This window comes from Grampus griseus (assembly GCF_964374135.1).
Source record: "Grampus griseus genome assembly, chromosome: 1".
Taxonomy (NCBI): Eukaryota; Metazoa; Chordata; class Mammalia; order Artiodactyla; family Delphinidae; genus Grampus; species Grampus griseus.
In genome coordinates, this window is record NC_139017.1 from 3,371,580 (window position 1) to 3,443,668 (window position 72,089).

A 72,089-nucleotide genomic window follows, 5' to 3' on the forward strand; every position below is an offset into this window, starting at 1 on the left:
AATCAACGTTATACCATGCGGGAGGATAGCCGACATACTCAAAATATCCCAATCAATAATTGAAAATCATTTGCACCAGCTTGGTTATGTTAATCCCTTTGATGTTTGGCTTCCACATAAATTAAGTGAAAAAACCTTCTTGACCGTATTTCCACATGCGATTCTCTACTTAAACGTAATGCAAAAGTTCCGTTTTTCAAACAAATTGTGACGGGCGATGAAAAGTGGATAGTGTACAGTAATGTAGAACGGAAGAGATCATAGGGCAAGTGAAATGAACCACCGCCAACCACACCAAAGGCCGGTCTTCATCTAAAGAAGGTGATGTTGTGTATATGGTGGGATTGGAAGGGAGTCCTCTATTATGAGCTCCTTCTGGAAAACGAAACGATTAATTCCAACAAGTACTGCTCCCAGTTAGACCAATTGAAAGTGGCACTCAACGAAAAGTGTCTGGAATTAGTCAACAGAAAATGCATAATCTTCCATGAAGATAATGCAAGACCACATGTTTCTTTGATGACAAGGCAAAAGCTGTTACAGCTTGGCTGGGAAGTTCTGATTCATCTGCTGTATTCACCAGACATTGCGCCTTCGGATTTCCATTTATTTCAGTCTTTACAAAATTCTCTTAATGGAAAAAAATTTCAATTCCCTGGAAGACTGTAAAACGCACCTGGAACAGTTCTTTGCTCAAAAAGATAAAAAGTTTTGGAAGATGGAATTATGAACTTGCCCGAAAAATGGCAGAAGGTAGTAGAACAAAAGGGTGAATAGGTTATTCAATAAAGTTCTCTGTGAAAATGAAAAATGTGTCCTTTATTTTTACTTAAAAACAAAGGGCACTTTTTAGCCAACCCGAAATACACACACATGCACACACACACATACACACACACATATATCTCAAGTGAAAAGATGAGGAATTTAAGTACAACCATGGAAGCTATAACAATGGACCAAATGCAAATTCTCAAACTGAAAACATAGTAACAGAAATGAAAGCCTCACCAGGTGGGCTTAGCTGCAGTTGACTCTGTAAAAGAAAAGACCCCAACAGTCACTGTGCAGTACAATAGTGATTATTCAAATTGAAACTCAGTGAGAAAAAAAAAAGGCTAAGAAAATAATGAGCAGAGCCTCAATAATCTATAGGTCAATAACAAGCAGTTTTACCTACATGGAATTGAATTCACAAAAGGAGAGGGAAGAGAAAATATTTGAAATATATGAAACATTGCACATTTGGGGTAGAGGTTGTAATGAACTAACTTACCTCCTTCTACCTTGTTGTGTCCATTCTTCCTGGACTAATATCACCCCACCCCTCCAGTAGAAAGCATCCTCTTCTACTTATTGTGGATAAACTTGGCCAGACAGTGTAGGAGGTTCTTGCCCTCTTTCCCTGTCTCTTCTGTTCTTTTCTCCTAAATCTTCCTCTCTGACTCACTGGATAATCCTTACTCGACTCCTGTTTTACTACATTTAAGGCCAACATCTGGAATAGCAATGGCAATTGTTGTCACCACCTGACTAAGTTGAAAATAGTCCATAATCCATCGCCAGTTTCCAAGCTCATCTGTCTTTGGTGCTTGTTAAACTGGAGAATTAGACGGTGATGTGATGGGAATCCTTACCCACACGTTTTTCAAGTCTTTGATGGTGTCCCTCATCGCTGTGACTGTTCTAGCTTCATAGAATGGCTTTGGGTTAATATTTAGGTGAAGAGTAGGAGTTCCTTAGTCTTTCTAACAAGATATCTACTGGTCAGAGAACAACTTGAGGATTCTGCCAGTTGCTGAAAATCTCTATTTCTACTACACACATGAGAACTGAGGATTGGGCTAAGAAATGGGTTTGAGGACCCAATGAGCTTAGTTTAACATGAGCTCAAATCAAAAGTCCACCATTAAATGACCCCAAGGAAGAAAGTTCCCTGCCTGAGTGAGAGCTTATGAAGGCATCTGAATCCCTAGGAATTGAAACAACCTCAGATTCCAGGGCCAATAATATCTGAAACAACATCTAGGTATTTTCCTTCCCCCAGTGCATAACTGCCTAGTAACAAAAGCCAGTCTCTTTGGGGGAAATTTCAGAATATGTACTTTGAATATTTTCACAGAGCCTTTCCTGAAGGCACTTGACTCACAGAGCTGCATCTTGTGAATTGGCTACGTGAGGAAAGGGAGTGAGGGGTCAACAATTCTCTATTTTGATATCTCATCCCAGGCACATTTACTGCATAAATTTTCCCCCAATATATACCACAAAGAAGGTTTTTGTGGATGGCCTATCTCGTTCAACCCTAGGGATGCTCTAATCAGTGAGTCTTTGCCAATCAGACCCTCTAGTGGGCAAGCTCTTCCTGCTGCCTATCCTGGTTACCTCTCCTTCTTGGAGTTAAGGTTTCACCACCACTGCCCAGCAGGAACAACACCTCTCACTCTTGTTGAAATCAGCCACAGCACCTACCATCAGCACCCTTGGTCTCTAGGAAATTTCCACAAAATTATTTTTCAAAGATGACAATATACCCATCACCATTAAAAAATAAATAAAATCTGGATGAAGGGAAGTGTATGTAGGTCTTTGAAGAGGACAGGATCTCCAGAGTCTTTGGATTCTATTCTACATTCTACCAGGAAGTGTCTGGCATCTCAACCATTCTGAGTCAAAGCAAACTAGCAAGCAATTTGAATGGCTCACAACTGCTTGTACTAACCATTGTGACTAGATTCTCTGGTCAGGGCACCAAAGCTGATACGTTCAGCCTTACGTAAAATGATTTCTGCCTTCCTCCTTCTACCACCTCAGAATTCATTCTCACGTGCCTTGAGCCAGAGAGCTGACGCTGCATATCAGGTCGATTATCCACACGATTTCTCTTCTATGTCTTTGCATCGTGATGTGTCAGAACTCCCAGATTCACACAAATATGGAGCTTCAAGTGGCAACCATGCTTGTCCATACCGTTTTACGTATTTTGTCTGGATACCTAAAGACTGATGCTGTAGCCACTGCCAAATACGTGGTCTGGTGCAACATTTATAGCTCCCTCCTTATAGTTCTTAATTAAATATTTGACCCTGTCATTGTAAAACATTTTAGTAGCCATTATTTATTATTATAGAAACAACATAATCACCATTTCTAGGGGTTTTTTTTTTCATGTTTTCCCCCCAGAGTGAAAAACAGTTTAATCCTGAATTAAATGGCTCCAACATTTGAACAGAAGCCAGAATCTATCTGGCCAGCAGAGCACGATTTCAAAGTGATTAGTTCTCCCCTAGTTCTCACTCTTTCATGTTTCTCCATTTTTCTGAAAATATAAAATCCAATGTTACTTTCAAGACACAAAAGGCAGCATCCTTTGCAGAAGGGTGTTCTTCTTCAAGTGTGTATCACGTCACGTTCTTATTGTGCCCAGTATATGGAACTGCTTGCTGATTTAAGAAAGCACCATGCTGCTTCCTGCTTCCTGACCTCTGAACAGACTGCCTCATCTCTCTGGAGATGGCAGGTGCCTGTTCACCTGTAATAATCACACGGAAGGACATCCCCTGACCACCTCTTAATGGGCAGGCAACATGGAACCCACTCCTTTCTGTAACGCCGTGCTACATTTCAATCATTTTGTATGTATATTTGACCACTCCACGTTGGTGCCTACAAGCTTCTCAAAATAAAGGTATGTAAAACATAGCTTAAATGAAGTGGGAAATGCAGATTAAACAAAATTAAATAGAAAAATGGGGACCACACCTCCTTGAGATTTTAACATTATTGTAATAAAACAATAAAAATATGTAATAAAACATATTTTTCCCCAGAATTCAAGTAGAGTTTACTAAACTTCTGCTTACTTTCAAATCCTGAGATCCTGCTTCTGAAACAGAATTTAGTGGGACAGAAGTGTATTGATAAGGTTTTATTATGATGCTGGCTATTCTGATGGTTATTCTGTTTGACATAGCCCTGGAACTAAACTTTTTTCTCTTCTCTGCTTAGGGCCACGGGAAGTTAATTTTATCATGGGTTCTCTTGATTGGCTGCTGCCAGTAGGTTTTGGCCAATGGGATCCACTGGTGGGAGATTGCAGGCAGGGGGAGTAGGAGATTCAGGGTGTTTCTTGCTCTTTTCTCTTCCTTCTTTAGGCCACATTTTGGGCAGTGGCTGGATAGTGTGGGACCATGGCTCTAGCCCAGGAACCTGTATCCCTTCACTGGGCTGTTAAAGTCCTCTTTTATTTAAGCCTTTAGGTCAAGGGTAAGAAAGGCTTCTCACTTTGCTAATCTCTGGCTGCTTCAACAAACCTTGTTGGTTCTTCTAATTCTATTCAAACCCTTCATTAACATCTCTTAAACCATATTAGTTCTGTTCTGTTTCCAGCCTTGGCTCTGACTGGTACAGAATGTTTCTCCTCTGCTTACCAGATTGTGGTTCAGTTTAGGCTAATATAAAGGCTAATATAAGCCACCACTTGTACTTCTTTAACACTGAAATGTGTTATTAATTTAGCCCTTTGCTCCTATAATTGGAGCAAATCCTAGCACAATTAATTTATTTATGACCGGAGGAGCTATGATAATAATTTATAACATTTCTCTCCAAAATCATGACATCTTTCTAGGGACAGGCAAACATGTAGATGAGCTTTTTTTTTTTTTTTTCAAAATAATAAGTTAGAGCTTTTGCATATGTCTTTCAAACCTTAAATTATGCTTCCTAAATTACTTTTTCTGCAGTGTTGAAATATGATATATTTTCCAATTATATGTGACCAAACTTTATAGGTTTTATCAGTCCTGAAATGTTGATCAGTTACTGCCCATGTTAAAAAATTTTTATTAGTAATTGTCTTTAATTTTAGATCATTCATAACTTCCAAAACATATCAAAACTATAGACTGTTTTTATGTAAGTGTGATTAGTGATAATTTGGAAATCACCCAGTACCTGTTACCTGATAAAATATACTGAACTTGATTCTTGATCACTCAGATGAAGTAAAGAAATTAGTACTGGCAGTCCCTGCTTTCCACAATAGTCTTGGACTGTGAATAAGACAAACAGAAATGTATAAAGTGATCTTAATAATCAGTGGGAAAAGTAAAATTTTTTCTATGATTATAAAGTTTTTCTCCAAAACATTAAAACCTCTTTCTAATAGTTATAAATGTATGGGGAAATGAAAACAAAAAGTGAAATTAATATTTATTTATAACACTGTAATTTAAAGCACTAAAATCATTGAGAATTAAAGTGTTGTATAGCACTATAAAAAATCTTCAACTGTCGTTTAAACAGTGCTGGCCTTCATCCCATAACATAATGTAGCTTATACGTAAGATGCAGAGTGGGCATCTTAGAAGTCTTAGTGAATTGTCGTGTTCTTTTCTAAGTTTGGATCAGCTTCCAACATTTTATCCTTTGCATTTTCAAAGTCATGACTATCTCCAAGAATCCCTTCAACATGAATTTTTTGCCGGTGTCACTTCCTCTAGGACATCTTTATCTTTCCTATCATCCCTCGCATCCTTTTCTCTTATGCTGCTAAGTTCACCCTTATTAAGCCCCTCTGGATGCACAGCCGTACACGCCCTACCCTTCTGTAATATTCATCCACACTTCCATCTGTGCACATTTCACTGCCAGGGTGATCGTATTTCATTCTTTTACTGAAATTTCATCTTTGTTGTCTAAGGCTCTCTTTGGATTATTTGTTTTGTCAAATGTCACATGTCCTGGGAGGCCAGGAGGTAACACTGCTACACATTTTCCTGTCTGTGTGTGGACAGAAGAGTAGATGCATGTGACCAAACACTGACCTATGATTGGCCACTCGTGAACATGATTTGCATCTGTTATTTACATAGTGATTTGTGAAGTGAAGAGCTAGCAGCAGTGTGTTACTCTGTGCAATTATTCACAGTTAATATGCCCTGGTAACTGAAATTTGAGCCACATCATTTGGGGACGGGTGTCACATAACTAAACCATGGGAAACTGAGATCCATGTGTATTGGGACCATGAAGAGTAAGGACTGGCTACATCAGTGTTTGAATTTTGATTTAAGACTCTTTTCCATTATTTAACGTCGATTAAGTCCCTATTATATACTGGACATGACTTAGCATGTGCAAAAGTCAAGATAACTTGTGACTTTAAAGAAAATTTATATTGGAATGAAAAATAGTTGATATATTGTTTTCCTCCTCAGACTACAGATTTTAGCATGCTTTACAACAACTATCCCAACAAATATTATTGATACCAGAGCAAAACACTGGCCTCATTTCCACACTCATTTCTTTTGGACTTTCATATAAATTTAATGTGAAAACAAACTAGTTTTAAAAACAAGAACCAGTGTGGAATCTACTGTCCAAACATATCTTTTCTTGCTTCTTACTAATAAACTCAGACTAAAGTTGAAATTCTCAAGTAATTTCCTAGGATAAAGAGGACAATTACGTTTTCTTAATTCTGAAAGGAGTAGTGAAATTTAGTAAGTTGTGAAATTTGAATCACATTCAGTCTGGAGTAAACAAATGAATTATTCTTTATCGGTTGGACACAACGTGTTGAAAATAGAAGTAAGTTTCTACATCAATTAAGATATACATGCATTAACTATACTCACAACCGTAATTTAAAATTTAGAACAATATGAAAAAAAACCTAAATCAAGTCTCAAAAACATCAAAATCCAGGGACAGATGTTGTCATGACATTTTACTTACTGAAGTAGGACTGTTAACAACATTTTGTAGTTTCACACACTGTAGAAAGAAGTTGATTGCCTGAACCTTACTATTGTTGCTGATGGCTGGTGTTCATGCACTAAAAAGCCAGATGTTAATGAGAAAATTTCTTCCTTTGTTTATTAATTCATTCACTTCTTCATTTATTCACTTCTACATGTACTTATGCATTCCTCTGGTAAATATTGCTAATGTTAATATCCCACATGCCAAATACTGGGAAAATAATGGTGAATCAAAATGCCATAGTTTTTACCCTTAATGGAGTTCATAATCTAATGAACAGGGAGACATTCAGCAAGTCAACATATAGTAGTAAATATTCTACTACAAAGAACAAAGTGAGCTGAGGGGATAAAAGAGGGGAAGTGTTTTAAATAAGACCTTCAGTAAGATCCCTCTGACAAGGAGACATTTATGCTAAAATCTGAGGGAAGAACATGACTTGCCTTAAGAGTAGGGTCTAGTGCATTCTGTGCAAAGGGAACTAAGTCAAAGAACCAAGGTGAGATGTTAGTGCATCTAACTGTGTGACGGCTTGGTTGTCCATAAGGTAGTGAGAGGTCTCATGGATAATATGAGGGGGGAAGGTAGATCAGGGATCTGAATGTGAACATCCTTTGAAGTCATGGATTTTACTATAAATGCAAAAGGAAGCCTTTCGAGGAGTTTCTTGGGGAGAAGGATGTGAAATGATTGACATTTAAGTTATGAACTTGAGTGCTTTCCGGGGTGAATGAGAAGAGTAACAAGCACATCCACAGAGGGGGAGAGGGTTCACTGGGATGCAGGGATGAGATGTCCACTTTGGCAGATGGTGAGATCCACATGCCAGTGTGGCTTCTGTAGAGAGCTCAGTATTGTTATATCTAGTCATCGAATTCAGAACTGGTGACTGTGACCCTGTGCTGATCTTCTGGGCACCACGGATTTTCCAAATGGAAGGGAGAGTCACTCGAGGCTTGACTGCTTCTTGTCATCTGTGGGTGTCCTGGCGTCACCAAAGGCAACGGTTTCTTACCAAGCTCCACTCGTCACAATCCATTCCTGACTTCTGCTATACAGCTCGACCCTGATGTGCTGGCCTGTTTGTGTGTGTGTGTGTATGTGTGCCTCTCAAACACAATCCCCACCTCCTGCAGCTGACTCAGTGCCTTGGTTGCCAAGCTCATGCTATGGCTGGTATTTCATTCCAACCTAGTCTTCTCAACTCTGTAATCTGTCCAGTCTCGTCAAGCTTGGAATTGGAATTCACTTGTTCTCCTGGGTCCATTCAGGAGTGTCTGGGGAAAAGTTTAAGCACTTTTTTTCCCTAAAGTTTGGAAAAATGAAGCCTTAAGAAGCACTGAGTATAATTAAACTGGAGTCCAGAGTTAGATGCAATTTAATCATAGTTCAATTCCAAAATAAAAGTTGTGTAGGTGAGACCATGAAATTTCCTAACATGTGATTTTAATACATTGTGCTAAATTTTCTAAAACAACTCAGGCACCAAAATTTACAGTAGGTGGAGTATTTATGAAAAATCTAGCATCAGCTGTATTATATATATGTATATGCATATACACATAGATTGTCATCACATATAATCTTGTAAACCCAAGATTACATGACTTCTTGTCATTGATTTCTTGGGCAAATTTTGTGTCCCTTTCTCTGATTAAATCCCTTTAGGAGAAAAATAGGCGAACCTCGTCTATCTACCTTTTTACAGGTCAGCCTTCATTTCTCTCTCTCTAAACTCTCCCAGATGAACTAATACTTTTCTAAGGTTGTAAATACCACATAAAGATAGAGATTTCTCAATTTGTCTTCTACAGCCAAGATAATTCTTCTATGTGCCAGACTCATGCATCTCATTTGACAGGCCCTCATAAATGCCTCATCACCATCCAAAAATTCACATGTTTATATTTGATCTTCTTCCCCCAGCCCCCCACTAAAACAGCACCCACTTCTTCCTCCCTGAATTTTTGGTTTCAGAAGAAGACACCAACACAAGCCTAGCTGTTCAGCAGTCAATTCCAATTCTTCCTTTACCTGGAGACCCACCCAAGAAAAATCAGAAAATTCTTTTGATAGTATCATCAGAATTGGCCTAGAGTTTTTTTTCCTTCTCACACTGTCTTCCATGGCCTCCTCTTTTGGAGGACAGGAACTTACTAATTCATTTACCTGATTACACTACCTGCCAAAGAAGACAGGGTACCGTGGTGTCTGCTCTCCAGAGGCAAAACAAATCATACACAGCAGGATTTCTACTTGCAGGTAGCACTTTTCTTTAGACGATTCAAAATGTATTCAATGCTACAGTTAATTCAGAGGGGAAAGAGCCACAGCAACCAACTTTGAAATTTCAACCATGTGGCCAGCATCCCATGATCCTGTGAACATATAAAGATTTTTACTTTTTTTTTTTCTGGAGACTATCCAACACTGCCTAAAACAGCTTCAAGCCCAAGCATAAAAATATTCTTAAAATAATTACATTTCAATTCTCACATTCTTTACATTTTTGTGCGTTTTCAGAGAAGAAAATAATAAAGTCGAGTATCAGCAATTCCTATGTTCCTAGTTTGTGTGAAACAATATGAATCTCTATATGACTAGCCAATGACAAACAAAACAAAACAAAATACAAAAACAGAAAAAAATCCTTTTTTCTGGGGGCATCATTTGTGAAGATATAAAAATCCAATGATTTATCCCTTACCTGCTAAGTCATGATCTAGACTTAATAAATTTAAAATCTCACCATCAAAGCTAAATTACTATAAAGAAAAATTTAAAGAACACATTATATATGGTTTAAAAATGGGATAACAGGAAGTAAATATTTTACTGAGATAAAAGAAACTGACATGCATTCAAATAACAATAACATTAGAAGTCATCTCCCTCATCTGACACAACGCAGGAAGTTTTGCAGGAGGGAGGGGAGAAGTTGTTGTTGTTATTATTTTAAAACATAGCTGTATTTATCCAACTTCTGCTTAAACTCCAAGTGACTGGGTAATCCTTACTTTTATAGCACATTACATATACAAATAGCCCAAATGTCTGGAAAACCTATCACTCTCTTTTTTTTTTTCCCCCAAGAGTTTGGTTCATGCTCTGTCCTCTGGAACCAAGTTGAAATCTAATTCTTCTTCCATGTGACCTCTTCTGAGGAAAGCTCTTTCTTACTATTGTGTCCTATTGGCCAACTTTTCTACGTCAATCTGTTTTCAAGCTTCTTTTCGATCATTCATTTTTCATGTGATTCTTAATCAGTCCAGTTTTTTTTCTGAGCATTTATTCTTGGTCATTATCGGGAATTCACATCAAATTTGCAATTCTGTAGTTTCCAGAATCTTTTCATTATTTACCCTTCATGAAAATCTGTACAATTATGTTTCTTAATTTGTATGGAAACATTTCCACTTTCTCTAAATTTTCCCAAAGGTCCTGGAGTCATGTTTGAAAGTTATCTTAGTGCCTTCGTGTATTTCTTTTGATCATGAAAATCTGAACTCATTTTAAAACAAAAAGAAATTCCTTATTTTTGTCATAATGCAATGTGAGTTCCAATTCTCCTTTAATGATATTTGTCAGCCTTTTCCAGATTGAAGATAAGCCTAGATGGATGAGAATCTGAAAGCACGCCAAAACAAACAAAAGAACACAAACCAAACCTCTCATCAGAATCACTGTCAAAGTGCCTTTTGCCCAGCTGAAATTTAAAATATCCAGACAATCTCTTTCTCTATTATTTTATGTTTTGCTAATTTGAATTTGTCCTGCATGAAAATTACATGAGCATGCTGGAGTCCTGCCCATAAAGCTGATCCCATTAATATACATTGTTTTCTCTCCAGAAACAAATGTCTGATTTCATAAAATACATAACCAGATTTTCAAGTAGTTTAATTAATCCATATTGCATGGCCTCAACTATATACCATTAACAGAGAAAAGGGGGAAAGACTATGAAATACATATTAATCTGTAATTTATGACCCTTTCCCTTCCTCCATATAATGAAAACCTGAGATTTATTTTCTTACATGGATGAAAAAGGTAAGGAATATTTCCACCCATCCCCCCGACCTGGGAGTGCAGACTTATGGTGAATGTTTCACATCACTGGTTAGTAATGCTACATATTACCTTTAACCACCTCATCTTCTTGCTACAGTTACTACGTGATAGAGTTTCAACAGTTTTTTTTCCTTCCTCCTTCTCATTATGGAACAGATATTACAAGGGCTAAAAGGGGTCATACATTAACTGGATGAGAGCCAATTATGGGAAAAAACCAGAGCAGGACTCTTGGGCAAACTGAAAGCTGTACTAAAGTGATCACATGACTACACTTTAAGAAGCATGAAAATGTTCACTTTTTCTTCAAGATAATTTAACAGATGCATGTCAGTAAAATTATGACTAAAGAATCCACTCCGCGATACCAAGTGATAAGAATTCCTAGAAAAAGAAATTCTTGACATTAAAAAACCCTTTTCATATCCAATACTTGCTATAGAAATGCACATTTGAGAAATATATAATTATTTAAAAATAATTGAAGGATGCTTTTTGGCATCCCACCCACCTGTATTTAAATATACATAACAATCGAAGTTACTATTACTAGTATTACAGGAGAGCAATGGTCTCATGCAAATTGTTAGACAACCTGCATTCATAGACTTTGAATATGAAAACCAAATATTGTCCCAGAAATTACTAATATCTGAGTAGCAAATTATATGCCCACAAGTATTTGATGTAAACATGTATCTACTTTTGGTAGCAAAAACCAAGCATTATCAATATTTCAGTTTGGAAGATAATATATGTGGAATATAGTATTTCAAGTATAACTTTTCTAAAGTAACATATTTTTTGAAAAAATATCTCAACAAGAGGTAAGTTGAGCATTAAAAAACACTATTAGAATCCTTTTATTATCTTTGATGTTTTAGAATATTTTCCTGAGTTTTATATTCAAATGAATAAAACAATTACAAGTAGATATTTACTGTTAAAGAATAACAACTTTATTTTCAGTACTGATTTTGTTATATATCAGAGCACTATAAATAATACCAAGAAGTATCATAAAACTTAACTCCAAATTATTTCATTTTAAACCTTTTTATAAGGAAATAAAGTATTAGGTTGCAACTCAAACTGTTAGAAATATCTGATGTGATGAGTGAATACCCACAGCCAGATGCACAAAAACGCTTGAATAAAGCATCTTCTTAGAATAGATTCAGCTGAAAAATAACCAATAACAAGTAGAATTCTCAGGCAACTGAGAATTCTAGGGAAATAGGAAACTAAACATGGGTCTAGCAGACTTGGTAACAACTAGATGACACATTCATCTAATTCCAGTCCAAGAAGGAAAAAGATAATCAATTACAGGTGGAAATCAAGTTGGATCAATCATTAGTCTGTACCCTACCTCCTGCTAGGTACTCTGGGAAATTCATGTGGACTTGGTGATAGGATCTCTGTCCTCACAGACTAGGAAACCTGGTTCAGATTCTGCTGGTTAACGGGAATCACTTTGCTTGAAGAGGGATTTCCGGGTATGACAAGTTTGGCGTATTCTTCGGTGGAACTTGCGTGGGGTGGGGGAGGACACCTGCTCAGCTATTAGGTTTCAGTGAAATCACCCCTGACAGTCTACAGCCAGATTGCCCCCCGCATCTGTTGATCTGGCTAAAATTAAACATGATAACTGCAGAACATGACAATATGTTTCTAATTAGAGCAATATTATGATTTTTAGACAAAAGTGGTCCCAGTTGGGCAGAATTCTAACCTGGACCATTGGCCTCCTCCAGAGGGGCAGTTATGTCATCACCTTTTAAAATTTGTATTTAAGATCTGAAGATGGAGTGGAGAGGGCAGTAGATCCTGATTTTTCCTCCCTTCATTTCCTCTTAGGATTTCCTAGCTGGGATGTCTAGGGGTGAAGGTTAATTTCAACTTTTTGAACTCATGTTTTAAAAGCTGGGTACTTCCGAACACTTCCTTTTCCTTTGTTAGGATAACCACCCCTTCCCCCCATCCATTTATGAATGAGCTTGATTGAGTCCCCGGGGTCTCCCCTGTGTTCCTCCTTCAGATGGTTCTTGTGATGGATTTGGTCTACAAATGCTTCCTAGATGTTACCCAGAAAACATCCTTCCAAGGGGCTACACCACACAGGAGCCCACCAGTGTCTCCTGTACACTAGTGCCTGTCACAACTAAAGTAGAGCAAAGAGGCTGGTGTCAAACCATCACACTGACCTCCTGCATGAGTCTGTGTCACCGTGCCCCTCCCCTGCTATGTGTGGACTCCTGATTTCTGGTTCTGCACATGAGGAGCTTGGATGTCAACACTCTGACCCAGGAACAACTAAAAAAAGTGAACAAACTGAAAAATCAACAACTCTTCTCAGATCCAGAAGAACAGGAAGGACACATGGCAACATGATGTCCCAACATTTGGAGAGATAGGTGAATACAGGGAATCATGGTTTATGGGAGCAGTGACTCGCCAGCAGAAACGGCCTTAGGAACACTGAGCCAGGATAGGAAACCCTAATCTGTAATTGAATTGCTGGTGCTCAGTGAAGACGATACTGAGAGTTAAAAACCCAGTCATGGGGCGTGGAGCACAATATGGTGAGGGTTACCTCCAGGAGCTCGGCCAGGTTTCCATATCACAGGGGGAATCAATCCACTGGGCTTCTAGCAGGGAGAAGGGAAAAGGAACCACTTTGGACAGTGTCAGAGAGCTCTGTCCTTCTCAACAAGGCGTGCCCTCAGGAGAAACTAACCAGAGCTAAGCCCTGCTGGGGGTTATCAGAGCCTAATAGACCTGGGGAAAGGCAGTCAACAACCACAGCCTCTCTAGCCTTCCTGTCCCACCTAAGAGGGGAGAAAAACCTGATAAACACTTGTGAAGCTCACAGCCCAGAGACACAGATTCACTGAAAGCCTGAGCCCTCATCATAGGACTGTGGAACACTTCCCTTCATGTCACACCTCACCTAAAGCCTAGTTACATCAGTTCCTTTTACTCTGTATGTCATGTCTGGCTATCAAGAAAAGAGTTAAAAGGTATGCCATAATGTTAAAAAAACAACAACAACACTATTTGAAGAAACAGAGCAAGCAACAGAATCAGATGAGGTGGGGATGTTGGAATTATCAGACTGGGAAATTAAAACAGCTATGATTAATACACCAAAGGCACTAATGGACAAAGTAGCCAGCACACAAGAACAGATGGTCAATGTCAACGGAGAGATGGAAATCCTAAGAAAGAAACACAAAGAAAGACTAGAGATCTAAAACACTACAAGAAATGAAGAATCCCATGATGGGCTCACTAGCAGACTGGACACAGCTGAGGAAAGACTCTCTGAGCTAGAATACACTCCCCCAAACTGAAAAGAGAACAAGAATGAAATAAAAATAAAAGACAATATTCAAGGACTGTGGACAACTACAAAAGGTGTAATGTGTGAAATGGGGACACCAAAAGGAGAAGAAAAGGAGGAAATAAAGAAATATTTGAAACAATAGTGACTGACCATTTTCCAAAATTAATGTCAGACACCAAGCCACAGATCCACGGAGCTCAGAGAACACCAAGCAAGATCAATGCAAAAGACAAACAAACTACACATCAGCATATTATTTTCAAATAACAGAAAATCAAAGATAGAAAAAAAATCCTGAAAGAAGCCAGAGGGGGAAAAACACCTTACCTATAGAGGAACAAAAATAAGAATTACATCCAACTTCTCCTCAGAAACCATGAAAGCAAGAAAAGAATGGATGAAATATATAAAGCTTCGAGAGAACAAAACCATCAACCTAGAATTCTGTACCCTATGAAATTCTCCTTCAAAAGTGAAGGAGAGGGCTTCCCTGGTGGCACAGTGGTTCAGAATCCACCTGCCAACTAGAGAAAGCCCTCGAACAGAAACGAAGACCCAACACAGCCAAAAATAAAAAATAAATAAATAAATAAATAAAGTGAAGGAGAAAAAGAGACTTTCTCAGACAAAAAAAAAAGAGAGAGAGAGAGAGAGAATTTGTTGCCAGTAGAAATGGCTTGCAAGAAATGTTAAAAGTTTTCTAGAGAGAAGGAAAACAATACAGGTCAGAAAGTTGGCTCTACAGAAATAAAGGGAGAACATATAAGAAGGAGTAAGTGAAGGTAAAATAAAACTTATTTTTCTTATTTTTCAGCAATCTAACAGATAACAGTTTGTTCAAGATCATAACAGCAGCAATGTACTTGATTATGTATGCTTATGTATATACCATATATCTATACATTGTCCTATGTATACCTTTATGCTTATGTAAGATTATGTATGTGAAATGAATGACAGAAATGATACAAAGAACAGGAGGAAGGATTTAGGATTATCTTGATGTTATAAGGTACTCAAACTGCCCGTGAAGTGCCATAGTGTTGTTTGAAAGTAGACTTGGATTAGTTGTAGTTGTGTATTGCAAACTCTAGGGCAGCTACAAAATCATGTTTAAAGAAGAAGTATAACTGCTATGCTAAGAAATGAGAGAAAATGGAATCATAAAAAATGCTCAATTAAAACCACAAAAGTCAGAAAAAGAGTGAGAGAAGCCACTTTACTGGGCACCATTTGGACATGTATTCCTTAGCCATCAGAAATGCAAAGATTATGTTGGACGTGATTTGTGGGAAGCATGAGTTAGAGAATGAGGGACACAGAACTCCAATGGGACAGCAATGCCGACATCCTCCAGAGTCCAGTGGTGGAGGTCTCTTCTGCTTGTTGGAAGTACTATTCCTAAAGCTGGCCCAACTCCTTCCCTCAGTAAGTCTGCAATTCCTCTCTCTGCTGCAGGATGACTGGGAAGTCTGTGTGGGTGGATTCTGCAGGATGGACCTCAACCCTGCATTACAAGGAAGGTCGGGCACCCTCGAAGAGGGAAGAGGGACACACACCTTCTTCCCCTTAGAAACACGCACACAGGACGTTACCTTGAGAAAGAAGGAGGCTCTTCCCAAGTCACCTCATCTCTCTTCTTGACCTTCTACTTTTCTAAGCCCCTCATTTTCTCCAGAAAGGCTCGCACAGCTCTGTGCAGGGACATGGGTGTTCCTCCTACCATCTTTAGGTCATCTGAGAGCTTCTCCAATGTCTGTCCGCTCTTTGGTTAAACACTTGCATGCACAGTTTTCCTCTAGCAAAGCATGTCCTCTGCTACCTCTTCTTTACTGGAGTAAAGCCAGGGGACACAGTGGGCTTCCTCCGCCCTCTCCTGTTCTCCATCTTTCTATTCCACCTTTGGTCCGCTTGATAAACCTGTTATATCTCATTTATTCCCACAACTCTTACACCTCTGTACCCCAAGGAGCAGTTGATTGGTATTGCTGTGATGGCATACAGTCGTCAGGGTTGTATTTACTTATCACACAAAAAAGAGGAATTCAACCCGTTGGGGCAACGTGTACATCACCCAAAAGCAAACTTCTGCTTGGGTTTATGCAGCCAGTAGGGGTGTCTACCCAGCTCAGAGGAGTAGCAAGTCTCCTTGATCTTAACTGTTTATTTGAAACCAATTCCGGGAGCCATTTAGTCAACATTTAAACTGTGAATTGTGGAATCATGCCTCCATACCTAGGAACTCTCCAACTCAGGGCTTCTAATGAAAAATGGATTTTCCAATTAGTAAAGGGACTAAGGTCTTTCAGAGAGCCATGCCAGCAAAGCCCTTAAAACTGCTTATCCTAATACAAAACTGCTCTCCACCTCAGTTTAATCTCCACGCTGCCGCCAGAGGTATTTCCCTAAAATAATCAATACATTTGATTTGAATGTCTCATTTTTTCTTCAAAGTTCCCTGCCCTTCATGCCCTGTATGAAGTGTTATAAAATTTTCTCTTTGACCATTGGAATTTTTTTGTTCCAAAGACCTAAGTCAAAGACACCACTTACATGAAGCCTTCTCTGAACTTGCCTGAAACTAGTCACTCCTCTTCCTATGATGTCTTTTCAGGAAAAAAAAAAAAAAAAAAAGAATATACGGTCTAGTTACTGGGTTGTTTTGATATTTCACTGTCTCGGCAAGTCTTTAGTCATGTGCGTTGCTAGACATGTTTTATAGCGTGTAGATAATTACTCATAGAAACAGGTAACAACATATGAAAATAAACTCTGAATAGAAGCAACCACAGTAAAGCACATTTCCAAGATACCTGTTTTGATATCTAGTGTAAAAGTGAAAAATATCTAGCGGTTGGAGTCAAAACCCAGCTGGACAGGTTTGCAGGAGCTAATTTGCATATCTCCTACCAACCTGTCCAGTGACATCATATCAGCCACATTAAGTGTTTTTGCATCATGGAAATCAACCAATTTTGTAAATCAGGACTCTTTCCTTCCTCCCCCTAACCCTGCTCCCAGAGTCAAACATTTACCAGCACTTCACTGAAAACCTTCCTTTTTAAAAAAACATCCTGCATATGTGGTTTGTAATCAAACCTTCCCTATTATCCTTATTAAAAAATTCTTAGTCTTATCATCAGATTTTATAAAAAACATGTATTTGCATAGCAATACACTTTATGGTGGTATTGATTTTTTTCTCTGAGGGTTATTTCTACAAACACTTGCTAGTTAAGCTCTACAATTGATTCAATATGATTGATAAAATAATTCTCAATTTTAAAATCAATAGTTTATATCTTTAATAGGTGAGAATATTACATAAAAAACACAAATGATATTGTACACCAAAATTAAAAATTATGTATAAGAATGTATGGATGAGTTAAATAAATTATGAAGCATAGTGTAGCTCTTCTATCACATTTAACTTGTTTTAATTTTTCCTAATATGACAGAGCTTAATCTTAAGAGTTGGTCATTTACACTAGCTTCCTGTGGCTGCTATAACAAGTTGCCACAACTTAGTCCCTTAAAACAAGGTATTCTGTCACAGTTCTAGAGGCCAGAAATCAAAAATCAGCGTCCTGGGCCAACATCAAGGTGTCAGCCAGGGTCCCACTCCCTCCAGAGGTTCAAGTGGACATTCTGTTTCTTGCCTTTTCAAGCCGCTGGTGGCTGCTGGCCTTCCTTGGCTTGTGGCCACATCACTTCAATCTTTTCTCCATCTTCACATTGCCTTCTCTTCTGTGTGTGTGTGTGTGTGTGTGTGTGTGTGTGTGCACGCGTGCATGTGTGTGTATATGTGTGTGTGTCTTCTCTGTTTCAAATTTCCCTGTACCTCTCTTTCATAAGAGCACATGTAATTACATTGGCTTCACTTGGATAATCTCCAGATACTCCCCATCTCAAGATACTTAATCATGTCTTTTACCATTTAACGTAGTATTAACAGGTTCCAGAGATTAGAACTCAAAATCAGCCCCCTATTTGGCCTATCACCTTAAAAAAAAAAAAAAAAAAACTAAATATTAAAGAAAATATTTTCCAAGGGAGCCTATGTGTTTCAACCATTTTTCAGGGGCAGGAACAAAGTTACCCAGTATCGTGAAACTTTCACTGAACATTCAGGCGTGGCCAAAATAAAGATACAAAATATCTATCTTATTAATATTTATGGATTATTGTGATTACTTTTGAACTTCAGCTTATGCATTTGTCACAAGTGCCTTGGCTTTTCTTTCTTAAGTATAGTACAATACCCTGTTCATTTTTAAAGTTGGGTTATTTATACATGAAGAAATATTTTTCAATACCCATCTTGTGTTGGAAAATTTTTTAGTTCTTACCTGAAGATTTTATGACAGATGTCACCAATTATGTATTTCTTCATAAGTTCCAATATACATAAATCAAGTTGATTTGCCAGATTCTTTAGAATCACAACTTGCATCAGCACATTCTTACTGAAAATATTTTTACTGAACGCCAAGCATGTCCTCAGTGTTTTATCATCTTCTCGAAAAGTAAAGAACCATTAACTATTGTCAGGAATGACAGAACTTTAAGGAAACAGAGAGAAGTGATCTAGTTCGGAGCTATATAGACCCTCAGCCAGCACAGTGAGTTTAAGACGAGGCATGAACTGATTGATTCTTATTATCTTACTCCTACCAGTGCTTCATGTTGACTCCCTCATTTAATCCATGGAATTTAACCACAGAGAAATCACGCACGTGATATAGCCAGGTCAGTAGGGTAAAGGGGAGTGAGTTTTGGGATTCTGATATGGGTTTGTTTCTTGATTCTGGCACTTATGTAGGAGTGGACAAACATTTACCATGCTGTATTCGTTTATCCCAAGTAACTAGACATCACAGACCTCCTGGTATATGATAACGGCTCTTGGAATAAAAATATTTAATAAGACCTATATTACATTACATGGTTAGAGACGACATGTGCCTGCGTGTGCAGGAATTTTTAAAGATGGCCATCAGTTATCTTTTAGGGAGTAAAACAAGGCTTTAAAGAGAAGGTTCTTCAGCCTTTAAAGACTAAAGAAAGGGAAGAGGAGAAAAGGCACACACACACACACACACACACACACACACACACACACACACACACACACACAGGAGGAGGAAGACATCAGGAGGAAGGGGATGAAGTGACGGCCCATGAGACTAGCATGATATGTGTTTATGATAGTCAGAAGCAACACTGGCTGGATTAGGGAAAACGTAGGATAACGTTAGAAAATAATGTTGCTTAGTTAGAGGAAGACGCAGGTACTGCGGATTTTGAAAATCAGGCAAAAATGGTCACATGTGATGTGACAAGAGATGGGGAACCACTGAAGGTCTTTGAGCAGAAGAGTGACATAATGGAAATAGTTGATCATTTGCATATATAGTGAATGAGTTTAAAGAATACTAATCAAATGAAATTGGGAACTGAGAAAAAATATTTCTTCTGAAATAGACAATTTAATGGAAAATTGTGACAGTATCCAAGTAAATAACATAACAAGAAAAAGACTTTGCAGAATATTGATTTAATGCATCACTTAAGCAAGAGAGTATCTCAGACCTGCATTATCTATGCTCTATTTCCTTGTACCTTGGACAGCTTATCTATTTACTTCCCTCCAAAGAACAGGCACATTTTTCTACATGAACTGTTTGCTTGTGATGTATAGTATATAACAGAGATAAACTGCGGCTCGGAGATAATTCAGCACTTTTGGAAGTTATGTATTCTTTAATATACCATGGGTTAGAATATCATGAATAAAAATGACTAAAATTAAATTCAGACCAGCAGAGGATAACTGCCATCATCATCATCTGTTGAAAACATCACTGCCAAAGAAATCACTTTCAAAATGCACAAAAGTTTGTAAATTGCAATTTGACCCCATTGTACAAATTTCAATAGTCATCTAAAACATCGAAAGAACCCATTTAAAATAATTATGTTGATTCTCAATTGTGCCTTCAAATGATATGTTCAGTTCACAGATTGGGGATATGACAAGAACATATGCCATAAAACCAGGATGAAAAGTTGAAGTTAGTTATCAGATCTATTGTTAATTTTAAGATGCAGGTAAGGAAAATTTACCTCTTTAAATTAAGAAGACTGATCTGAAAAAAAATGGTATGGTTATGTCTATATAGTTACCATATTAAAGATAAAATTAACCTTTATTCCAATGAAAGCTCTGTGGAATTCTTTTAGGGTAGGAAAATAAATGTCACTCCCCATTAAAATGAAGCAAATGCCTTATTTGGTCAAGGCAGCATGCATAATTTAATTAGATGCCCTAATATTCTGGAAAATGGCATGAAAGGGCAGCTCAAATATATTTAGCAGTTCTGAATTTTAGAGGTGTTATAGCCGGAAGAGGTGTGTCCTTACAGAATGCTTTATGATAGCCTCATTTCTGCTCATGACTACAGAGGAGTCTTAGGAAATTTCTTCTCCCCTAAAACTGCAGAGCACAGGAAGTCCAGTAGTGAATGGACGTCAAAGTTGAGAGGCAGAGATCTTGAATTTCATAGCAAGGATCTGAAGAGATCAAGGTTCACAGCTATCTGGAACGAGTCAGGGCTGCAGAGGATGTGGCTTTGGGGAAAGAGGGTAGAAGGAGAAAGAAAAGCTCTTGTAATTGAAATTCTTTGGGGGATGAAAAGTTTGATCTCACTTTTGTTTTCATGAATATAAGCGAATGAGAAAACTGATATCTTATTATTTGTAAAACCCCGAATATTTAGGCAAACCCCTAATTTAGGGTCAAAAGTCAGACTCAGATGAAATATATCAGTGTCATTTGAGTTTCCTTCCCTCCTGTAGGAGTTGATTTGACTCTACATCAAGGAGAGGATCAGTGAATGTGAAATGATGTATATGAACCAAGAGCAATGACAAGAAGCTCCCCCATAGAACTTAATGAAAATCATGCCATTTATAGGCACCAGAAAGCATGAAAAACCAAAGGGAAATAGTCATAAGAGAGATTTGCAGAGCAATGTTCTCCAGAGTTCGAGAACATTAATATTTGTGTTGGCCAGACTTCTACTTGTTTAGTGTCAAAGCTGTCTTCTCTTATCTGCTTCTTGTTTTTAGATTACATATAGTAGATTACATATTATTCAGTATATTAAAGGAAGCCTAAGAATTTATTATATTTAGATGCATTTCGATGATTTTATACCTTGTTATCTCTTCCTGTGGGGTAAGAAAAGGCATTATTCTCACTTTTATTTTCCCAACTGATGATAGTGCTGGAAAATAGTCCATTCTCAATAAATATTCGTTAGCTGACTGATTCAATCTTACTGTGCATATTATAAATGAAGAAAACAGTGAGGCCCCACGTGGTGTCTCAGGCAGACATTAGGACAACTTCTCAGTTGCTCCAGGAAGTAAGAAGTCCCTCCAATAAAAGAGATGTGTCTTTTTCTATTAAGATGCAACTTGTTATATAAGTCATAGGGAAAGTGAGGCCTGTATACATTGATCTGGTGGTTATGATCAGAAGTTGCACCAAATCTGTCTAGAATGGAAGTTTGTTTCTATGGCCAGGCCATGTCAGATCTCAATCCAGGGAACGGATGTGTGGGGGATTGAAGGAAAGATGTCAGGAAACCCAGTGGTCAGAATGTAGCTGAGTATTAAGACAGAAGCAAGCTATGGCTTTGTAGAAAATTCAAGAAGTCTACCATCCACACTGCAGACTGCATCACTCTCCGTTCTTGCTGAAGATTGACTCTCTTGATTTCCTAGTCTATATTCTTGCTGAAAATAGACTTTCCTTCTTAGTCAATAGACTGGAGTGGAAATCTCTTAGTCACAGCTTCAAATTCCTAAGAAAAGGACTGTGACACACTGTGTTTAGATCAAGTCCCACTCCTGGACCCTCACATTGTGCTGGGTAATAAGAACATGACTGCTCCAGATGCAAATAAATATGTGAATGGAACTTCCCAGAAGTCTGGGGAAACAATCCAACAGGCATCTACGATATTCCTGCAGCCAGCTGCTGGCAGGAGGTCTGCCCTAAACGAGAAGACATACATCCTGTATGATTTCCATGTCTCCATTACTTTCTGGATTCCCTTGGATAGATTGAGTGCGTGGATTTTTTTTTTTTTTTTCTGAGTATAGTTGTTTTACAATGTTGTGTTCATTTCTGCTGTACAACGAAGTGAATCAGCTCTATGTATACATACTGGATGTAGTAGTAGGACCAGGTCTACAATCACCTTAGTACTCAAGTTGGCACCCCATCCGTTTTCTCTCTTTTTTTCCTATCTAGACCGACAGCTCAGGTTCTCATACACTTCACTGATGGTTGTGCTCACTACATAGTCATTTCCGTCCCCACTGACTAAGAAGCAGAGTTTTGTCATTTGCTTTTCATTCCCTGAGCCCATCTCTAATGCAAAAGCTCAAACTGGAAATTTCCAACATAACATTCGCCCATAAAGCAGCCAACTAATGTTACTATTCCCCTCATACCCCACCCCCATACCCATGGAAAAAAATTATCTCTTCAGGGGAGGGGAAAGAATGGTTCCATTTTCTTTTAAACGTTTCTTTCAAAGAATGTATTGTTCCCATTATATTGTATATTACTCTAAGACAAGTCCCCAAGAAGGATTTTTTTTCTCCTTGTTTCTAAAGTCTTTTAAAACTATCTTTGAAAGAGCACATCCAACCACCCATTTTTCTAACTGATATTTTCACTGCTTAGTCTCAAGCTTAGAAATGTGGAGCTTCATTGGTGGAACTTTCTACGTAAATTATTAATCCAATTTAATTTAAATTTTCATAAGTTATTAAAGGAGATTGCATGTGAATAGCCAGTTCTCAGCTTTGGTAAGTTCTAACTCAAGACAGTGGTAATGTGCAGGCTTTGTGTATTAACTTTCCTTAAGTAAAGCATGAAATAATTTCTTTCATCCAAGACAAAATGTGGATGGCAGATGCTTTTCAAAGGGTTTAATTAATTATCTCAATTTTAGGCCACCCAAGAGTTGGGAGTTGAGTTGGAAGTGAATATATAGATACAGCTCAAACATAATGTGATGTCTGGAAGGCCTAACAATTTTCATAATTGAAGACCTTACTGGGTAATTTGGTGTGTCTGTAAAAGCCACGTACTTACCTAGGTCAAGAGGCTGGAGTTGTAGAGTGAACTCGGATTCCTTGTGCCTTTTCTATTTTATTTTCCAAGCTCAGTAGGTAATTTCTTAAAGTTAACTGCCCGTAAAACACTTGTTTTCATTCAATAAAGTGTCATGGTCTGAGTGATATTTTTGAAGATAAATAAGAAATAAGAGAAAATAAATCTTTGTAAAAGGAAGACCCAGGAAGACTAAAACAGCATTCAGCACAAGTTTCTATAAATACTTACAACCCCCCAAATAGGATTAAAATATTTCAATCTGACATTCTACCCTGTTACAATTACATGGATACTCAATTTATGCCAAGGAAGGTAGAACAGCTTAAATTAATCATATGTGTGATATTAGAAGAAACATGAATGCCCAAAGCAGAATGCAGTAGATAGTCACTTAATGGTGTTATTTGAAGATCATAAAACAATCTCACCTTTTATCAAAATGTTTCCTCTCCAAGTAGTCATTGCCAAAGATGTTCACCCCTGGATTCCCAATAGATAAATGTCTTACCTCATTATACTTATTCACACAGGTACCCTCTAGTAGAACAACACTACTGGGGAATGATCTTTAACAAAATCAAGCCAGCAGAACACTGAGCAAAGATTTCAGAAAAAAACAGTAGGTTATTTGCAAATTCATCTTGGCATCACAACAAACACAAACAGAGCAAAAATTATTTTTTTCAGCCCCACAGTCCAAGCGCTGAATGAAAGCATTCCAGAGTTAAAGTTGTGGATGAAAGATAAATGTGATACCTTGAATAGGTAAATGAGGGAGCAGGACTTTGATGAGGTACTGTGGAGGGGTTCAAGTCAATCTTTATAGATTCTGTTTTGTGGGTTTGCAGAGAAGGATTGCGGAGACCCTTCCTAACGGTATCACCTGGACTTTGGCAACTTCCTGAGGTATCAAATGCCAGCAAGATAGGACAAAACTTAGAGGGTGAGGGTGAGAATTGACAAGAGAGGAGAAAAAGGAAAACCGGGGATGGGAGAAACTCTCTCTCATTTGAGATGGTCAGTAAGCCCTGCTGAGTAGCTGGTGTCTATCTTATGTACTAATTTGATACATTTAAATGGTTTCTGAAGCTTTGATCCTCCAGTGTGCTCAGCAGGCCAGCATAACAGCATCACCTGGGAGATTGTAAGAGGGATGTGCAGACGCTAAGACCATGCCTCTAACCTACAGAATCAGTATCTCAAAGGATGTACGGATACATAAATTTAAAACTCTAATAAAGTAATGATTCTTTTAAATAAATAAAATTTTGTTCTTGTAATCTGAGACCAGATAATAATAATATATATATATTTTGGTTAATCTAATTCTAAAACTTAGAGTTTCTGTTCACAGGTTGTGTGCTGTCTATGTAGCTATTTACCTATGATTGGAAGAAAACAGAAAATATACTTTGCCTTTCATTAGATAAGGCATTGGAAATTGAGAAATTTGAGACAAAGGTAGATCAATCTACTTCTCTTCCTTTTTCTACCTGATGACAAAACAGCCACAGGAAAACTGGAACACCAAAATAGTGAGTTTTGACTTTGTTCTACATGAATCAGATGCATATTTGGGAAATCCTCTATGTCTGAATGTTTGACTTTTACATACTTGTAGGAAATGTGGTCATCACACCCAAGAGAGGATAAGAAACCAAGAAAAGTCAAAAGCATTTCAGTCACTTAAAGCCAAAAATCTAAGTTCGTGAAAAGGTTTGTCTATTACAGAGTTCAAAAAAGAAAAAAGAGGCACCCTTTTTACTATGCTTGGCGTAACTATCTAAGAGCTGACCACATAGCCCAATGTGGGCTCATTGTAAATTCAGAATGCTGGAGAAACTTCCTGCTCAGATAGCTTTCATTTTCATCTGATCCCAATTTTCCCACCCAAGATTCAGACCACCCATGACAAACAAACAAACAAAATTGCTACCAAGAGCTAATTTTATAATGAAAACAATTTGTATATAAATGTGTGAAATGCAGGACTGTCTGTGAACCCTCTCCTTTAGGATACAAGTTTAAGGCCAAGTTAGAAGTCTTAACAGAACTTCTTACATTTTCACAGTCGTTATGGTTGTAAGTGTTGACGAGCAGAGACATGGTGCTCTTTCTATGTTGCATTAGGAGTTTCCACAAATCACATAATTTCCTAGACCTCAGTTTCTCTATACATAGTAAAGGGAATATCAATACTTGTACCGCCTTTCTCATTGTGTTATTGTAAATATATCAAATATAACAGTGGCAATGAAATAGCTTTGAGGTGTGTTGAGTGCTGTATAAATAGAAGAAGTTGTCATTGGTGAGTGTGTTTTCTTAAAGACATTTTAGGATTTATAATATGGTATATATTCTGGGCTTATTTAATAATATGCAGTTTAACAGGCCCAATTCTGCCATCGATAACATTCATTCTTCAATAGATTTTCCTTTAGTAAGTTGAAAACAGAAATTGACCTTTTTAATGTACAAAGAAATATCTTTATGTGACAAAAACATAGATTTACTTTCTTTTTTTACTTTACGTGACTGGCCTTGAACAATTATAAAAGCACATACCTACAACTTTGAAAGAGTGAGTGAACATATAATCACAAAACTCATTTATTAGTCTTTATTTTATTTTCATCACTATCTCATTTGGGCATTTTATTCGATTTTGTTTTCTCAACTAATTCCTTTGTAAATGAATATATGTAATGGTTGTACACTATACTTAGAATATGGGGACTCAAACTTTGAACCATAGACACAACAAATTCCAGACACATATTCTAGTTAGATAGTTCACTGAACGTTCAATAGCAATATATTCTAGTTAATCTGTACAGTTGACTTTAGCTTTTAGCTATGCAAGAGTTTCTCTATTGTTTTCACTATGGAACTACGTTAATAATTTTTTATTGTTACACTTAGGTGATTCTTTCCCCTCAAATACATTAATTGAATTCCCTTATAATTATTTATGCATTCATTCATTCAGCAAATATACGAGTGCCTATTTTATGCAACACAATGTTCTAAGCACTGGGGGAAACGTATGAGTCATGTTCAGGTGAAAGGAGACATATAATAGAAAAGTGGGTTAAAATGAGATATTTTCTGATAGTATTAATTTCTATGAACAGAAAACAAAACCAGACCTTAAGTTATATACGTCAATAGATGAGCACCATTCTAGAAGGAAGTTTTCTCTGAGCAGTGACATTTGAAGAGAAACACAGGTGACGGACATAAAGGAGTCAGCCCAGGAAGACTGAGGGGAAGGGTGTTCTTGACAGATGGAACAGCTAATCCAACAGCTTGAGGAAATCCTGAAACACTAGGAAGGCTGGTGTGATTGCAAGTCGTGAAAGTGGGGTGGATACCAGGTGAGATCAGAGTGTCAGGTAGAAACAGTAATAGGGTGAAGCTGTGTCTTACAGGTCACAGCGAGGAACCAGGAGGTTAATAGAAATGTTATGGGAAGCAACTGGAGAACTCTAGGTAAGAAAGTGACCAGGTATATTTTGTATTTTAAAAGTTAGCTGCTGCGTGGAACACAGATCGTGGTGGGAGTGAGTACGTGTGCAGAATCAGAGAGACCAGATAAAGGTGGTTACAGTAATGGAAGTGAGAGGTAATAGTGGCTGGGACATGCATAGCAGTGAAAGATGTGGAGAGAGGCTATTGCGTTTAAGGACTATCTGGAAGGTAAGCCTCACAATATTCACTTATCCGTGGAAACTCAGGGGGAAGGAGACTCAAAAAAATGAGAAAGCCATGTGACTTGACCAACCTCATAATTTCAATTAGTTCTTTTAAATGTAGGAAGCCCTTACTTTTACAGATCCCTGGAAGAGGAGGAAGTATGTAAGAATACTCAGATTTCTCAGAAGTCCTCTAGTTTCAAGAGAAACAGATTTTAAGCCAGGGGAAAGGAAACCCAGTCCCTCCGAGTGTGCAAATGGGCTTTTTCAAGGCTCCCTCAGAAGAAAGGTACTGAATCCACTCTGTCTTTATATTCTAGAACTAGGATATTAGTTCCCTTGAGTGTTCTCTAAACCACTAGACAAATATAGTGCTTTGCTGATCCATCAATTTTACTCAAAGATTTTAAAGGCTTGGGAAGCCAAGTTTAATTTATACATTTTAATGTTTAAATGTATGTATTCAGTATGTACAATTTATATATTTCATTTTAAAATTTATTTTAAATTTTACGTGCTTTAATTTTAATGTATGTCATATATAGTAGCATTTGTAAACTATGAGGTAGAATTAAATATGTCCATGAATTTTTTCTAGATAAAATAGGAGATTAAAAAACAGGCTCCTCTGAGGACTTCAGGTTTTGCCTTAAGGAAAATAAGGGCCACTGAAGTGTTCCCTTTAAAAGATGGAAGATTTGAGAAAAGCTTATTACAGGAGGGGACATGGAGCGGGGATGACCCAGGCTGAAGCAGAGGGGAATCTGATCTGAAGTATTACTAATATTGAAGCATACTCACCAGGAAATAGAAGGAGTGAAGTGGACAGAGTCAAGAGGTCTCTGGGTATGCTGATGAGTTGGATATGAGCCTAGGAAAAGAAAAGGAAGATTTAAATATTCGGCCCCAGTTTTCTGTCTTTGGTCCCTGGTGGTTTTATTCATGGAGATGAAAGTAATGAAGGTTACACAGATCAGAAGAGATGATGAAAATATTGAGTGTGAGGTTCTATGAGAGCTTCAAGGGGAAAGGTGTGGGGGATCTACAGTTCCTCAGGAGAGAGGTCTGTGCTGCAGTTAGAGGGATGGAAATCATCTGTACAGTCATCATCAAAACCATGGAGGTGAATTAGTGAGAAGATAATAGAGCCTCTGAAAGGCTGAAAAATACAAACACACTACAAACAAGAAGAGGAAACACAGTTTACCAAAGAGAACAAGAAGACATAAAATGATAGAAAGAAAACCAGGGGCACACAAGGCCAGAAGGAGAGACCGCTTCAAGAAAGAGGGAGTGACCGACTGCACAGAAGTTTTAGAGAAGCCAAGTAGCAAAAAGCCATGGGATTTAGCAACACACAGTCCTGGTGGTCTTATCAGCACAGCAGAGAGAAGACACAAGCCAGATTTCAGCAGGCAGAGAAATGATAGAAAAGAAAGTTGAAATTGTGTGTCACTAAATCTTTCAAGAAGTTTGTCCAGGAAGGACAGAATACAGAAGGGGGACCTGGTACCCAAGGCAGGGATTTTTAAGTATTGAAGAGAACTGAATACTTTTAAATGCTAGCAAGAAAGACTGAGTAGGCAGGGAGCTGTTGACAATGTGAGGAAGGTAGAAACATATAAGAAGAAGTTTCTGAGCAGGCAGGGGAGGTAACATCCTTGTACACGGGGAGTGATTTGCCTTGGACAGATTTGAAAACAGCTTTTCCATTGTAATGGGAAGAAATGAGGAAAGGACGAATCTTCATTTCGGTAAGTTTACTGGTGCCCCTGGGAATGAGAAGGCAATGAAACCTAGGAAGATGGATGGGACAGAGACAGACAGAGAGAGAGAGAGAGAGAGAGAGAGAGAGAGAGTAGAGCATTGTAGACAGTGAGAAAAGGAGCTGAGTGGGCAAACAGGTGTTATTCAGGAACTAGGCAACTTTGGACATGATGTGTTTATAATAGTCATACCCTTTACAGACATTAGAATTTGATTTGGCAGTTCTTAGAAGCCCAGATTAGTCTAGAGGAGATAATCAATTGGATTAATCCAAAAATGGGTTTTACCTGGTGGACTGGATGAGGCATCAGAAGGAAAACAGGCAAGGAAGTTGGGGCTATTGACCAGATGCTGTAGGAATTCATAAAATGTGGACTCTCACAGGGAAGGAATTATGAAAGGAAAGGGAAAGAAAAATGGAAATGGGTGATAGATACGGGGAAAATGGAGGAGCCAGAGAGTTTGGAGAGACCAAAAAGGGTGAGAGGGAGGCGTAGTGATCAAGTTGGAAAGGTTGAAGGTGGTGGTTACAGAGCATGTGGGTTCATTTGACAATTTCAAAAGCAAACTGTCCCAACCTCTACGGTGCAGGCAGGGGTGACTGCGGTGGGAGTGGAGGTGGGAATCATCAGCACTGAAGAGGTCAGTGAACCAAAATAGTAGATAGTTGGATATATTGCTCTGTGAACACTGAACTAAACTGGGGGGACAGTAGGACCAGTGATAAGAGACAGCAATAGGACCAGCGATAAAGAGAACCGGACGTCCGGTCCCCAGTGGGTGAGAAGGACAGAGAAGTTGATAGGTGATGGCCAGGAGGAGCTAAGTAAGCGTGTGCCAACACTGGGAACCTCAGCTTGGCCAATGTGAGCGCCCCCCATGGTTAATCTAGACCAAAAGTGGGGAGAGTCTGTGCTCTCAAAATCATTTCCCTCCTGTCCTCCAGTGTCGGACTCATTTACTTTGACATTATTTTATTTTATTTAAAAATATTTTTTTTATGTGGACAATTTTTAAAGTCTTTATTGAATTTGTTACAATATTGCTTCTGTTTTATGTTCTGGTTTCTTGGCCACGAGGCATGTGGGAATCTTAGCTCCCCGACCAGGAATTGAACCTGCAACCCCTGCATTGGAAGGCAAAGTCGTAACCACTGGAACCCAAGGGAAGTCCCCGTAGAGTTTATTTTTAAATGTTATTTTTAACACCTTAGCATTATCTTACCCGATTTATTTTAGATCTGATAGCTTACTTGTGACTTGATCACTGCAAGACAAAGGGAAAAAAATCAACACATATTTATCTCATCTCTACTATGGTAAGCATTATGAGGGATGAAAAAAGAGTGAGATACAGCCCAGTCCTTGAAATATTTTCAATAGAGAAACTTAGTGAAAATAGGATAACATAACATGATCACATGGGTGCTATATGAGAAGGCAGACTCGGAAGAGCTCTGGATGGAAGGAGGTGATGACAATTTGGGGGAAACTAAGTACCACTCAAGGAAAGAAAAAAAAAAAGGTCAAAAAACAAGAAGACAAAAATGATCTTCTAATTCTACCTATCTACCTATGTTTAACTGAGCCCAGCCACCCTGTCCTCTGAGCGACAGCAGTGTGTACGTTCAACACCACAGGTGAGGATGCTGTCATATTCCTTGAGTAATTATCTCCAGTCTCCACACAGATCCCACGAGGGCAGGTGGTGTGAATGGAAATGTCCTTTAATTGGTGTGATTGGGGCTGCAGCGGAGACACATTAAGGAAACTCCACGTGGACTCTTGATATTGCCTTGGCTGACATGGAATTTTGATGCTATTTTGGAAAGGACCCAGGATTTGCCTTATCCTGCTTTTTGATGTGTTTTCAAGCTCTGGACCGGCCGTAGGGCACCTAAGGCTCAGAATGATGTGCTGAGTGAATTTGTTCCTTCAGTAAATGTGGAAGCTTCTATTGCTGCAGGATTCTGTGCAAGGCCTCTTGAGGGGCCGCAAAGGCAAATACGGCTCCACAGCTGCCCCTCTAAGGCCGATTTATAGCCACTTAACAGTAAGATGTGGGTCTGAACCAAGCACACATTTACGACTACAGTGGATAGTCTCCATATACATGAAATATTCAAATCTGTTACACCAGAAAGGGAAAAAAACAAACTTATTCAACACCGTGATGAAAATCCATATAGTGTGTCAACTAGAGGAAAGTTGGTTCGAATCAAGTACCACCAATTACCAACTTTATGAAACTGAGTGTCTGCCTCATTTCCTCTTCTCTGAAATGGAGATAATAGAATAGCTACCTTGTTGATAGTTGTAAGGATTGAACAAGGTGATGTGAAGTGCTTGGCTCATTACCTGGCACACACAACAGGAAGGTATTTACAAGGGATGACCACTATTATTTTGGAAGGCAATATCCCTGGCTGAAAAAGTTGACATGAAATCAGTCCAATATGGGTTCACATCAAGAACTACCACGGTAGTAAAGCATCTGAGTCTGTTTTTGCCACCAAGAAATGAAAGTGATAAAACTGACCCTAGGAGTCGTTGTAGCAATTAAACAAGAGTGACTGGCTCGTAGTAGGTTTGCGAGAAAAAGCAAAGCAGTACTACTCACTTTGGTGTCGCCTTCATTTACTTTACATGACTCTGTGAATCCTGGATCCAGGTAAATGAATAGCGAGGTGTTACCTGCCAGAGTCCACCTTCCTCACCTTTGACAACCTTTACACTGGGAAGATGGGATGTGATGGTCTCTAAGGATGTGACGGTCTCTAAGGGAACTCACACCTCTAAATCTAAATCTAAAAACCAGAGATTTTTACGAATCAGGTGAATTAAATAATGCTGGGATAACCGAAAAGCACCTTCTGCCTGTCCATTTTATGGTCGTGTTGCATTATCAAAAAAGGTAAATTAAAGAATGGTTTTGGAAAAGTATACTTCTTCTTCATCCCTGCTTAGCTGAAGCTTCTTTGCTATTGTTGTCTTTTAATATTTTCCAGTGTCATTTTCCCCCCTACATTCTCCAAACTGTAACAGCCACTCAAAAAAAGTTAATTCTGTTTCTGGGTGTCAATAATGAACAACTTAGGCTGTTGAGAACTGCAATTAAGCTTCTTTCAACATCAAAATAAACTCTGAAAATTCATCATCGAAGAAAAATTGATTTTGTGCTTCCAAACACGACTGAGTTCTGCAAAGAAATGAGATAATTTACTTTCTGTCACTTCCAAAGTTAACTGGGGAAACACACAGACACACACACACGCACACACACACACACACACACACACACACTTTCCTGACAGGCAAACAGGCAAATCACAGACAAAACTGCAGGGCAGGGGGATAAAAAGGAAAAAAAAAAATCTTGAAAAAGCTGGGCTTCCAGTCCCCTCCCACCAGCCTCTGTGAAAGATGACTTCAGTCCTTTTCTTAACTAATTCTGTCACTGTAAAATCCTACAGTCATTCTTCCACACATAAAGGACAAATAAGCTGGAGAGGAGGACCCAGATGCTTTCATTTTTAACTATTCACCAATGGAGGAGAAGGCAGAATGCCTAAGCTATGTTTCAGTGGCCAATAGGATAGCTGTGTATCTCCCACATGACTCACTGCCCCTGTCTTTCACATGGGCTGTAATTTAGTTCAATTCAGAACTGCAGATAGTACAGCCTTCACAGCAGCCAGGGATGCCTGGGCACAAGTGCCTGAGTTCCGAGGGACTTTGGGAAACACTTTGCTAACTCTCTCCTGCCTGGAAACCAGGATTCTGCACCTGCCTGATGGACAGTCTGGCCAGAGCCTCGGCCGTGCCCCCGGGGACAAGGAACTAGCACAAGTAACCGTTTGGAAATTGTAAGTATCCATTGCTTTCCGTCCAGTGTGTTGATGAAAATAGTTTTCTGTCATAAGCTTCCGATATGTGAAGATTTTTTTTTTTTCTGAGCTACTGTTATATGTGTGTCTTGAAGGGTGTTCAGCTGGCAGGAGAAGGTTTCAGAAACAATTGTTGCATGCTTGATTCGGTGAAAGAGAAAGAATGAAAAATAAAAGTCAGGCATTCCAAGAGTAGCTGCAGGAGGCTGCACCTCAAACATCGCTCCAGTGCGCTGCTTTGTTCATAAGAAAAAATGAAGGCACACACATATGTACTTACTTCACTTCTTTTCGCTCTTAATGCCTAATCAGATTTGATCTGTCCCCAAGAAAAATAAAAGACAAACTTTGCTGACTTTATTGATGAGGGCACCATCCACTCTCCAGACATCTGACAGTTATTATAATTAGCTATGAAAGACGTCTAAGACACTTGGGGGCAAATAGCTCTTAAATTCTGAACAATGGCTTCAAGCCAAGGCTTTCTTTTTATTTATTTTTTAACCACCACTTGTCATGTTCTCATCATGATAAGAGGCTGAACTGGTTTTAGGGTTTTCATCCACAAAATGTGAAATCAAGTTCCGGCAGAAGGGAAAGACTACTGAAAGCGGCCAGTGCAAAGACAGAAGAAAAAGACAGCTTTCTGTCTCGGGATTCAGCCTTCCATGTATAAAGATTTTTTTTTTTTTGAAATTCCTAATAGGGTGGAGTGAGGACGTGGGGGTGGGGAGGAAGCATGCGGAAGCTGCTTTTATAGAAGAAATGCTTAAAGAATAAAGGAATTTGGGATTTCTTTCTACTGGCACGCAAGGGTAGGGTTAGCATCGAAGTCACATTCATGGTAAGATTTTTGGTTTTTTGATGGAGTTTCAAACAGAAGCAACATACAAAGCAGTTTTCTTAAATTATTATTTATAAAATAATTGGAAACAAATGGGGGAGAATGATCCTGTACTATTGCTTTCTTTTTACATTCAGCGAGGGGAATCCAGCAATGCATTATGCCTTCACTTCTAGAATCATCCAAATCCTTAAAAAGTTATAAGCTAAGTCTCCTAAGAAATTAAAAGGTAAATCAAACCGATGCGATTTTTCACTGATGAAGATCTGGACCGGCAAAACCTTCGACCCAAAGGGAGTTTGGGAGAATACCCTGTCCTCCTCATTTTTGAAAGAGAATATTAACTCCATCAATTATGGAAAGGAATTATTCAAAGGCTCCAGACATAACTAATTATGGCTTAAAGAGATCTGCCAGAGCAGAGCTCGTGTTCTCATTATAAAAGTCTAAGACGTTAGAAGTCATTTTTTAAAGAGGACTTGGACACACGTTTTCGCATCATCTTTTTTAAATACACCATTTTTTTTTCTTTGTCTGCTCTCCTGTTATCCACACCTCCCCCACCGCCGCCCACTGTGCGCCGAGACACCTGAAGGCCAGACATAATGATCAACAGAGCCCCAGCCTGTCTGGACCCCAGCCAGGTCCCCCCTCTACAATCAAGGAGCCTGCACGCAATGCATGCCCGGCCTGTCCCACTGCTCTGTGCAGATCCGGGATGGAAGTCTTACACAGACTGCGGAAAGATTAAAGACAACAATATCCCCTTTCTCCTACCCCAGACAGCCTCAATTTTTAACCCTTTCCTTGCCTGGAAAACCAAGACGTCTTCTCCGTTCCAATGCAAGTCCCCGGGGACTCTGTAACACACGCACACTATTACACAGATGCCCACGCCTCATTTGGTTATAGGAATCGCATCTCCACAGACCCACCGGGGTATTTTAGGATTAACAGCAGTGCTCACTAAACAAAACACGATTTGCTGGTGTGGGAAATGCAGTTTTGAATGAACTTGAGCTGTGTGAAATCTGAAGAAAGTCAAAGGTCTGTGGAAAGATTCTTGCAAACCTTGCGGAAGGTTATAGCATTTCTGATGATGCTCTTCTTTAAGCATCTCTCTCTCTCTCTGTCTCTCTCTCTCTCCACACACACACACACACACACACACACACACACACACACTCCAGAGACACACTCAGCCAGGCACGTATATCATTCTATCGCAGAGAAACCCAGGTTTGCTGATGACGTCATCACATATAAAATTTCGCCTTTGTGGGCAACATTTTCAATCACCTAATCAATTGCCAATGTATATGCTGGGTGTGTGCCCGTAGGAAGTTCTCATGTCTGTGGGGTTAACCGACACCCACAGGAAAGGACTATTTTATTTGCAGCTATCTTTCTTTTGAAGATGTGTTATGGGGCGGTATGGCCATATTTATCAAGACATATGTAGTCAGGCGGAGTTTCCTGGTTCTGGGAAGCCTTATTAACATGCTGGGTGAACATTTCAGAGGTGGCTGAATTTCAATGATGCGAATAGGATGTGGAAATGGGGAGCATTTTGAAATCATTTGGATAGAAAACGCTATGACACTGATATCTCTTATGACTTGGTGATTTTTATTTGACACTCAAATTTTTGTAACCTATTAAATCATTTTTACTATTTACTTATTGCATAGAGAATTCCTATATAAATGATTCTTTAGAAGTAATGCTCTTTTCATGTGCTTTGGGTTAGATGATAGTTGGATTAAAATTTTGTGGGCTGGTACAGCGTTTGTATTTATTTTCAAGTCTATTTTATGGGTCTTAGGCTAAACAGTTATTCACCAAGCAAGTGTTCAGAGTTTTAATGACGTGTATGTTTAAGTACATGATTTTATTTTACTTAACTCAAATAGAACAAAGTTTAATAATCTTAACAAAATACATTGCCATATCTGAGATATAAACATAGAACAACTGTATATATGTAACGTCTCAATTACCAAGTTTTGGTCTGTAGTTTAAATTAAACTTCATTAATATAGAATGACTGGGTATACTTACCAGTTCTTACATACTAAGTATTTGACACATTATTTTCTTAATTTTGGAGTTTGCTCTTAATATTTCTTTCTTGCATACTTAAAGGATTAATTTTGAAAGGATTTGCAAGTCATATGTACATGAGCAGCAGTATTTATTTGTCAACACACAAATTAATGAGATTAATTTTGCTGATGTAGTGTGTGATTCTTTTAAAACAAGTGAAAAAGCGTTTTGTTCTGTTTTGCTTTCGTGTTACTATTATTGACAAAAGTATATAGCCTAAAGAACAAACACATTTTGTAGTTAGAAAAAGCAAGCTACACAAGTTAGGTGACATTCTCTGGGGTAAGACTGCAGTGTGAACTAATAAATAACTTTTCTGAGAAATCCTTGGACCTGACTCCATAATTTTTACATAAACAGTTCTTCCAAAATATAGTGGAGTTCTTGCCTGAGGATGAATTATAAAATTGTTTTATCAAAGATTAAAAAGTGAGCAAATAGCTAGATTTAAATTTCACCTACTTTCTAAAAACAAAACATAACATGGCCCACTGGGGATACAGGTTACTAAAAAGACATCTTTCAAAGAAAAGAAGATAATGGACTTGATTGAAATAGTTGAACTACGTAACGCCAAGAACAAATGGTTTTTCAGAGCATAACGGAGAAAGAACAATTTACTATAGGACAGTTTATTCTTCTCACACAATAGTAATGATTTATTTGAAATGGCAGAACAAACATAGTAAATATACAAAAACAACCAATGACATCTGATGTCAGGGATATATCAAGATTCTGGTGTTTCATATATTAGAATATACTTAATTCAATTATTTATTGGCAGACTTTAGTTAAAACCTGTACTCTTGCTTAACATGGGCTGATATTATAATGCTGTATTTTTGGACATGTATGTAGTACATACAGTACATGTAAATGATACATTTGAACATAGTCTTATGGCCAAAAATAATTGTTAGTATTGTATTTTAACCAGAGTTTTTAAAATGCTCTTGAGTTAGAATATTAACACTTTAATACAATGAAATTTTGATGGCAATGTCAGCCACTTATGTCTGTGGTCAGATATTGGCTTAAGGTATTGATGATATAATTATTGCAAATGCCTCATATCAAAAATATTTTAATTCTATCAAAACATAGGACTCTCATTTGACAAACAGCACACTATATATATATATATATATATATATATTTAAATCTCTGTTACCATTAGGAAGATGATTTCTGAGCGTAGACTCACACTCATAATTTCTCTTTAATGAAAAGAGAGATTTGGGATTTTTTTTTTAACTTAGCCTTTAGGCATTGGGATTGGAATTATTCTGAGTAGATGCCTGGGCACTGCACAGAGAATGCACAGGAACCTACCGCCAGTCTCAAGGAGGAAAGAAGGGAAACTGGTTTGGTTGCTTCATGCCTCAGATTTTATCCTTCCAAGCCCACATGCAGGCTGCACTCAAAATCCATTTGAGGGAAAACTATCAAAGTCATTTTCACAATTTTCAAAAGGTCCACGGTCCCGTTGATGCCCCACGAGGGAGATGTATCTGAAGAGTGATTGAACACCCCTATCGCTGCCTGAGACTCAGTGAAGCCCAGGGAGGTGCTGGGGTCAGATGGGCTCATGAATCACAGATAGGAAATGAACTGTGTATCGCATATTTGAGGCTTAAAGAGGAACGTTGGGGATATTTTACCGTAAACAGGTTTGGGGTTCATTTTTGGCACTTCTTTTGAAACATCAAGCCTGCAGTTCAGCTGAAATAACTTTTTATATGTATAGCTCAGACCAGATGGCCCTGTGCTCCTTTCTTATTTAGATGAGATTTTTCCTTTCAATAACATCTTTCTTCCTGACCTGCTTAAAAATTCCAGCGAATGAAATCAGCACAGGATTTTCAATTCTAATTGACCATGTGCAGAGGAAGGACCAATGGAGAAATCAGTGGAGTCATTGTGAGCCTCCTTGCCTCAGTTTTGTCTTTGTGTTTTCCCCTTGCTAGCGCATCTAAACAAATTTAAAATATTTAATTTTTACTCATATTAATATAGCTGCAAGGTTAATCCTCAATATAAATTATTTGAGTTGGCTGTTTCTGCCATTTCATCACAAGTCATTTTTTTTTAAAGTTATCATGCACTTCCACAGTCTCTCAACTAGCTGAAAAGCCATGTATTGGTTAAAAAATGCACTGAGATTTGGCATAATGGTTGAATTAAGATGAAAAAGTGATGATGCTAAATTTATTTTTCTTGTCACTTGAATAAATCATCATTATTGGAATATGTATATATATATATTTTTTAATTTACCATGAAAGTATCCATTATCTAAAATTCTTTGTTCATTATATGTATAGTTATTATATAAAGAAAACTATATTTTTCTGGACATTTCATTTGGACTTGGATTAGTAAAAGATATATCAAGAAATGAAGATAATCTGCAGAGTCAATGTGGCTTAGCAAATCACATTTGCTGTAAAAGTAGGCATTAAGTTCTCAGGGGTTTTTTTTCTATTTGATAAGTTCTTGAATCAATTTTCTTCAGAGTTTATTTATTACTGCAAAGAGTCAAAGATGTTCTCTTTTGAAAAATTTAATTTTAGAATGTGTTACATTAAATTTTAACAGTGTTAGATGAAAACAAGTTTTCTTTCTGAAACTAATTAATTTGACTAATAATGATAGAAAGAAACACATACCAAAGGGGCATATTTTAAAAACTGTATGATAGAGATAAGAAAAACCCCAAATTAACTACCAGTGGTATTGAAAATGTATTGGCCACACAGCAGCACTGTCTCTGGAATTCTTTGCTCATTCTTCTTCAGGTAACCTTTTATCTCAAGCCAGTCTACTAGTTGTCAAAAATGGGATACCTCATCAGAAGCCACACTAGTGGAATTGTTTGCAAAATGCGTCTTGTGACTGATAAGATCAATTAGAATTTCTTTGCCTCCAAATTACACAAAAACTAAAGTGGAACTGGCCATAGAATTCACAGCTATGAAGGTGTGTTCTAAGCCACCAACATGCGAAGTCAGTTTGCTTTGAACCTTGTAATTTAAATTTCTGAGATGATTGTCATATATACATATATGTATACAACTGTGAGTCAATTTGTGTTACCGAAATATTAGAACTCTCACTATGTCATTAAGTATATGTTGATTTCTATGTACCATTCATATTTGGTGATACTTCCCACTGAGCTATGAATTATAAAAATCCATTAGAAAAATATATATATGTTAGTGATTTAGTTCCACTACCCTAAATGAATAAAATATAGTCAGAAACGGAAGTCAAAATATAAACAGTATAATACAGAGTCTAAGGTATTAAATGAGACACTTGTTTAGCTTAGGTTTACTTTTAAAATAACAGATTTGAATGAGCAATGAATTTAGCCCTGTATGTGAGAGGAGGTGATGGATAACGGAATCTTGGGAAAAAATTATTAAAATTATATTGGTGTTGTAATTTCAGATGGTTGAAGCTAAGATGTTCAAAACAGACAGGTGTGAATAAGAAATAGTACTCTGAACTCCTCCCATTCTCTCTCTTCCATGTTATTCTGAAGAAGAGACAGGTCTGGTTCTGCAGGATCATAGAGAGTCACAAATACTAAGTGAATGTTGGCATTTTTATTTCCATGAGGTCATGGTGGAGGTCTTCCTGTGTGTCCTGATGCTTTAGGGGAACAGGCTGGGAGAAAGTATGATCAGAGCTGAAGCTGTGAGCTGTGTAAAATGTCTGCCCCTCACTCTGTCCCCTTCCCGTTCTGTGATACTGTGTCTGTCGGAGATAGAGATCCTTGAGGAACCAGACCTCCTTTGGCTCTCCCAGGACCCCCTTTGGATCCATTTTTATGCTCCTTCTAAAGGCTCTTTCCCCAGCCCTTAGCAAACGTCTGAACCCTCCAGACTTCCCACCCACTGTGCTAGGTTCTCAGCCATTTCTGCTTGGGTAACACTTGGCCTCACCATGAATTATACAGCTAAGGTTCACACTCAGAGCTATAGTTTTTAAAGTTATATATATATATATACATAATTTTTTTAAATTGAAGTATAGTTGATTTACAATGTTGTGTTAGTTTCAGGTGTACAGCACAGTGATTCAGTTATATATGTACATATATATATATATATATATATATATATATAATCTTTCAGATTATTTTCCTTGATAGGTTATTATAAAATATTGAGTATAGTTCCCTGTGCTATACAGTAGGACCTTAAACTTTATATTTTTAAACTGTGGAGAGAGTGGGGCCTTCAGTGTGTACAGGGCATCAAAAGACTATATGTCAAGGCAGAGGCAGATGTCTCTGGCATCCTGAAATTCTGCAAGGCTGTGGACGGAATAAAACTGAATTTGATTGGCTAGCCCTTGCTTCCAACCCGTAGACCATGCCCATTTCAGGGTGGAAGGCTCCTCTCCACGGATGCACCTGAGCTGGATTCTGTTCATCCTTGCAGTGCACATGTGACTGGGTGTATTTCCTGCAGGGAAATGACTGTTTTAATCATAAGGGCCTAACTTCTTTTTCAGGAAAGTTTGGGCTAGAGAAACAAAACGTAACTGTGAAAAGAGATTATGTCCATCAGAATAGGAGAGTGTGAGCTGCACCAGATAATCCAATATGAAGAGAATATGTCAGAAAAGGTGATTAGAGACATTTTTATCATACATGTGGATTATCTAGAAGTCTGTGCGTAAATATAGCCTCTGTGTGATGGGAAATCAGAGCTAAACAAAAATTCCATTTAAGGTTTTAAGTATCTAAGCTTATTGCTTTAGAAACTTTCATAAAAGAGACATATTTCACTGATTTGCCTTGTGACTCTTAGTCACCTATCAAGACATTATTCACCTATATTGGGAGAAAATGAACCACTGGCCGCTTCTCTGGTTGTTATAAGTCACTTTACAAAGTGCCTCTTACCTTGAAAGGACTTAAAGATTTAAGCTGACAACAGTGAGGGTGAAGAAATGCATTCTCTGCTTAGTCTGAGGACAGAAGAGGGTTAATTTTTCAAACCTCTGTGAAGAGGGAAAAAAAAAAAAGACCAAACCTGGAAGATAAAAACCAAAGACTAAGCTGCTCGTGATTTGCTTGTATTTATGGATTATACTACCTCTTGAAAAGAAGAAAATCAGAGCTGTAAGATGACGCTGCAGGGGTCGTCTGGACCTTTCACGGAGTCTTAAGTCTGTGGAGTCAATGCTCATTAAGGGCTGGTCTTGACCTCTGCTCCCCTTCCGCCTGCCTGGTCCAGGTGCAACATTATTGCAAGGGCTTTACCGTTACTGGAAACTATGTGCAAACTTCAAATTGTGAATAAACATATATGCTGAGCGTGTAGACAATCCAGGAGTTAAGATGCCCACATTAAAAAAAAAAGTGAAGACCTGTAAACTTAAATCCACTTCCTTTTATAATTAATAAACAGTGACTATAGCTCTTCTTCAAGATATAACTAAGGCTATTCAGGTGCAACTTACATTTAAACCAGCATGGTCCCTTTGCTGTTATAAGGAAGTTTTGCAAGAATATTTAAAATAATGATTCCTGTCTAAAAAAATTCTCTTTGAAATAAACACAGAAAAACATATATAGTGATTTCTTTAAAATTTTCACATGTCCACTCTTAGTAATACAAGAGGCTGTTATATTCCAGGTTTTGTTTTTGCCTTTTTTAAAACGATTTGACTTGACTTTTAAAATTACATTAACTAAGAGAAAGAAACACATAAGAAACACATAAAATTCCCTAGAATTTTATCCTGAAGTATAGTAAAACTTTTCCTGCTCTAACAATTCCATAAAGCATATTTCTGCATTTACATAGTGTTTGATAAATATAAGAGAAAACCAATTTATACATACTTATTAATTGCTATTTTGGATAAAATTGTCATATTTATGCCTCTGAAATGTTAGTTAACTTGCATTAAAGCACATAAAATGACCCCAAATTAACTATACAAATATAAAAGGGGGAAATAAAGCTCTTCTGGTATCAGAATATATTAAAAAGATTTAGGATTTTATTTTTTCTTACTGCTGAGTGTTTTGTTTAGCAAACAACTCTCTACATTACATAAATCTACTCATTTTAATTATAAAATTTGAACTCTGAAGAAAATGAAATCTCTAACTAATGAGGAAAATGAAAGTTTTTAAGTTTCACTAAAGAAGTCATATATGAACATGTTTTTTTTAGCTAGAATTTAAAAAGTAGAAAAGAACTTAATTTTCAATTTAGAAGTGTTTCAGACTACACAGAAAAGTAAAAGCAATGTAATAAACATCCTCATCTTTTTACCACCAAGATTTATAATTTTTAACATTTTTCTCTATTTATTCCAAGCCATTAAAAAATAAATATACAGTTGAGGATTCCAATCCCCTTTCCATTTCCTGATGTCCCTCTGGCTATAGAAATAATCACTATATTTCATTTGATAGGTCATTTTTCATATCTCCATTTTTACACTGTAATCACCTAATTATGTATCAAAAAACAGAAACAAAAAGTGAACAAGGTATCAATTATGAAGTTCCTAAATTTGCTGTTTCTAAATTTACCTTAAAATTATTGGAAAATTTTCAAACAAACATATTCGTTGGAAACAGATTTACTTATTTATTTTTGGTTAAAAAACCATAATGCTGATTAAATATAAAAATTTAAATGAAAAAATTTCATTCTCCTGCCTCAACAAATTTCCTTGGTTGCAGAAATTGACAAATATGCCTCCTACCTCCTTTTTATTCAAATTCTTTAGAACTGGGTCATTTAAATTTTAACCATTTTCATGCTGCATAAGGGATTGGTGATATGGTTAAAGCTTTATACTTTATTACCTCCATTGCTCTCATTTTTTTGTTTTCATAAAAAAGCATGTGCTGTAGGCAGCTTCATGCATGGATATTAATTTTCATAAAATACACTCATAGCATCTTGTTAGGATGCTTATTTTAAATTATGCTAAGGAGTCAGCAAAGTTACCTCTTTTGATTTGCTAAGAGAATATCAGCAATGTCAGAGTTAAATAAGTGAGCATTGACATTAGGGTGTTTTTCTTTTTTTTTTTGGCCTCTTCTTCTGGAGCCAGATTTCCCTTAAAAAAGAAGCAAATGCGTTTCTGAAAAAGTATATTGAAACCGAGATCCTTATCTGAACACAGAATTACTGTGGATTTGCATGAACTATGCGGCAATGCATCGCCAGAGACCTCTTAACCCTCACACATCTCTCTGAGGGCATCAGAGTAGAACTCTACATCAGCACCTTTAAGGTCCTGTGTTATCTTAAGCATAATCTTCAGAGAGAAAGGTTCAGAGTAACACAAAGGTGAGTTTAAATGTATTTTTCCCTATCATTTCCCTACTAATTATTTAGACAGCAATATATCAAGAGATACGTACAGTCAATTTAAAACTTAAGTCACAGTCTTAATGCCCAAATGGAAAAGATGCAATTAACATACCTGGGTTTGATACTTGAGATTGCTAAACTATTTTCAACTTGCATTTATGGACTATATGCTATTTCAAGATTGGACAATTGCCACTAGTAATATTTACCTCAGGCAATATTTAGGCTAACACAGTCTAAAGATAAAGACAGGAAAGTATGCAAGACTACACCTTTTTTTCAGGTTCAAATCAGAGTATATCGTAGCCCTCAATAAATATCACTCCAGATCTCTTTTATGCTAGGTGTTTAAAAAGATGGCGCAGTGATTTTTTGGCATCATTTCTTAAAAGAAGATATTGCTACATAACATATTTAAAATGCATTTCTTTATAAGTTTTGTGTACAAAGTCTTTTTTCAAAGACATCACATTTTTAGTATAAAACGAATTCAGGAGTATGGAAATCTATCTTTAAAGAGTCTTCTCTTATTATAAGTCAGAAAGAGCTTCAAATATACTGACTTAGTATTTTTTCAACTTTTTCTTTCTTTTCTTCTTCTCAGCCACCTATCATGTTCTTTAGCCTTTAAGTTACCAATATTCTTTCTCCCCAGATAACTTGACAGTCGGTGCCACTCATTGGGGTTTTTTTAATTCACATTTCTCCAAAATTCTGGTCAATTCATTAACTACCTTTTAGTATTCTTATGTCTGTTTCTCATCATAGTCATACAGCAAATAAGGGCACTGGGTAAGAAGTAAGAAGACATTTTACTAAATATCTTATTGACTCTTTTTGGTCCTCAATTTCCCTTTCAGTAGTTTGGAGAATTAGAGCTAGTAGATCTCCAGGGTCCTGGGACATATGTCTGCATGATTAACTGAAATTGAGACTCTGATGAATTCTGAGCTCTCAAAATTATCTCAATATGTTACACATGGGTCAAGTGGTCCATCCTTTTAAAAATGTAGTCACACTTATACCTATTCCTTTTAAGTATTTAATTTTCACTTTTTAAATTCCTCTGTGTATAAACTCTGATTCCTAAATGTGCCATCTGAAGGGTATTCCTCAACGAAAACAGCTGATTTTTGGTGTGAAGCTATCATATGTAAAATTGTATAGTTTAAAGAAATCTTGGACAATTCTGGCAATACATTTTACTGATGAGTCCAGTAAGGTCAGGGAACAACATGGTCACTTCTTTGTACAGATCCTTTCTGAGTGGGACTTTTTTGCAAACTCCACAAAAATCTTGAACCATTGAGTTGCACAACAAAAAAAGGGATTTGCTGCGGGATGGATCTTAACTGCTATTATTGCAATCATCTGATATGACTGTGGGGATTTTCCAAATGCTGATTTAGTCATTAACACTAAGAGTTACATAATAGACATCCTCAAGGTATTACCAAAAGTTATTATATTTCGAGTTAGCACTACCACTATTTTTATGATAGGGAAGTTGATCATTGAGAGACTGTTGAACTTTGCCAACATTTTTACCCTGAATTTTAGCAAATTAACTCAGGTTTCTGTTTATGAACAACTTAGGTAAGTTATAAAATCTCTCGCTAATTCACGCTATGCTTTATGTTTACATGAGTTTTTAACTGTAGTGTACATACACTGAACTTCCATGGGGAATGAAAATAAAGGAATTGAACTTATAGTTTCAAATATCAGAAGCAGGGATATTAATAACAATCCAAAAATCAAGAGTGCAGCATGAGTTTTGAGAGACTGTGGAGGAAACTACCACATCAAGTGAGTTAAATAATAAATATAAAATGAATCACAAAAAAAAAAACCACTTGAAATATACAGAGTTGTAAAAATATTGAGGGTTCTTTTCTACTAAAGCCTATACAAAAGATTTAATTTATTCTTTTAGGAAATTGCAAATACCAATGTAATCAACAACTACTCAGATCATCTCATAAAGCAATTAGAAACAAATTTCCTTAACCTATTTGTCCACCAAAATTATGTCTGCCTCTAGAATAGTGTATAAACACAGAATAGATCCAAATTAAATCACTTTTGTAGCTATTCATAGTATACAGAAATCAGGTATCAACAGTCATCAAACTAGCCATAGTATGAAATTGAAGAAATGTCTGTGATTTTCTTAATCCTTCTTTAATAAAAAAGATCACTGTATTCAAATACCCATATAAGCCTAAGCTTTAGAAAGGAAGAAATAAAGGAGAAAAATAAAAGATACAACAGCAGATCATATTAAATCTAGAAAGTAGTTCTTTAGCTGAAAATGTGAGATTAGGTATTTAATGAAAATCATGTAGAATTTCAGAAATATTTACTTAGATTTGGATACTGTCTGTCATTATGTGAAGCTGTGATACATTATACCATATGCACACATTAATACACAATACATTATTAATAGTCTTATTTGGACTTGGTAGGGAAAACTTTAATTCCATGACTGCTGTCAATACTAACTTGAATTTATGCATCTGAATTTCCATTATAACATTTTTTGAAATGGGATGTTAAACCAAAGGAAGAACTGACCTAGGAAATGTCAGTGCCTAAATAATATGCATAGAATAAAATGTAACAACATCTTTTTATGATCAAAATGTGGATCCTTTTTACTTTTCATTTAAGATATTTATTTATTAGAGTCAAACATCAGAGGTCAAGAGTTTGATTTTCTAGTTTGTGAAATAATGTTGTTTCCACTCAGAAAAGGGCCTCAGAGATTACCAGGAGACAAAGAAACTGAGGCCTGAAAAGAGAAGAAAGGAATCCAAATTCATGGAATAAATTATCTAGAGTGATAGTATAGACTTCTTTCCATTTCTCGGGTGTCTCTTCAAAAAGGACTGGATAAAGGAAAATGCATAGAGAGGAAAGCACCACAATTCCATTTGGTTCATAACATTTGTTTTGATAAAAGTCTTACTAAAGATAAAGCTGAGTCAATTTGTTACAATAAGGAACGTCAAAGTTCCTACAGAAGCACTTAACCTCTTAGTCAATTTCCTCATTTGTAAACAGTCCAACACATACCCTATACATCTGACAATACTAGGAATGTTTATTACATGCTTACACCCAGTAAGTCATCAGCCCATGTACTCTGCACCTAATTCTCATCAACATTTATATGATGCCAGCCCCATTATTATCCCTATTTTGGAAATGAAAACACTTAGAAACAGGTTGACTAAGTAATAAGTCTAAGATGCCGTGAAGCCTATGGGGTAGGGCTACATTTGAACCCAAAGGCCAGACTGTTCACTTGTGCATCTAACTTGCTTTTTTCCTGGCTCTTCTTCCCTTATTGTCCTAAAATATGAAGTAATAGATGTGTGTGTAGGAACATCAATGTATTAAAACATTTTACAAATGCAAGATGGTATTAATACTAGAAAGGATTAATACTAGAAAGGATTGATCATCTTGGGTAATCAATCCATAAATGTGCAGGTCTGATCTCTCTAATGAGCTCTATTACAAGAAAGATTGAGATAGAACATACATAGCACCATGGAAAAGCTCATTTATTCTACTTATTTATCTAAAATTCCTGCACTGAGCTCTCTTGAACTTCACTGTATTAGAATTTGACTTGTGTGGATAAGACAAACTTCATGTCCACACCAATTATATTTGTTTTATGAAATCAGTTTGCTCTCAGTCATATTTCCCTGTGGTTCATCAGTTTCCTGCTTTTATCTCTGTTAGATAATCAACATATTGTATTCTTCTATTACATCTTAATAGGAGTAATGCCTCAAAAAAAGTATATTAGCCAACGAGGAAAGCAAGCATCCTGTCTTACCTCTGTTCTAGCCCCAGAGCCAGTAATGGTGAATCCACTGGGGCTAACTGGGAGAGAGAATGAAAGCTTGTTCTATAAGGAGCTGTCTGAGGTACAGCAAATGCCTGAAGATATCATTTGCTTAGCTTTTCTTGGCTTATCCATTAACCCTAGCTGGAATAATTCTGGCTATTTTAGATACTTTGCTAATTACATGATGTTCTCATTCAGGAGCAGCTTGTTCCTTGTTCCTGTATACTCTTAGAAAGCCTCCAGACTTAAAAGGTACCATTGCCAGTTACCTGCTTGTTTGCTCAAAGGTCCAGCTCCTTGTCTGGAGCCTGAGAATGATTTGAAGGGAGAGGAGTAAGCCATATTTCTGTTCAACTCCAGTCTGAAGTTAAGAGGTCTGAAGAAAGAACAAAGCACACATAATGGAATCCACTCTTGAAGGATATCAAAAATGGAATTTTCTTATACAACCTACCTGTTCAAATTAGCATACAATCATTTCAGCCTTTCTAAATAAAAGTTTTGTTTTTTTTAAAGTATATTAGTAATAGTTGCAAATTTATAAATTAACCTCATAGCATTTTAACGAATGCACTGAACTTGGCAATAAGACAATTTATAGTAGCACAGGAGTGCAGCTTATCGTGGTCTCCATCCAAATGAACGTAGCCACAGATAATCCTTACAAAAGGGCAAAATTCTATTCAAAGACAGTGCTTGTCAAATTGCTACAATGTAGCCATTTCATAATCAATCTGAAAAGTTTATTGAATGTTAGCTCTGGGGGAGACATTGGCCATCAACACAGTTCATGATTTCATGGTTAAAAAAAGAAAAAAATGTAGACAATCTCAATTTTGGATCAAAGTTAATGGGATCTGTCAAGGATTAAAAATGTGTACTTAGAAATCCTAAAATCTCGCATCTCTCAAATTTTGTCTGGCATTTTTTAAAATTTGTGTGAACAACTAAAATTTGGTTTCATGGGGAGACTTGGTTGGACTCATAAGACTCTCTCTCGTGATTCTTTAAGCATTAATCAACTGGGTATTTCTAGATGTGAAACTCTGACTCAAATCAACTTCTCTCTTGGAGAAGAAATGTAAGTCATTGCCAGAAAATTTTGTTTTTAGTTCTCAGCTTTCTAAAAAAAAAAAGTTCTTGATTTCATGTCAGGTAGTGAAACTCACTACAGAAATGCATTCATTCCACAAACAGCAGTAGAGTATTTTTTATTATATGCTACATCTGAAGGGATTCCTACCAAATATTTTTCATTCACTTGAAAATACCTCGTAAGGTATTCACTTTAAAACACTAATCTAGTGTGTCTGTGTGAAACTGGAGCCTACTATAGTAAAACTTTATTGAAGGTCAAGGGTAACATAATAGCGAGGGGCTGGAGGTTACTGTGGTAATTTCCTATCTGCAGCATTGCTCTCAATTCTGAGAAATACTGCAATAATTTGAAATTGTTTTCTAAAGTTATGTGGGTTCTCCTGAAGAAGTTCCATTATTTATCCCTGAAAAATAAGTGCTCCAATCAGTCTTTCAAATGTTGTTGATTAGTTATTGCAAGAGTCATTAAACTCTTGTCAAAAAGTTTTATATTTGAATGCTTGTCCATAATTTGCATCCATTTTTCTCTTTGACCTTCATATTCATAAGTGATTTCTGAATCAATCATTCAACGTTACCACATAGAGAAAGAGTAAATTTAAACTAACACTGTGTCCCTGAGGAGTAGAATGCAAAAGAGATGCTGACTGAATTTTATAGATTATGGTCAAGGTGAAAAGACAGAAACTGGATCACTGTGTTACTTTAATTCAGGTCCTATTTATTGAGCTCTTACTTACTCTAAATACAGGGCTACACAGAAAGGAGTATATCAAAAACACAAGAAAAATATTCTCCACCCTCAACGGGTTCATAATCCAAGGGGTTCATAATTTGATTCAAAATCAAATAAAAATACTCAAAGTAATTAACATTTATTTTATTTAAAATATAGAGTGAGGTTAAAAAAGAAAACTATCTTTCTTTTTAATAGCAAGAAATTTTATCATAAAAATCTTAAATTTGAGGAGAGCAACATTTCAAATATGCACAATCCAAAAGGAGGAGACATTTCAGGGAATTACATTTTTTTTTGGTCACATTATTATTTTATTAGGAAGCAGACACAGGGCGAAATTACAGTTTCAAAATTGTCATTATTCAGCGCTTTTCAAAGATAATTGATCTCCATCATGAAGACCAAAGGAGTAAATATTCTAAATTCTCAGAATTATAAAAGTAAACACTGGATTGTATTCAGTATAATTTTTGGATAAAGTCTATTCTTTGATTCCTAAAATATTTGAAAATGATAATCCAAGGATTAATCAAGTGTGTCAGTTCATTTGCAGAAAAAAATAGATATATCTGTATTAACGTTTCCCATTTCATGTCATTTGAAGGAATTTTTTAAATCAGGTAATTAACTGCTTGCTTTAATAGTGTATAAAAAGTGCTGTCAAGTCATTATTCGCGGACCGCAATCATATTCTCCTCGATTCCTAGAGTAAGCCCTTGTCATGAAAGGAAAGAGCCACCAAGTAGGAATATTTTCTATGTGACCGAACAAGTAGCTTCTGCTGCAGAAATTTGTTCCAATAAATCTGCAGGCATTTGGAAGAACTCAGATACATTTCAAATAACACCTGGGGTCTTGGAATTCTTTCATGTCATTCTCAGTGTCCCAGGGTGCATCTCCATCAAATCAGTATTATTGAGAGTGTGGGTAGCATGGTCTGAAGACAGCTAGCATAAGCATTGACCACATGCTCTGGGTCAACTCAGTCCCACCTGGGATGGTCTCAAGAATTTTCACAATCAGGCTGGGCTCTTCTTGTGGCTTGAATGCATCATACCGTACAATCTTTTCAGCAGACCTGAGAACCACAAAAATAATGGTCTCAGAATTATTTCCAAGCAGTGGACTTGATGGATGCCATGATGCCTGTGGGGCTAGACAAGTGGAGATAGGATACTCCCATCAAACTGTCATTTCTGGAATGACTTGGAGGCTCGTAGCAGTAGTAGCTCATGGAAACATTGATTTGAAAGCCATTGGTCCAATGGCCAAGTGAATTCTTGCCCCTTGTCTCCTTGAAACATAGGTCTACTTTCTTAAAACATTTATCTTACCATTGATGCCTCATCTTAATTCCATCCCATCCATCAGTACCACCCTCATTATTTTTCTACTCCCTCCTAGGTACCAGGCAGATGGGAAGGGGCTTGTTTTCACTTCGATTCATCCACTGTTAACCTTAGGGGATATTTGAGCCAGAAGATACTTCCTAGAAATTGCCACATCAACGTCAGGAGTTTTGATTCATTTTGGGTGTGGTCCTGGGAGGTTAGGTGCCAAAGAAAACTGCTAAGAAGATGTTAAGCCAAGATAGTTTCCAAGATAACATAGATAGAATTGTTTTATAATGAAAACAGAATTGCAGGGAGGTGGCAAAGGGGCACACTGTGAAGACTGAGGGAGGCCAGGGGGCCATCTGACCAGGAATCAGGAGGAAGCTGTTGAGGCTTTCGGAAACAGAAGCTGCATTTCTAGATGGTCAGAGACTCAGGTTTGCTCTGCTACCTCTAAAGAGATTTCAAGGGTCATGAAAGGCAGCTCCTGGGCTTCTGTGCTCTTCGCTAGTTATTGTGGGATCCCCAGCAGCTCTGAGAACAGCTAGCAGGATGCTCCCCAGGAATCACCTCCCTCCCTGTCACCCTGTGCCTCGTCCCTCATGAGCCTCTCTGTATGAATACTGGCTTTTAGTTCCTTACTGTACCTCCTTGACCCAAATGCAGCCAGTTTTGAGAGTTTTGACTAAATTGCTATCACTCTTATATAGTTGAAATTTAGGATACTGGAGTCACGTAGTGGTTCCAGTTGCTGAGAAAGTAAATGAGAAGGGAGATTTTTATTTTGCTCTTGGTTTTAATGGTTTTTCTCATTGGAGGGAAATACCTTCTCTGAATTAATGGGAACACTACAGGAAGGGTAAAGAAATCATAACTCAGTGCAGAATCATCAACCTTTACCTCAGCTCCTTGTGGGTCTGGAGGTAATGAGGAATTTAAAAGATTTGTAATGGCCACATATGTCAGTTCTGCAAAATAGCACAATCAGGGCTAAAACACAGAAAAAGAAAATCGGTAAAACTGTTTGCTTTGTTTTGGGTCAAATTTATATTTCCTAAAAGAGGAAAGGAAGGCATGATACAGGTGTTTGCCATCAAAAGTCTTAATCTGTATGCATTTGACTTATTAACCTAATTTAGGTACAGATTATCATTTTTACCCCCAAGAAAATGAAGTACGGGCACTTGTAATTGGATACTTTGATTTATGTTGTTTAAGGGGAAAAATGAGAGTGTGTCAGATTGGGCCCTACTACACACACAGCCCTGAGTCACCATTAAAAAAGGAAATGGGATATCATAATAATAGCATGAAATACGGGTAAATATACGTTAGCGATGCTTGGTTTTCATGCAGAAGACAAGGCTTTGTTTCAAGCGATGCATTAGATAGTTGGGGTTCTCAAGACATTACACCCTTCTTTCCCCTTCAAGTTCTGAAATAAGGTAAAAAATAAAACAGATGGAGACAATATCACCTCTATTACTGCTGCCGCTGATCATTTTGAAGACTATGCCTTATACCTACAAGCATGTGAGCTGAAAATCACAGCAGGGAGGTCATACAAGGGAATGTGAATTCTGCAGGCAGAGCAGTTCTTCAGGGGGAGGAGCAGAGTGATTGAGAGACAGAAACACACACACACACAGAAGAAGGGAATATGGAAATTTGCTGGCTCACGTGCCCTGTTTTTCCTTCCAAACTTTCCAATTAGATGCCTGTCTGGAACAGAAGAAAGGAGAGAGCTAAGAGTATTGTGATGGTAGAATCACTCCACACACGAAAGTCAGGAGGAGAAACTCTTTCTCATAAAGATATGCATGAAAGAAATACAAGTAGAATATAAAGTACATAAAATAGGAAAAGGTAGATTTAAGGTGAAAGAAAACATCCCATCTTTGAGTCTTTATCTAAATTGATATTTACAAAGCAGCTGACAAATACCTATACACACGTGGTCATAAGGCAAGACTTCACCACAGCGAAGCAGGGACCAAGGCTGAAGTGACTGTCACCAGTCTTCATGGAGAACCCTTGGGGGTTTTCACCAGAGAAAAATTCCCTCTGTCCCATCCAGGGTTTATGGATGGGGCTCCAAACTGTAGAGGGCAGAAAAGGTTGATCTCCCACCCAAGCCAGACCCAAGAAAATCACCCCTCCCCTTCCCGCCCCTCTGCCAACAATTCACCTCTGCTCTCAGCATCACATTAATCACGTCTTCTTTTTTTTTTTTTTTTAGGGGACACGTTTTACTTTATCTTTTTAAGTAATTTTTATTGGAGTATAGTTGCTTTACAATGCTGTGTTAGTTTCAGGTGTACAGCAAAGTGAATCAGCCATACGTACCCATATATCCCTTCTTTTTGGATTTCCTTCCCATTTAGGTCACCACAGAGCATGAGTAGAGTTCCCTGTGCTATACAGTAAGTTCTCATTAGTTATCTATTTTATACATAGTATCAATAGTGTATATATGTCAATCCCAACCTCCCAATTCCTCCCACTCCCCTCTTCCCCCTTGGCATCCATACTTTTGTTCTCTGCGTCTGTGTCTCTATTTCTGCACTGCAAATAAGATCAACTATACCATTTTTCTAGGTTCCACATGTATGTGTTAATATACAATATTTGTTTTTCTCTTTCTGACTTACTTCACTCTATATGACAGTTTCTGGGTCCATCCATGTCTCTACAAGTGACCCAATTTCATTCCTTTCTATGGCTGAGTAATATTCCTTTGTATATTTGTACCACATCTTCTTTATCCGTTCCTCTGTTGATGATATTTAGGTTGCTTCCATGTTCTGGCTATTGTAAATAGTGCTGCAATGAACATTGGGGTGCATGTGTCTTTTTGAATTATGATTTTCTCTGGGTATATGCCTAGTAATGGGATTACTGGGTCATATGGTAGTCCTATTTTTAGTTTTCTAAGGAACCTTCATTCTGTTCTCCATAGTGGCTGTATCAATTTATGTTCCCACCATCAGTATCACATCATTTTAATAAAGGATTCTGTTCAAAATATCTACTACCAAGGCTTCTTCTAAAACTCCCTCAATAATGTGTCATATGAACATTTTGTGGCCTGAGAGTCATAGTTCATCAAAGTCTTCTCCAAATATTTAAGTCTTTCATCATAGTCACAAGAAGAAAACACCTTTAGCCAAGTCATTTCTCCATGTAGCATTCATGAATTTCTGCAGGGCATAGAGACAACTTTGCTGGAAATGTTGACAGGGCCTGGGACTCCCTCCTGTCTCTCCTGCATATTCTTCTGCTCTTGGCCCTTCTGCTAGTACCAACCCTCTGCCTTTGGGGGCAGCTTCCAACAGGGCAGCTGCATGTGGAGTAGAAATAACTTTCAAAGCTGCAGCCTTTCTGCACAGACGTTCTAGAGATGCTGTAGTGATGCCTGGGACAGCCACTCCCACGCTGTGGGATAATTCTGGTGCACAGGTGAAGCTGACACAGCAAACAGATTTCTACTGACCTAGTTCTAACATAATTCTAAGAAAGATAGGATTTGCCAAGGAGTCACACAGCAAAACACACGTGAAGAGGCTGCTCAGTATTCAGGTAGCCATCTTTAAGACACCCACCATTCCTGGACCAGTTAGGTTTCCCCAGACACCAATAGGGGGTTGGTGTGGATGATATATATGGGGGGGGGGGTGGAGGGAGAGGAAGAAGAATGAGAAGGGAGAGAGGAAGAAAGGAAGAAAGAAAGAGAGAAAGAAAGAAAGAAAAAAGAAAGAAAGGGAGAAATGAAAGAGAGAAAGAAGAAAGAGAAGAAAGAAAGAAAGAAGAAAGAGAGAAAGAGAAGGAAGGAAGGAAGGAAACAAAGAAAGAAGGAAAGAAAGAAAAGAAAGAAAGAAAGAAAGAAAGAAAGAAAGAAGAAAGAAAAGGAAGGAAGGGAATGGAATGGGAAGAGAAGAGAAAGAAAAGAAAGAGAGGGGAGAGAGAGAAAGGTGTGTTCAAGGTCTCACTGCTGCAGGCAAGGAACCTGCAAGCCCCTGTCCTGAGGGTGGACAGCAGGCTGGAGACCCAGGGCAGAATTGCAGTGGGAGTGCAAAGCTATCAGCTACAGAATTCCCACAAAACATCCTGGGTTGACAGGGGAATATACACAACATTCCATTCTTGGAGTGAAACCCAATCTGTACACATGGAGCACTTGATTCTGGGAATCCCATCAAGTTCATTCCTAAACACATGGTCCCTAAATACATGGTCCGTTTACACACTGAGGAGCATCGACAGCCATCTGAGGATGACAAAGGGGAGGACAGATGATAAGATCAGATTTGCATTTTAGAAGGATAACTGAGGCCTCAGTTCAGATGAGGTAACATTGTAATTGCCAAAAATTAAATAATGATCCAAGCATGAAATAGAACTTGTGTTTTCCCCAAACTGTTTATTCTTCTAACAAAATACTAAAAACAAGCAGCTGTTTATTTTCCTCCTTGTCTTAGTGCTTATTGACACCTTAGGAGCACACACTTAAGTCAGTGCGATTTCAGGCCAGGTAGAACTTTAAGGTTGTAAATGTCAAAAGCAAACACAAACCATGTAAGGGACAGCTCAGCCTGGCTCCCAGCACCAGTGTCACTGCTCTGCCCATCTCAAAATCCACTATGCACAGGAATCTTGATGTTCGTCATCTGAAAATGAAACTATATGAATTGAAAGAGGCTTTTGATGTGGAGAAAACACAAAGCTGCCATTCTAACTCAAAGTAGAATTCCCTTCCTTTGTCGTATATTTGCCAGTAATGCAATGGATCAAGAAAGTTGTAGTCAAGTCATGAATTGCACATGGGAGATAAAATGTTGATTCTCACTAAAAATATAGACATGGAAGAATAGTTTTACCTTAAGTTTTCTTAGAGAGTTCTCCATGTTTATATTCACTGGGTACAAAGCATGAAACACATCTCAATGTGCGCATGTAGGCAGGTATCTTGCCACGCAAGCAAAGATCTGACAACGATAACACATTTAAAACATTATCTAATGTATGTGGCACATTTCCTAATGACACTGGTGATAAGGAATGGTTTAGAAATTTATGTATTTTTTTTTCTTTTTTTTTTCCTGCAAGGACTCAAAGCTAGATTTGAATACATTGCCTGGAATAGTATGTAATTATTACTTACGGAATTTTCTGATCTACTTTGATCATTGAGGATTTCTTTTTGTTTTACTTTATACAACAGGGAAAAATGGAAAGGTTTTTTTTTTTTTTTTTTTTTTTTTTTTTTTGCGGTACGCGGGCCTCTCACTGTTGCGGCCTCCCCCATTGCGGAGCACAGGCTCCGGACGCGCAGGCTCAGCGGCCATGGCTCACGAGCCCAGCCACTCCGCGGCATGTGGGATCTTCCCGGAACGGGGCACGAACCCGTGTCCCCTGCATCGGCAGGCGGACTCTCAACCACTGCGCCACCAGGGAAGCCCAAGGTTTTATTTTTTTAAATGCATATTTTCAAGTGCACCCAGAAGTGTATTTAAATTTAGGCCATACTGTATATTAGAGCTAGTGTGCTCCTATACAGAGAATTTAAGTGTATAAACATCCATGGCACAAGGTTTCCCATTATTATGTGAGCCTATTGTTTTGTTTTCCATATACCTCCCTGGTTTGTTGATGCTGTTTCCTCCTATTGAAATGACTTTCCCCTGCTCTTCTCTGAATGTCCAAATGTAGCCTAACTCAAACGCCGCCTTCTCCAACCCACATCCCCTACCTCTGCTGGACTTAATCCTTTCTTTAAACTCTAATAACCTAGCTCTACCCCTTCAGGGCACTGAGCACATTGTTTCTTGTGTTATTGTTTTCATCCTTAGAGGACCAGTCCTTGAAGGTAGGATCTCAGTCACTCAGAATCGTGCTCTTCATTTAATACGTGCAAAGGGAATATTGCTGAAATATTGAATGAATGAGTAAGAACTGAGAAAAACCCCTTCAGAAATCCATGAGTTGGTCCTAGGACTGAAATAACTCTAATAATTTTAAGAGCACTAAATTTTCTCATTCTAAATTGTAATAATCAAGCAGTCTCAATTTTCTTTATAAGCTAAATATAAAAATCTTTAAATGGGAGTATGCCCTATATGTTAATCATTAAAAACTACAGATGAAGAGCTCATCAAAGAAACCTTGAGAAATAAGTGAAATACGTAAAACAGAAGTTCCATTTTAAGATCAGGAGGAGAGGAGAGCTTAGGCTGCAAGAAATAGATGTAATTAGATGTAATCCTAAGACGTTTTATGGCTTATATACCTCTGAGACTGATTGCTATCCACTCATTCTTTTGTTCAACATTTATTTAGTGAACACCTATATGTTTTTTATTTTATTTTTTATGTTTTTTTTTTTGCGGTACGCGGGCCTCTCACTGTCGTGGCCTCTCCCGTTGCGGAGCACAGGCTCCGGACGCGCAGGCTCAGCGGCCATGGCTCACGGGCCCAGCCACTCCGCGGCATGTGGGATCCTCCCGGACCAGGGCACGAACCCGCGTTCCCTGCATCGGCAGGCGGACTCTCAACCACTGCGCCACCAGGGAAGCTCTGTTTTTTATATTTTATTAATTTTTATTGGAGTATAGCTGCTTTACAATGTTGTGTTAGTTTCTGCTGTACAGCAAAGTGAATCAGCAATACACATACATATATCCCCTCTTTTTTGTATTTCCTTCCCATTTAGGTCACCACAGAGCATTGAGTAGAGTTCCCTGTGCTATGTAGTAGGTTCTCATTAGTTATCTATTTTACACTATACATTGAAAATCCTAAAGATGCCACCAGGAAACTACTAGAGCTAATCAACGAATTTGGTAAAATTGCAGGATACAAAATTAATGCACGGAAATCTCTTGCATTCCTATACACTAACAATGAAAGATCAGAAAGAGAAATTAAAGAGACACTACCATTTACCATTGCAACAAAAAGAATAAAATACCTGGGAATAAACCTACCTATGGAGGCAAAAGACCTGTCCCCAGAAAACTATAAGATACTGATGAAAGGAATCAAAGACGACACAACAGATGGAGAGATATACCAAGTTTTTGGAATGGAAGAATCAATATTGTGAAAATGACTCTACTGCCCAAAGCAAACCACCTATTTAATGCAATCCCGATCAAATTACCAATAGCGTTTTTCACAGAAGTAGAACAAAAAAATTACAATTTGTATGGAAACACAAGAGACCCTGAAGAGCCAGGGCAATCTTGAGAAAGAAAAATGGAGCTGGTGGAATCAGGCTCCTGACTTCAAACTATACTACAAAACACCTATATTTTAAGTCCAACACTCTTCTAGTTGCTGAGGAAAAGATGGTAAACAAACGAATTCCCTGCTCACAGTAAACATATAAAATCAATAAGGTGCCAGTAAGCAGGGTATGAGATTTTTATAGAGGCTATCAGGAGAGACCTCTAGGTTAGGTAGTCTTCGAGCTGAGCCTTGGATGAACCATTCGTGGAAGCAGTCGAAATATCCAAAGAGGAACTTTCCAGACCAGGACACAGCAAGTGCAAAGGCTCTGAAGGTATGAAGATTATTTGGGTGGGCAGACCCCTGCAGGTCACGGTTAAGATTTGGGAGTTTATTCTGAGTGAGATGGGGATGTATTGGGGTGAGTCTGGGCAGTGGACTTGATGCTATTTGGCTCCAGGTTTAAAAAGGTCACTCTTGCTTCCGTGTGCAGAGCAGGGCTGGCTAGGCTGGTGGTGATGAGTAGTGATGAATCATGGTGGCTGGTTAGGACAGTCTAGTCAGAACCCAGGCAAGAGATGCGGGTGCTTTGTGTTAGGATGGTAGCAGCAGAGTGGTGAGAAGTGGCTGGATTCTGGATATATTTTGTTAGAACCAAGGTCAAATTATTCTTTAAGACTTTTACTAAGTAGGATTCTACCAGAGGTAGATGAAAGAAAAGTCTCTTTTCTAAGGAGGCTTTGTGGTATCTAATTTATCCTGGCAATCACGCCCCACCTTATTCTCTAGGGGCCGTATCTATTAGGATTAACGGTGGTTCTCAGAGATGGCTGGGTGACAGGCCTTGTGTCAGAAGTCAAGCCAGATCCCAGAGCTCCAAAGCTACTATTCCTTCTACTACATTTCACATTTTGCCAGTGTTCTTCTGCAAACCCAAGAGGAGCTTTGATCCAAAAGGCCATATGTAAGGTAATTTTAGTATTAGGAAAAATTCTGAATATTGACTAAATGGTTAGCTTCATAAAAAGCTTACTAGCATTTTATTCTCAAAGGATTAGTGTACTTACTTTTAGCAATGCTTTTATTTTGTAGCCACCACAATAATGCAACAGTTTATATTTGAGCAGTTTCAGTAAGCACCCTGCGTGTGGGAGTGCTTATCCTTGGTTAGTGATATTTTCTGTGCTGCCCTGTTTCTAAATATGTGTGTTTAAAAATTTAAATGTTATCAGAAGCCTACCTGAAAATGCCATTTAAGAAACTCTAAGAGTAAAAATGTAAGTGTGTTGCTAGTCGTGACTATTCACATATTTATGTATTCTGAAATATTAGCCAATGACCTATTTTTTTAATCCTGAAAAATTTCTCAGTCACCTGTGCATTTACTCTGAGACATTAACCAATCAGCTAACAGGGTTTATTGAAATAATCGTATTGTGCTAGACAGTGCTTCTTATTGTACCATTAGGGTTCTAACCAGTTCTTTCCTTCCTGTTCTTGAATAAGAATTTATTCTTAGAGAGTCTTGGCTGCTATTATATTTAGAATGCTACAGCATGATGCAAATACCCATATTTTAATCAAGAAATATGGACATTGACATTAAAGATGCTTCCTCCTCACATAGTTGTGACTCATTTTTCCTCCACAAGACTTTTTCTTTTTGCATATTTCTCCTAGACCCACACCTGACTCAAATAAACTCTCAGCCTCTTGAGTCAAGAATTTCTTTCTTTCTCTTCCCCAACCCTGTCCTCTGGAAACTGAAATTGAATTGAATGCATTGTGCATCTGCGGATGGTCCCTGTGGTTGCAATTCTGGCCAAGAGGTAGGAAGAATAATCTAGAACTGGACACAGCCCCTGCTCTCGGAAGACCTGACTCCCGAATAAGCCTTCAGGTTACATGATCTGAGGAAAAGCCTGCCGTTAGGCTGAAGGTCTAAACAATGACACTTGATAAAGTCTACCGATTTCTTCTTTTTTAAGAAAAAAAAATGAGCGTTTTTTTCAACGGTCCAAATGGAATTTTTTAACCTTTTTTTCTGTTCCATCAAAGATGAGTTCTGTCATCTCTTCTCAGGTATTTTCCTTTTGGAGTCTTCTTTTCATTTCGTTCCTCGGCATTTGTGCCAAACCTTGGTGGTAGGAGAATTTGCAGATGTGAGTGTGTGTGGGGGGGTGCTGGGGGTGTATTCATTCATGCATATTTACTAGAGTAAGGCTCTATTAAAATACAGAAATGAGCAGCCTCTGTCTAAGTGAGTAGAGTCTCCCAGGGCACTCAAGATGGCCGCACATACTTGTTGGGAATAGTCTCATTGGTTAGATGGTGTCTAAGGCTCTGTCCCGTGAAAATATTTCATGTTCCTACACATATGTTAAGGGGAACAGGTGACTCTTCCTGTCTTAGAAGATGCTAGAATGGATGTGTGTAGATAGATTCCCTGTAAGCAGGATAGAATAATTTATCCTGTCAGAGGCACTGAGGCTCAAACCCACTCCCTTGTAAACTGGATTGTCTGAAAGTCAGGCACGCTTCAACCCTGCTTGCATATTTTAGTTGTTTTCAAAAGATCATGTGAGAGGAGAAATCACAGTGTATTATCCTCTGTGTCTTCTGTTTCTTGTTGTTCTGTTCTGTTTTCAATGCTTATACTAAACATGATGGGAGAGTACAATGCAATGGTTTTTTGGTCATTTTGTTAGGTTCCAGGGTCCAACATTTTCTAATCCCATTAACAAAAAAGTACCTTGCCACTTAAAACCACAAATGTCTCGAATATTTTAGTTTATGAAACCAATAATTCACATTAGAAATATTTTCTCATAGAGCTTTAAGGCCATGACCAAACAATCCCTCTTGCAATTACACGTAGAAATTTACTCATATAATATAAAAATTAAAGAAGTTCTTTTTGTATAATATAGTGACAATAAATTTCACAATTTGATCGTGTTAACTTGGTAAGAGTTATTTATTTAAAAAAGATATTGCTGCATTATGTTAATTAAATTGATTAACATTAAAAGTGTATGTTATGCTGAAAGAAAAATCAGTGTTGAATGATTCTGCTTAATAAACATTGTTAAAGCAAGAATTTTTATTATGTGAAATTATAATTTAAACTCGTGAACCAAATTTGACCTAATGATGCTGGCTGCCACTGAATTTACAAGAGAAAGTGGAAAACATACCAAAGAGAAAAAAAAAATCTGTGGTTTTCCTCCTCAATAAATCAATTTTTCCCAGATATATAAAAGACTGTTGATTATATTCCCATCCTGTGAAATGTGGTCAGTGAAGCTACAGGATCTGCTAAATGAAAGGGCACACACCCTGTTTACAAGATGCAATAGATACTTATTTAGTGTCTATTGTATCTTATTTAGTATCCAGATACTAAATAAGATACAACTTATTTAGTAACTATTCTGCTGAAGAAACGGCAGAAACAGGCAGAGTTGATTCGTGTCCTATTCTCTCTGTACAATTTGACTTGCCTGTTTATACCACTTCAATACAAGTGAGCTGAAAACTTTAGGGAGATTTTATCCCATACAGAATAGAAGAAGTAGAATTGAACAGCATCAGTTCCTAAAAGTTGCCTGTGCATTGTTCTAGGTTTCTTTCATGGAGAATTTGTGTACCATGGTTTTAAAGTTTCAATAAAGTTTTTATCTGGAAGCCAGTAAAATTCAACAAAATTCATGATACACACTTAGATTTTCTAAGCAACTGATAAGTAAATCCACAGTTTTTTTTAAAGTTAGGAATTCTCTTAAGCAACATCCTTCAGAGTTTTCGTTTAAAGAGTGACGTTCACTTTAAAGTGTAACTTACACTTTAAAATTACTTTTATTCTTACATATCGGCGGACGTTGTAAAGCAGAACTAAATCATCTTGCAAATATATTATGCGTGAGACATACTCGACCTGTTAAACCACCAAGGCAAACTTTATGCTTTTACTTTCTAAAATTAAAATTTATAAACATAATTTCCCCTCCAGCAAAGCAAATCTGGTTCCCTTTGAAGGAGGAAGACATATAAGTGGTAGGACAGGAAAGAAAGAAGAATACTAATTGGTTGGCAGTGATATTTCACTCTTTTAGTGTAAGGCAAAAAATAAAAAGAGGTTGATCTTTACATCTTAGGCAATTTCTGTGTTTTTTTTTTAATAGAGGAATCAGCATTCCTAATATTCATAGACCATATACCTGTCCAGGTCTGACCTATATTTATACTACAAAGACATTTTTAATTGTCACTTCAATAGAGGTCCCATCACAACCATCGTTTATTCATGCTCGAGTACATGTTTAAAAACTGCCCTTCAATCTTAATCATTTCTGCTGCTAGCTCACTATTAGCAAAATAATAGGTTTTCCAGCAATGGGTTCAGTGTGTGTCACAAGTTGCAGTGTTTAGAAAGATGACAATGACAGGAAATATATTGAGAAGTGCTAACTAAAGCACACAAAAACGCAAGACAGAAAGATCTCCAGAAACCTGGTTGAAGTTTGAAGCACTTCCTTGTTTTGAGAAGTGTGGAATAGTCTTAGAGTTTTGTTTGATCATAGCAATGAAGCTTAAGGGGGTACAGGAAAGGCCATGTTGAAACTGCTAAATTCTCTGACAAAAAATTTTCCAATATCTCCAACTCTTTCCTAGTCAACACTGGTAACAAGCACTGCCCAGGTCACACCTGGCAGTCACAACAGAAATTTCCAAGCTTGTACTGGAAACTCACTAAGTACCAGATAGACTACAGCAATTACTAAAGCTGTAGGAAGCAGGAGTCACCAAGTCATCAATAAATAATTTTGCCAGCTTCCATTCATATCCATACATTTTATCTCTATGAAATACCTTTTAGAGAAAATTCACAAAGGACTGAATATATACATAAACACATACATAAATAAAAATAAAGGAGGGAAAGGCAAAAGTCAGGAAATAGATGTTCAGCTTTTTCTGGGCATGTTCCTATAAAGCAAATAGAAACTAGAAAACAGTGTGACAGAACAACCATCAAGTGGACATTTATATGATGAGCAAACAGATGAGCGAAATTCACATACACACACAAACCACTTGAACCAAAAGATGTTACTATTAGAAAATGTACACAGGTCTAACTTGTAAGTTTGCTTTATATGTTTTAGCTCTTTATTCGAAATATTGATCTGAGCTCAATATAACACTGAGGTTCATGTCTTAAAAAATTTTTTTTTTTGCTTCCAGATCTCATTTTTAAGAAATTTTAGTTAGTAGTTTCCACAAAAGCAAGAGGATTTACTGACTCTGTCACAGTTGTGAGTTCATTGTTCTCTTAATAAATTCACCAGGTTTTCTCCATCAGGTTCATGTAACGACATTGTGCTCTGATGGAGTCAAAGAAAGGAAGGGAAACGCTACTCTTACCAGACTTTGCTAATTCTGTTCAACCAAACCTACCTGAGGAATAAGAGTAACCACATCTCAGGTGGCTCTGGGATCTTCACTGAACAATGTAACTCAGATCATCTACAGGATCTTTAGGACGAACCATTTCCAAGAACAACTTTAAATATCATGACATGAGTGAACAATAATGATTCTGCCTGTGAAAATCATTTTTTAATGCATCGTCATTGTTTCCATATGGTTAAAATTTATGGTTAATAGTTGAAAGTTTATAATTTATACTTGAAAGTATTCCAAGACGATCCTCACCTAAAAAATTTTGGAAAAAATACTTTCTATTTTCCACAGCATCAATTTGCAAATGGCATAATTCTAGTACCAAACCTGCTGGGCTTTCCTTTTCTTTCCATAAGGCTTAACAAGGAGAACAGCAATGTTGCTGTTGTTGTTGTTTGTAATTCATTAACTTCTGTTTCTCTTACAAAAAATATTCTGGATAGCTGGTATACTCCTAATATTCAATATATAGTCCATCCTATATTTAACAAATGTCCAAATAAGTAAGTACACTTTAATCACTTTAAATGTCTACATACTTTCTTGCGCCTTTATAAACTCACTAACATCTTGCAGCTCAGAAAATGTCTTCTTTTTTTGCTTGCAATTAAAAAAGCTTCACTGCAACTCAATTGTTTCTTGAAATTCAAGATATTCATTGGGTGGGTTCCAAATTCCACAACGAATAGAAGATTCTGAAGATAAAGTGTTTCTTATTTACTTTTCTTCATCCATGTGTATATAAAACATGAAACAATTTATGTTTACTTTTAATTGGACCTGAGTATAACACCTCTGCCTTAAATTTATATCTACTGCAGATATAGTTAAGAAAACAATAAATTTGGCTTTCAGTTTTGAGATAAGTTACGTGGATGCAAAATCCTCTGATTCTGGTACCCAGGACACTGCATTCTTCTAGCGTTAAGATGTGACTTACTGGGAGCTTACCAGGAAGACACAAAACTCTGTGTGAAACAGTGTAGGTTTCTTTTTATTACACTAGAATAGTCAAAATACATCCTTTAGTTTGCAATACGTACATCATAAAACACACACATTTCCTCACTTCTGCCATCCTTCCTTATTCTCCTATTCATCCCACAAACCAGAAATAAACATTCGATGAAGCTTCATTTTACATTTAACAGCTCTCAGAAAGTCAACTTTAAAATGTAATAAAAAATGTTTCACTTAAAGGATCAAGCCACTCATACCTCAAAATTAACTGCACATTAAGTGGCTAACGCTGTACAAAAATCCCCAAATTCAAATCAAGCTCAGTGTCTTCTAAGAAGCAGGGAAACCACACATCAGTTTGCATCAGTTTGCTGCTTTCAAGGTCAGTACTGAGCACAGACAGTCCCCACTCTCTGATACAACTGGAAGATAAAGACACATTACTTCCCCGGGAAGCTGGTCTGGAGCTGTAATCACAACTGGGCCAGGGTGCCCAGTGATCCTTTATGTGTCTAATTAATAACTGCTGCCTTTAGTTTTCCTGAGACCTCACAAATATACACTACCCCCCAACCCCGATAAAGCGACCTTACATACACCAAGATTATCCCGTTAAGTGTTATTTCCAGAAGTGTAGCAAGAATGGGTTTTAAAATCTCATAATAATATTTAAAAAAGAAAAGTTTGTCTTCCTTCATGTTTACTTGATTGTCCGGAAAATCTATCTTCCAGGAAAGAATGATTTTCTGCTTAAATCTTAAGAGCATGAATAGCTTGAGATCATTTCCGAATACTAACCGTGGGAGAAATGATTGCACTCTATGAGCATGTGTTTGAATGGTCAGAAGTCACCTTGCAATGTAAAGTGAATGATCATTTACCCTGGACTTTATGTGACTATGAATAAATCTATCGCAACCGAGCTGCCCTCTGGTATAACCATACAGGGCTGCTGCGTTGTTTCATTTCCCAGGTTTCTGTGTATATGTTACTGTTTCAGTTTCACGTGTCAGCAAATGTCTGTTTACCCGGCTTCCTGTTATTAATTATGGGAAACAGGTTTTCTTGAAGTACGTTAGAGACTCTTTTAACTCTTCTCCAGACAAGGCAAGATATCGGTGATTCCTTTAATGTTTGTACAAAGCCGGAAACTGAGTTAAAATACATTGTTGCCTCACATAGTTTTACAACTTCTTATCTCCCACAAAGGGGGAAAAAAAAGAAATAATAAAAAACAAATCACAGCAGCTTCTATTCCCATCGCTAGACACTGAGATAACAGAATTGGATACTTTCTTCATTGGCCATAACAAATTACTTAACAGATAACAGCATGAATTCTGAACTCTAATCACCTACAAAAATGTTTCCAAGATCAACTCAAATAGTAAAATGCTAAAAGACAAGAAGATATGTACTAGGGTAAAAGTATCTATAAAGAGACAAAAATACTGACCCGATTACTGGTGTGTTACCAAGCTTTTCCTATAGAAACATCTGGCCGGTCCATCTGATTCTCTGTCTTTGAAATAGGAGCAAGTATAGTTGCATGCCGTCAAATCCTAAAGGAGCCAAAACATCTGGAAGTTTTAGAAGAAAAGCAAAATAGTTATGGGGGAAAATCCAGATTAAAAAACTGCAGATGTTTAATTGGCCTGTCAGTTACGTTACGAGGAAATAAGGACAGAAATAACCAGAAGCCACTGGTGGAAAATTAAAATAGTTTCATGAGCCAATGCCAAGCTAAAAGCAATGAAATCGGTAACAGAATATGGACAGGGGCTTTCTCAACTGAGATCTGAAAATGTTACCATGTGCAATTTTGTAAATTAGCCATTTCCAAAAAATCTTTTTCATTAAGGCACAATAAAAGTTCTTCAGACTCCCCCCTCTCTCTCTCTTTGGTCATTAATTCAGGCAGTTATGCGGAGTTTGGCTTTCATCAGTGACAAGCTCTCCTCTCAACCCTCTTCACCCCCTTTCTGAGACCCCCTAATACTGCTGAGTGGCCAGAAATTACAGATGCAAGAACAGCTGACAAATGACTGCCAGGCCCCTCCCCCAGAGCCTCGACAGTCAAAGCCCCTGCCAGAACATGCCTGAGAGCAGCACTCTCAGAGACAAAGACACAAAGATTCCATTTTCTCAGTGAAAATAGACTTCATGTGTAAAACACCAGTGAGAAAGATGGAAAGCTGACACATATGAGGAGTTTTCGAGAGGCAGGGCTGGATCTTTCAAGAAGATTGAAATTGCATTTGATTGCATCAAAAACCTCACAAATGTTGTTTAACCTAAAAGTCTTTTCAGTCTGTAAAAAGACATTCGGTGGCAAGCTATCTTATGCTTCTTTTAAGCACATGGTTAAAAAGGAAAAAGGATCTTGAGCCCAGTAGAGAGATGTTGATTACATCCTCCTGCCGCATCAAGGATTAACACTGGTTCACATCACAGGGTCTACAAAATAAAGGGGAAAATTAAAAAAAAAAAAAAACCCAAAACTCTATTAAATCAAAGAGTTCGTAGAGATATTAAATCCTTATGTTTTCTATAAAAAGAATCCCCTCCCAGCAGCCCCAGGGTACATTACTGGCGAGGCAGCGAGCTGTTTATTAGAGATTCAAACCATGGCATCTGAGCCTTGCCAAGCAAGCAAGTTTCAGCCTGTGAGCCCAGGGTCTCTGGCTTCCACAGTCTCTGGTATCTAGCAGTGAGAGCTGTCTGGTTGGCCTCCATACTGCGCTGGGGCAGTATGTAGGTGCAAAGGCTGGGACTGGGAAACAAAGAAAGATCATCATTGACTATGGAAGGTCATGCTTTTCTTCCTCTCTAAATTCAGGGTGACATTTGCAGGTGAAAAGAGAAATGTGTGAAAAAAAAACTCCCAAAATGAATTAGGGAATTAATTTATAACATATATTCAAGTGATGCTCTAAATGTATTGTAGATACGTAGAGAGAGAGCAAGAGAGAGGGAGAGGGAGAGGGAAAGTTTGCAGCTTTATTATTTGTTTTTCATTTATTTATTTTTTTATAGATAGTGGTTGGTTTTTTTTTTAATTTTTACATTTTATTTATTTTTGGCGGCTTCGGGTCTTAGTTGCAGCACACAGGGTCTTTCGTTGCCGCATGTGGGGTTTCTTGTTGTGGCACGAGGGCTCCTGAGCACGTGGGCTCTGTAGTTTGCAGCACGTGGGCTCAGTAGTTGAGGCACAACGGTTTAGTTGCCCCGTGGCATGTGGAATCTTAGTTCCCCAACCAGGGATTGAACCAGAATCCCTTGCATTGGAAGGCTGATTCCTAACCACTGGACCACCAGGGAAGTCCCCAAAGTTTGCAGTTTTAATTTATCATAATCTTTTAAAGCAAGGGAGGAAGATTTCTCCCACCTGCCTTCTTAGCTTGTCAACTTTTGTGTGTCTTTGTACTTCTTTTGTTTCTTGCACCATGCAGAGGCACATTCAGTTGTATATGAAAAGCGACCATGGGACCACTTTTAAACAGGAGAACCCTATAAGAAGATTTAAATGGACCATTTGATAGAATTTTGTCTTACTCAAATATCCTGGGCTTTGATGGCTCCACTGAAACCTTTAGTAAATATTTCTCTCCCAAAATGAGTCTGCTTGCATCCCCAGCCCAATCCATTCAACAGTTCTCTGTTCTTCGTAAATGGGTTCAATCCTTGTGGAATACTTGGGATGGGCTTAAAATACACTGGAAAGTGTCAGACCATTAACAGGTTAAAATGTAATTAATAGTAGCTGTCAGGGGCTATAGACCAAGATATTGCCCTGGGGAAGACTTAATTTAAAAACTTTACAAAAATTATTTTTTAAAAAATTCAGGACATCCTTTGTCCTCTACCGTTCTCTTCCAATCTCCTGCTATTCTTACATTTCTTTAGTTAATAGGAATAGCAGAGAGAAAAACGACCAAAAATTGACTTCGCAATCTAATAAAGGATGGCTGAGTGGAAAATGAGAATAGTAGATAAATTCTATGACCATTAAAATGTTTCACATACACTCTTCATTCCTATCACAGTATTCGGGTCAAAATACTTTCTAGCTATCCTTTCCAATCTAATCAAAATACGGTAAATTTATAACATGAGTTCATAACATTGAGATTTTATTTGTGGCATTAACAATAATCTAAGTGTCCCCGGCACCCATTTATTTGCCATGAGAAGGGAGTATGGTGGATGGAGTGCTTGTTTGGGAGTATAACTTAAAAAAAATTTTTTTTAATTGAAGTATAGTTGCTTTACAATGTTGTGTTAATTTCTGCTGTACAGCAAAGTGATTCAATTATATATACGCATACATTCTTTTTTCTATATTCTTTTCCATTATGGTTTATCACAAGGTATTGAATATAGTTCCTTTTGCTATACAGTAAGACCTTGTTGTTTATCCATTCTATACATAAAAGTTTACATCTGCTAATCCCAAACTCCCACTCCATCCCTCCCCCAACCCCCCTCCCCCTTGGCAACCACAAGTCTGTTCTCTATGTCTGTGAGTCTCTTTCTGTTTCACAGATAGGTTCATTTGTGCCATATTGTAGATTCCACATATAAATGATATCATATTGTATTTGTCTTTCTCTTTCTCACTTCAGTTTGTATGATAATCTCTAGGTCAATGCATGTTGCTGCAAATGGCATTATTTCATTCTTTTTATGGCTGAGTAATATTCCATTGTATATAAGTACCACATGTTTTTTATCCATTCTTCTGTTGATGGACATTTAGGTTGCTTCCATGTCCTGGCTATTGTAAATAGTACTGCAATGAACATTGGGGTACATGTATCTTTTTGAATTAGAGTTTTCTTCAGATATATGCCCAGGAGTGGGATTGCTGGATCATACGGTAGCTCTGTTTTTAGTTTTTTTAAGGAATCTCCATAGTGTTTTCCATAGTGGCTGCACCAACTTACATTCCCACCATCAATGTAGGAGGGTTCCCTTTTCTCCACACCCTTGGGAGCATAACCTTTTATGCATTTCAATCACTCTGTAACTTTAGTGAATCTCTGAGCTTCAGTTTCCCTATCTATCATAGGAGGAATTTTGCCAGTCATAGAAAGTTGTTTGGGGATGAATCTGCAAAGGCAGCATGGACTCCAAAATGCTGACATACGTGAGTGCATAGGGGGAGGGGGTGTGTTCAACTTCCATTGTGTTTGAAAAGTTTAAATTTCACATGGAGAACAATTCAGTGTCATAAATAGAAATAGGAAGTCCCTGGTGAATTCAGGAAAATAAATTAGTCAAAAGCTAGGCAATCGCCACACCGCAGACCAGTTGATGGGTGTATGCATGGCCTTTTCAGAATGTTTCAACCTTCTGTAATGTTAAAACTGACAGAGTGATTTTAAGTTTCTTAAAGCATATCTGACGTATTTCTTTATATGAACTCTTTCTCCCCTTGTCAGTCGTTTTCCTGCTAAGTGGGTATGCACAGAGTGATGCCCAAAACCCCAGCCAGAAAACAGGAGCTGTGCTAAGCACCGCCCCCCCTCACTGCCACACCCATGGCCTCTGCCTGGGAAGGTTTGGGAATAGCAGGGGGCACGTGGGAGGCTGTTCAACATTCTTCTCCCTTGTAGTTTCAGCTGAGGGGTATTCACACACCTTCAGTTGTGCCCCGAGCACTCTCGAGAGCCTCACCCCAGGTGCCAAGGAGCACAGAGGAAAAGTACGGGAATGAAACATATTGTTATGTGGACAGAAAATATTGATAGTCTTTTACAATAAAAGCAGAAATACATTCCTAAGGGGAGAATACATTGTCTAACTGAAGAAATGAGTTGTCTAACATTGTCTAACAAACTCATAAATTCTAAACACTGTCTCTTACAGTATTTTTTTTAAACATAATACCAGGATTCTCTGATTCTACAGTAAAAAGGGGGAAAAAACCCCACATTAGCTTGTCTTCATTTAGTTTCATTGAAAGGCAGAAAACCACATGGCTTAATCACATTCAATATTTCTATTTTTGAAGATTCAACCATTATCATAGACTAGAAGAATGATATAAATATAGCACAGTATTATTTAGATAGATAAGTTAGTCTCTTTAGAGAAATTAGATAAAAAATAAAGCAATATATTTAACGGGTTTGGGAATAAAATCTAGACTTATTTATGAGTTGTACTAATAGTATTTAATATTTTAAAACCTTTTTACACATGGGAAATACCTCCAAAGGAAAAGTAATCCTTATAATTAATTAGCATAGCGGAGGTAGGCAAAACTACTTGTTTTACCTTTTCAGGGGTCTCTGGTTGTTATTTTATGGAGAGGTGGGCAAACAATGTTTTCTGGGCTAAATTAGTAGTCTTAGAAAAAGGAAAATTTAGGATACGAAAAGTTGACAGATCTCTATGGATTGCTGGATTGGAAAACATTTCCATAAGAGGATAAAAATCAATTTTAGCTAATTTGCTTAACATGGCCTGAGTTTTACATAACATCTTTGTTTTGTACAGGGATCGTGGCAAAATTACCAATAAGTCCATAACGGAAACTGAAGGCAGTTTGATCTACACCTTCAATAACAGTCCCACAAAACTTGAAGAAATATGTTATGTCTCCAAAGACATATACTCCAAAGAGCATAGTTATACCCTAAAATTAGGACGTGATTCAGGTATGTCATTTCTTTGAGTTCAGTTGAAATGCTTTGTTCTTTGTACTGCAGATAATTCTTCTTTTTATTCCCCTAGTCCCTCTCTCTCTTCCTCTCCTTCTTCTCATTAACATATGTCTTTTATAATTGATGTTGTTTACCGTCCTTTCATCAAATCTATGCCACATCACTGAGGCGAGCCATCCGGCAGCACACCTAAGTACACATTAAGGAGCCTGCGAGCCATGAGAGGCTTTGACCGTCTCATCAGGGCAATTATAATAAGCATCTTGGTCTCACTGAAGGCATTGCATTCAAATAATAGCCTTCATCATTACTCGTTTTAAATATGAAAGTAAACTTTGAAGCCCTTTGAAGGACCCAAGCAAACAACACACATGTGAAAGTAGATCAGTGAGCCTTTGAAAAGATATCCCTATGTAAAATCTGTGAAGAATCTTAGGCTTTAAAGAAAGACCTCCAGGTAAATGATGGCTTTTAATAAGACACATGACAATTTCAATTAGGAGAATCCCTTCTGTGTGTTCTCTGTGCCATTTTATATTCCCAGCAGGATTTTTTTTTCTCATCAAGAGTTTCCAGGGGTGTCTACTGTTATCTATGTGTGTAAGCATATTTAAGTGGTCCCCCAAAGTTATGCTAATTAAAAAAAAAAGAAAAAATAAAGAAAAAAAACCCAACAACGTTGTCAAGTGGTCAGACAGACTGGAACTAGAGGATTATAGGTAAGAGGGATAAAATGAAGGGTTGAAAGCTATAATTTCTATTTCTGTGGTGGCAACTGAATCAGCTGTTGGATCAGGCAGTTTAAAGATACAGTCACTTAAGCATAGAGTCTGGGAAGAGGGGACTTTACAGTATACCCATGACGCAGCAGTATAGACTCACTACACGGTCAGGATTACTTGCTGGGTCCTTTTCCTGCTTGTCTATGTTTCCTTTCCCCATACCAGTTGACTCCATCCCTGTATTTGGCAATTCCACATATTACTTTCCTTCCTCCCATTTTTTCACCTTTTTTACTTTTTATTTGAAACACTAGTGGCTTGGCCTCTGACCACTGCTCCATGCTGGGGCTTCTCAGGCAACAAAGAACGTGTTTTCAAAAGAGACACTGCATCTCAGGAGCATCCTTACTTGACCTTGTTCATTTTTGGACATGCTGTGGCTGTAGATTTTCAGAAAAAGTCCCTCCTCTGGAATGGTTTTAAAGAACACGTATGCACATATGGATATCAGGCAATCAAACATCCATATGTAGAGTGATTTGAAGAATAAATTATAATAGTAACAAATCGCTCATAAAATGATGAGATATAGGTGCCATAATAGTCGCTGTGATCCTGGGTGTTTCAATTCATAATTTGGCCTTCTCTTTATAACCCAATATCTGTTATTGGAATTAACCGAGTCATAGGTCTGGAAGAAATCATAGAAATTTTGAAATCATAGAAATTTTGTAACACAGCTCTCAAATTGAAACAAAGAAAATGAAGCCCAGAAAATAATCTAAGTCGTTCTGCTTGTCTATAAGTGCCATTGGTTCAATTGTAGTTTTGCGTATTTTTAGATAAAGAATATATTTTCCCCAAAACTGGTTAGAAATGTTTGAGAAGAGATAGCATCATGAAAATATATATGCAGTAAAATATCACTATTATTCAATAGGCTATAATA